The sequence below is a fragment of the Phacochoerus africanus genome, chromosome 4, assembly GCF_016906955.1.
Source record: "Phacochoerus africanus isolate WHEZ1 chromosome 4, ROS_Pafr_v1, whole genome shotgun sequence".
Taxonomy (NCBI): domain Eukaryota; kingdom Metazoa; phylum Chordata; class Mammalia; order Artiodactyla; family Suidae; genus Phacochoerus; species Phacochoerus africanus.
In genome coordinates this window covers 12,969,897-13,041,985 of record NC_062547.1, presented here as the reverse complement: position 1 = coordinate 13,041,985, position 72,089 = coordinate 12,969,897, and the positions used below count along the sequence as shown (strand labels likewise).

The 72,089-nt window shown below is 45.6% G+C and overlaps 2 protein-coding genes across 2 annotated transcripts; both read right to left on the bottom strand.

Moving 5' to 3' along the window:
* Positions 1-24,591: 24,591 nt before the first annotated feature.
* LOC125124429 (olfactory receptor 476-like) lies at positions 24,592-25,584 on the bottom strand. The gene has a single exon (XM_047774537.1). The coding sequence runs from the start codon at positions 25,582-25,584 to the stop codon at positions 24,592-24,594; it is 993 nt and encodes a 330-aa protein (XP_047630493.1).
* Positions 25,585-43,381: 17,797 nt separating this feature from the next.
* LOC125123979 (olfactory receptor 1052-like) lies at positions 43,382-44,495 on the bottom strand. The gene is given in 2 exon segments (XM_047774155.1): positions 43,382-43,773; positions 43,775-44,495. Coding segments are annotated over 2 exon segments (963 nt in total). The 5' UTR covers positions 44,483-44,495; the 3' UTR covers positions 43,382-43,518.
* Between the last annotated feature and the right edge of the window lie 27,594 nt (positions 44,496-72,089).

Sequence of the window (72,089 nt, the reverse complement as noted above, 5' to 3'; positions counted from 1 at the left end):
TGGCTATCATGAATGATGCTGCAATAAACATGGGAGAGCATATGAATGTTAATTTTAAAAAACACCAAAGCATCACAGAAAAATTAAACCTTTCTTGCAGTTCTTCTCATTTAGTTTATAGTTCAAAATTCATAAGTAGGGTGGAATGCACCATATTTTTCAGTATTTATCTATTTTTTTTTTCTTTTTCAGCTGCCCCCTCAGCATGTGGAAGTTCCCAGGCCAGAGACTGAATCCAAGCTGGAGCTGCAACCTACGGCACAGCTGAAGCAACGCCAGATCCTTAACCCACTGTGCTGGGAATCAAACCCACGCCTCCACAGAGACAAGCCAGATCATTAACCCACTGCATCACAGCAGGAACTCCTTCAGTACTTATCTTAAAGAAAATAAAACTGATACTCAAATAAAGGAAGTGTCCTACCCAAGGTCATTCAGCTAATTAGTTTTGTACTCAAAACTTTGTCTTTTTTTTTTTTGCTATTTCTTGGGCCGCCCCTGCGGCATATGGAGGTTCCCAGGCTAGGGGTCCAATCGGAGCCACAGCCACCGGCCTACGTCAGAGCCACAGCAACACGGGATCCAAGCCGTGTCTGCAACCTACACCACAGCTCACGGCAACGCCGGATCGTTAACCCACTGAGCAAGGCCAGGGACCGAACCCGCAAACCTCATGGTTCCTAGTCGGACTCGTTAACCACTGTGCCACAACGGGAACTCCTGTACTCAAAACTTTAACTCATGTCTTCTGAGTCCCAGTCTACAAATCTTTAGACAGTGCCTTCATCCTTAAATGGTGTTTGGTCAATAATTTGCGATTAATGAGATTAATGTACAGAACTTTTTATCCTGCCCCAAAAGATCCTTTGGTATTTTAGTGCTTCACTTTTTGGAAACTTTTTTTTTTATATTGAAAATACAAAGACTAATATAATATCATATGTTCACCACTTTGGCTTAATAACTGTAAATGTTTTTGCTATAAATGCTTCAGATCTTTTTTTTTTTTTAAATCAGAGAAATAACACATTAAAGGTCATTGAAATACACATGTGTTCTACCCCAGTTCAATGCTTCTCCCTCCTTAGAGACAACCATTATCATAAATTTGGCTTATATCCTTAATCTATGAAAGCGTAATTAAAAAAAAAACCGACTCATACAAATATAAAAGAAACACACATCAAAGAGTTAATCCAATTTATCAGTGAGGAAAACTGCAGGATGTTAAGGCTGGTTCAAAAAGCATTTGAGGGAATGAGTATCTTTAGGCAATGAACTTAATAAAATTAATAAAATTTATTAACTTAATAAAGAGAATTAGAGGAAGGTAATTGAGCTCATATCCAAGTGATTCTTGTGCTATATGGCAATGAACTATAAACTTTGGGGCTATTTTATCTATAAGATATCATTTGAATTTCTACAGGTTAAAAATCTATAAATTAACATGTAACTTTACTAAGTCTGAAACTTTTAATCAATAGTAAACAGTGAGTCAAACCAGATTTATTTTCCTAAATAAATCCTTGAGTGAGCATGTTAGATAATGCCCCAGAATGACAGATAATGCTCACATTTTCCCATTATTTCCAAGTTTTGAATACTTTTTCTTTTTCTTTTTTTTTTTTGGTCTTTTTGCTATTTCTTTGGGCCGCTCCCACGGCATATGGAGGTTCCCAGGCTAGGGGTCGAATCGGAGCTGTAACCACCGGCCTACACCAGAGCCACAGCAACGCAGGATTCGAGCCGCGTCTGCAACCTACACCACAGCTCACGGCAACGCCGGATCGTTAACCCACTGAGCAAGGCCAGGGACCGAACCTGCAACCTCAGGGTTCCTAGTCGGTTTCTTTAACCACTGAGCCATGACGGGAACTCCTGAATACTTTTTCTTAGTGAGTCTATATTTCTATATTTTACTTCACATAGGAATCCATAAATAGTAATAGTAGCTACAATTTTTTTTTTTGTCTTTTTAGGGCTGTACCCATGGCATATGGAAGTTTGCAGATTAGGAGTCTGATTGGAGCTGTAGCTCTGGCCTCCTCCACAGCCACAGAAATGCCAGGTCCAAGCCGCCTCTGCAACCTACACTGCAGCTCATAGCAACACCAGGTCCTTAACCCACTGAGCAGGGCCAGGGATTGAACCTGCATCTCCATGAATACTGGCCGAGTTCCTTACCACTGAGCCACAGTGGGAACTCCCATCCTTCATCTTCTCTGACTTGTGTTAATTTTTAAATTTAGGGTCTGTAAGGACTGAATTGTGTGCCTCCCCATATCAGATACTGAAGTCTTAACCCTCAGTGTCACTATTTGGGGGGGATAGTATTCTTAGGGAGGTAATTCAGGTTGGATGAAGTCATAAGGGTCAGGGGTCCATCCAATAAGATTTTTTTTTTTTTTTTGGTCTTTTTAGGGCTGCACCTGGAAGTTTCCAGGCTAGGGGTTGAATCAGAGCTGCAGCTGCTGGCTTACACCACAGCCGCAGCAATGCCAGATCTGAGCCACATCTGTGACCTAGCAATGATGTTTTTATATGAAGAGGAAGAGACATCAGGTCTCTCTTGCTTTTTGTGTGTGCAGACAGAGAAGAGGTCATATGTGGACAGCAAAAAGCTGCTGTCTACACGTCAGGAAGAGAGGCTTCACCAGAAACAATTGATGGCACCTGGAATTTAGACATCTAGCTTTCAAAACACTGAGAAAGTAACTTTCTGTTGTTGAAGCCACTAGTCTGTGGTGTTTTGTTAGGACAGCCCTAGTAGATTAATACAGATCCTGAGGACATGGTTGTGTGGCCAACTTTCCAGTATCCACATAGCCTTTACTTTTCAACCTACTGTCATTCTAATGCTTTTTCTGGTTTTTTTTACACTGCCATCACTGGGTGAGAATTTAGAAAGTTCAAATTTATCTTAGTGTTAGCTTGAGGAAAACATGATTAGAAGGAATATCTGCTATAAAAACAAATTACCTTGTGAGTTTCGAGACAACATGAATTATGTTTGGAATGTCTGTGTAACTGCTCTCTCCCCACAGATGCTGATAACAAAGTGCTGACTGTAAATTAAACACAAATAGAGAAATGGAGGTGCATCTGTGGGCTGTGTGGATTGTTCAAATCGCATAAGCTCGAAGGAACCAATTTACATGGAGTGAGAGTGGGAGAGAATGGGGTAGAAAGAGCATGGCTTTTGCAATTAAACAGGCTAAGGCAACCTGGCTTGCATTTACTGATTCATTTAGTGGCTATCAATCAATTACTGACCATGTGCAGCTTTCACGAACTGTATAACCTTGAGTCAGTTACCCTGAGTTTTTCCCTTTGCAAAACAGGAGTAAAAATACCCCAAAGTGTCATTGTAAAGATAATACATGGATAAACTCTAATCTCCTTCCTTCTCTATTTTAAAACAGAATCAATCAAGCAGATGTTTTACTTACAGAATGTAAAAGAGACGAGAGGGAAGAGCTATTTCCTAGGGAGTAAAAGTAGAGGAAGAATGAAGACTTGTGAAAGGATGGCAAATTCAGAGGAAGGTCTGAAGAGAACAGGGTTTAGTTAGTTCTCAGGAGGGGCTTAAATACATCTACTGAATTAAATGGAATTATTAGATGAGCCTACAGTTTACCTTTGAACAATATTGGGGTTAGGCATGCCTACCTCTGCACAGCTGAAAATTCAAGTATAACTTTACGGTCAACCTTCCATATCTGTGGTTCTGCATCCATGGATTCAATGAACTGCAGGTCATGTGGTACTGTAGTACATATTTACTGAAAAAAAAAATCTGAGTATAAGTGGACCTGCAATTCAAACCCAGGTTGTTCAAGGATCATCTGTATTACATTTGTCCAGTTATAAGTAACAGAAAACTCAAGCAAGATACTTAATGTGATACCTATTATTCTTTAATTAATAATAGATTTGGGGAGTTCCCGTCGTGGCGCAGTGGTTAACGAATCCAACTAGGAACCATGAGGTTGCGGGTTCGGTCCCTGCCCTTGCTCAGTGGGTTAAGGATCTGGCATTGCCGTGAGCTGTGGTGTAGCTTGCAGACGCGGCTCAGATCCCGCATTGCTGTGGCTCTGGCGTAGGCCGGTGGCTACAGCTCCGATTCGACCCCTAGGCTGGGAACCTCCATATGCCACGGGAGCGGCCTAAGAAATAGCAAAAAGACAAAACAAAACAAAAAATAGTAATAATAATAGATTTGGCGGTAGCTTCTTCTTCTTCTTCTTTTTTAGGGCAGTGCCCACGGCATATGGAGATTCCCACACTAGGGGTCAAAATGGAGCTACAGATGCCCGCCTACGCCACAGCCACAGCAACGCCAGATCCAAGGTGCATCTGCGGCTTACACCACAGCTCATGGCAAGGTCAGGTCCTTAACCTGCTGAGCAAGGCCAGGGATAAAACCCCCATCCTCGTGAATCCTAGTTGGGTTTGTTAACCACTGAGCCATGACGGGAACTCCATGGTAGCTTCTTTTAATCAGTGAGCAAATGTCTTCCCCAGAAGCCAGGTAGCTAATTTCTCCTGAAAGCTAATTGGCCAGAAGTAGATCACATGGCCACCTCTAACCAGGAAGTTGACTAATAAAGAGAGCATATGGCTTACTAAGCCTCTATGTTTTGAGGCAGGCAAAGGAGAAGGAGTAGGGATGGTTACTGGATCTATGACCCTGGGCTTAGATTGGGAGGAGAGCCAGGAATGACTACTTAATCCACTGTATTAGTGGAGGGCCAAAAAGTATGACCTGGATGGATTTGGTGTCTGTATTTGAACTGTTTTCTCTATGAAGGAAAAATGAAAATTTATCTTCTCCCACTGTGAATATCTTATCTCTTTACTACACACTCAAATCTTTATTTATAAATGCCTACTGTTAACTCATTCATGCATGTGTGTAAGCATTCATTTATTGATTCATTTAGTGGCTATCAACTGATTACCACCCATGTGCAAGAAACTGCATATGATTTCTTTGTCTTAGATAAGTCCTTGTCTTCGAAATCTAAAGGAAGCAAGAAGAGGTACCTGGTAGGAGCTGAATGTAAAGGACTCTAGGAGCTCACTAAAGTAACATGTGCAAATTAAAAGAAAGATATAACTGTCAAGACAAATTTGTGGGTTTTTTTTTCTTTTTCTTTTTTTGCTTTTTAGGGCCATACTCATGGCATATGAAAGTTCCCAGGCTAGGGGTTGAATCAGGGCTACAGCTGCCAGCCTATGCCATAGCCACAGCAACACGGGATCCGAGCTGCATCTGCAACCTACACTACAGCTCATGGCAAAGCCGGATCCTTAACCCATTGAGTAAGGCCAGGGATCGAACCTGCATCCTCGTGGATGCCAGTTGGATTCATTGACCACTGAGTCACAATGGGAACTCCAAGATAAATTTGTTAATTTGTGTTTCACCTAAAATTCTGTGGTCTCCACTAACATAGCTTTGGAAACCACTTAAACTAGTTTAAAATCCTGGTTCTGATATTACTACTGGTTTAGCCTTGGACAAACTACATAGTACCTCATCTATAAAGTAGGGTAGAAAATTCCTGCTCACAAGCAATGTTGAGAGAACCAAATGAAGTACAGCACATACGGTGTGTAGAATGGTGTAGTGCCTGGCACAAAGTATGCTTTCTGTTCATGATAACTTATATTGACTATGGATTGCAGTTTAGATTCACTGATTTCCAAATATAGTTTTGTCTGCCTATAAACAAAGACCTATTTGATTCCATCCTAGTGGAACAGACTTTCCATGAGGTAGTAAAAACTGGCATCTCCAAGGAGCTGTCAGAAATGTATAAAGCAGCATGCTGAAGATTGGTGAATGGCTGTGATTGGTACATGGTGATTGGAATGAAGAAGAGGAAGGCGCATCTGAGGTGGAATTGGGGCCAAATACCACTTATGGACTCTGGCCAACAGGAAGAGCCAGACTGGAGGGAGTGCTGTCCAGTCTTGAGGGTGCTGAAACGATGCAGTGCCCCATACAACTAGTAGCAAGGACTTTTGTCTGCATACATCTCTGCTTCCTAAGAATCATCTCTCAGGTGCCGCTCCTCTTCTCCACCTTTCTCAGAGTCTGTCACCTCAAACTTCCAACTCCATCTACCGTTCTCACTCAAACCTGCACACCTCACCCCATCTTCTCTTCTAGCTAGCTGGTTGCCGACCTTCCTGCAAATAATCCTCACGGCTGCCCACACATGCTTCATTCCTGGGATGGTGCTGGCTGTGGGAAGTAGCTGGAATGAGCCTTTGAGGACTGATGACTACAAAACACTTTCCTCCCTCAGTCATAAATAGCCCCTAGTGTCAATGTGGCTGGATTACAGCCTCGAGGACAGAAGAAGCTGAGGATGACAGCTTTCAGAAACATGGTTATAGCTGCCTGTTATTCTGTGCTGAACCCTTCATCTCCATCTTCCAAGTCTCTCCGCGTGGACTGTCCCTGCACTCCACTGACTCAGGCCTTTGCATGTAACGCCCTGCTCTAATTCCTGTCTTCTGGTTGTTTTTCAAGCTTTGGATCACCTTCTTTCTTCCTCATTTAAGATATATCTTTCCCATATTTAAATGTCCACTTTCAAATTTCCCTCCTCCATGGGGAATATAGCAAGGATTTTGTAATAACTATAAGTGGAAAGTAACTGTTAAAAATTGTATAAAAATAAAAATAATTAAAAAAAAAAAATTCCCCTCCTCCAGACCACCCTAACTGAAAGCTACATTTCTTTCTTCTGAAATCCTACAGCATTTTCACCATGGGCATGAACTTAGACCTTGGCTATAAACTGCTTTAAGCTCATTTTGAAAATCCCTAAACATGAGGTACTTTTGCCTCTCAAGCCGACCTCTGGGTACCTTGGGGGGCAGGAACCAAGATGTTGGCATGTTCTGTATTCTATATAGTTCCAAACGTATAGGCTGGATACACAGTGGTCCTCAAGAAATAGCTCTTGATTGAAGAAGAGAAGGAAAGGACTCTGGGGAGATGAAGGGAACAGAGAAGTGTACTGAAAATTGAGTAATGGCATCTCAGGAAGGGCACAGGACAGGACCTGGCTACAATAGGATTTGTAAATACAGACTCAGGTGTTGCTGAACCTACATGTGAGCATTTCAGAGAATTCTGTTCAATCTAATCTGATGAAATTGTCATAGAAATGTAGAATCACCGAGCTTGAAGGAACATCAGGGGTCACTCCAAAAAGGCATTGGCTGATGTGTGATTCACTTTTTCAACATTCTCATCAGGCTGGCATCAAACCTCTCCTCAGACCCCTCTAGTGCTGAGGACTCTGCTAGCCACAGAGATGAAACAGAATCTGATTTGGCTCAGTTCAACAGTTTTATAAAAGGAGAACTTAACACATACCTAGCATTGTGGCAGGTGCTGTTGCTGGAAGGAATGGATGGCCAATGGCTTTGCATTTCTGTGGATCCTAGGGAGTGGTGGAGGAGTTTCCTGTAACCTTTTGTCAGGTTTATCTCTATTTTTTTCCTACCTTTTCTTTTACTTCCTTTTGTGGTTAGTTCTTTCCCACAATGTTCTTTTCCTATCCTCTCCTGCCCCCCCCCCCCCACCTAGTCACACAATTTAGCCTTTCTAGAAATGTTCAAATCCTGGGGTAGTTTCTTTGGAAAAACTGAGGGCAAAAAATGATCACTCTCAGTTCTAAGAACATATAAAAATACAGAAGAAACCTGCAAGATTATGTATCTAACTGTGTCATGTAAAAGGAGATACTAAGGGCCAGACTGGGAAAATGTCTCAGTCACATGATTAAATACATTGTGAAGGGAGTTCCCATTGTGGCACAGTGGAAATGAACCATGAGGTTGCAGGTTCGATCCCTGGCCTTGCTCAGTGGGTTACTGATCTGGCCTTGCTGTGAGCTGCGGGTAGGTTGCAGATGCAGCTTGGATCCCATATTGCTGTGGCTGTGGTGCAGGCCAGTGGCTATAGCTCCAATTTGACCCCTAGCCTGGGAACCTCCATATGCCATGTGTGCAGCCCTAAAAAGCAATAAATAAATAAATAAATAATAAATACATAGTGAAGTTGAGTGAGATTAGCAGGCAATTAATTTCACCCAGTAGGTGCCAGGAGAATATTCCAGGTGACCAACATTCAACCATGTAAAATGAAAGGATGGTAACAATTTGAGCTGATATGGATGTTACATTTACATATCATTTGCATACACCCACATCAACCCCCTGCCATCTCTTCTCAGTTCCTTCTCAAGTGAGAATGTATCATTGCTTCCCTTGTTTGTCATTTTTAGTTTTTCATTTCTCCATTTCTCTTCACCCACTCAGTCTTTGGCCCAGATCCCCAGCAGTTTTCAAGGGGAAAAAGTATTCACAGAACATTAAAATTAAACTTCAGACAACTGTGTTTCTCTGACCATCTGGTCTCTGCTAGAACAGCCACTTCTCAAAGACAGGGCCTCTTGGCCTCAGTGTTCCATCCAGTTGCCAGAAAAGAGGAATTCGCAGTACGTAAGGCCCAGCGAGGGAGAGGCTGATGGTCATAGGCAGAGCCACCCAGGTGTAGTTGGGACACATAGTCTGACAAGGATTTTAATGCAAGATAATGTATTCCTTGAAGACGGGACCTCTCTTAGTCATCATATTATCTCCAGGACTTGGTCCAGCATTAAGTACAGAGTAGACCATATGTATTTGTTGAACATGTGAAGGTATGAAGTTACATAAAGAGTTTGGGGAATCCCTGTTGTGACTCAGTGGTAACGAACCAGACTAGTATCCATGATCCATGAGGATGTGGGTCCAATCCCTGGCCTCACTCAAGGGTTGAGTATAAAGAGCTATGATGTAGGTCTCAGATCCTGCCATTGCTGTGGCTGTGGTGGAGGCCAGCGGCTGCAGCTACAATTCAACCCTAGCCTGGGAACTTCCATATGCTGCATGAGTGGCCCTAAAAAGCAAAAAACAAACAAACAAACAAAAGTTTTATGCATTTATGTAAGAGTATAAAAGCTAGCTATCAGTATCTACCGAGTAAATCTCACCTAGAGGAAATCATGACATCTCATGCTTTTGGAAACTTCACAGCCATTCTTTCACTTGAGCTCTGCTGCTGGTTTCTGAAGTAGGAATCCACAGGGAACGTGACATATGAAGTCCTCCAGGCTCTACAAGTGTGACATGTTGTCATTTTTTGACATAATTAATGGACTAGTCAATTTTTTGGAAGAAATATGCCCAGGCCTAGATAAGGTCCCTGAGAGGCAAAGTTACAAAATTTATCCTTAAGAAGTTATTAGTGAGGAGTGACATATAAATAAATTCTTTTCAAAAAAAATTTCTTTTTATGGCTGCACCTGCAGCTATGGAAGTTTCTGGGCTAAAGGTCGAATCGGCTACACCTGCTGGCCTACGCCACACTGAATCTGAGCCACATCTGTAGGTCAGCCGATCTGACCTACACAGCTGCTCATGGAAATGCTGGATTCTTAACCCACTGATAGAGGCCAGAGATCGAACCTGCACCCTCATGGACACTATGTTGGGTTCTTGACCTGCCAAGCCACAATGGGAACTCCTAAATAAATTCTTTTTTTTTTTTTGTCTTTTTGCCATTTCTTGGGCTGTTCCTGTGGCATATGGAGTTCCCCAGGCTAGGGGTCTAATCAGAGCTGTAGCCACCATTCTACGCCAGAGCCACAGCAACTTGGGATCCGAGCCGTGTCTGCGACCTACACCACAGCTCACGGCCACGTCGGATCCTTAACCTGCTGAGCAAGGGCAGGGATCGAACCCGTAACCTCATGGTTCCTAGTTGGATTCGCTAACCACTGCGCCATGATGGGAACTCCCTAAATAAATTCTTAATAAAGACACTTAAGTGCAGAACTGAGGAATCCGGGTTTGAGCCCGTTAAAGCCAAAGGGAAGAATTAATCACGAGGATACAGAGGTATCTCGCAGAACTGGTAGTGGTTTTGAAACCTGACCGCAAGGTCTCTGATAGTCCTTTTTTCAAGAGGTGGGGCTTAATTCCCCTCCCCTGGAGCAAGGGCTGGACCCGGTGACTCACTCCTGATACAAGGAACAGGAAGAAGTGATGACGTGTGACTTCTGAGGCTTGGTCATTGCACTCCATTCCTAGGATTTCTGTGACAGGTACCAGAAACTGGGTGACTGAAACAGTAGACATTTATTGTCTCATGGTACTGGAGGCTACCGTTCTGAAGTCAAGGTGTCAGCAGGCTTGTTTCCTTCTGAGGATGTCAGGGAGACTCTGTTCCTGGCCCTTCGGCTTACTTCCTGTGGTTTGCCTGCAATGTTTTGATAGTTTCCCCCTCTCTGCCTTCATTGTAACACCGTCTTTTCCCATTATGCATGTCAGTATTTGTGTCCAAAGCTCCCCTTTTTATTTCTTTTTAATTAAAAAAAAAGTGTTTTCTTTCTAGGGCCACACCCATGGCATATGGAGGTTCCCAGGCTAGGGGTCAAATTGGAGCTATAGCCACTGGCCTGCACCACAGCCACAGCAATGTGGGATCCAAGCTGCATCTGCAACCTACCCCGCAGCTCACAGCAAGGCCAGATCCTTAACTCACTGAGCAAGGCCGGGATCGAACCTGCATCCTCATAGATACTAGTCAGGTTCATTAACCACAAAAGGAACTTCTGAAGTTCCCTTTTTAAAAGAATATCAGTCACATTGGATTAAGGTCCCCGTTAATGAGCTCATTTTAATGTGATTACTCTGTAAAGAGCCTATCTCCAAATAAGGTCACGTTCTGAGATACTGAGGGTTAGAACTTCAGTATATGACTTTTGGGAAAGACGCATTCGAACCAGAGCAATCATCAGAGGCTTGGTGGCTCCCTCCTTGTGCTCTCTCTCTGGGATCATTGACTCTGAAGGAATCCAGCTGCCGTGTTGTGAAGAGACTCAAGAGGATCAATGGCAGTGTCCACCTGGCAGGGAACCGAAGCCCCCTTCTAACAACCAGGTGAAATAGCCTCATTGAAAGCAGCTCTTCCAGCCCTGGTCGAGTCTTGGGATAACTGCAGCCCTTGCGGGCATGTAAAAAAAAAAAAAAGGCTTCCAGCTTTACTGAGGCATCACTGACAATTTAATATTGTGTGTATGTGGGAGTTCCTGCTGTGGCTCAGTGGTAACGAACCTGACTCGTATCCACGAGGACTCAGGTTCGATCCCTGGCCTCGCTCACTGGGCCCAGGATCCAGCATTGCTGTGAGCTGTGGTGTAGGTCACAGATGAGACTCAGATCTGGTCTTGCTGTGGCTGTGGTGTAGGCTGGCAGCTGCAGATCCAGTTCGACCCCTAGCCTGGGAACTAACATATGCCGCAAGTGCGGCCCTAAAAAGACACATAAATAAATAAAATTTGGGGTATGTGAAAACTATAATTTGATGATTTGATATACACTGTGAAATAATCACTGCAATCAAGCTAATTAACATAATCATCACTTCACATAGTTATCATGTATTTATATATATATATATATATATATGATTTTCTTCTGGTGGTAGAACACTTTAGATTTACCCTTTTAGGAGTTCCTGCTGTGGCACAACAGGATCAGCGGCCTCTCTGATCCTCTGTGGTGCCAGGACGCAAGTTTGAACCCCAGGCTGGCAGAGTGAGTTAAAAGATCGGTGTTGCCACAGCATTGGTGTAGGTTGCAAATGTGGCTCATATCTGATCCCTGCCCTGGGAATGCCCTATTCTGTGGGTCGGCCCAAAAAGGAAAAAAAAAAAAAAAAAGGATTTACCCTCTTAGCAAATTTCCAGCATACAATACAATATTGTTTTTAACTATAGTTACAGTGTTGCGCATTAGATCTGCTGAACTTATTCATCCTGCTTAACTGCCCTTGGTAACCAGCATGCTATTTTCTGTTCCTAGGATTTTGAGTTTTTTAGATTCCACATGTAAGTGAGATCATGCAGTATTTGGCTTTCTTCCTTCCTTTCTTTCTTTTTTTGGCTGCACCTGCAGTATGTGGAAGTTCCCAGGCCAGGGATTGAACCTGTGCCACAGCAGCGATCCAAGTTGCAGCAGTGACAATACCGGATCCTTAACCAACTGAACCACAAGAGATCTCCAGTATTTGTCTTTTTGTGTTTGACTTATTTCACTTAGTGTAATGTCCTCAGGTTCATTCATTCATTCATATTACTAAGAATGGCAGGATTTCCTTCTTCTTCTTATTCCTTCCTTTTTTTTTTTTTTGCTCTTTAGGCCCACACTCATGGCATAAGGACATTTTCAGCCTAGGAGTCGAATTGGAGCTGTAGCCACTGGCCTATGCCACAGCCACAGCAATGCCAGATCCGAGCTGTGTCTGCGACTTACACCACAGCTCAGTGCAATGCTGGATCCTTAACCCACTGAAGAAGGTCAGGGATCAAACCCGCATCCTCATGGATATTAGTTGGATTTGTTTCCACTGAGCCACAATGGGAACTCCCAGGAATTCCTTTTTTAAAGCTGAGTAATATTCCTGTGTGTGTGTGCACACATACATACACACATATATCTATGTATATAACATTTTCTTTATCTGTTCACTTGTCAACATTTAGATAGTTTCCATGTCTTGGCTATTGTGAATAAGCTGCAATAAAAATGGGAGTACAGGTATCTCTTTGAAATTTGACATTATTTCCTTTGTATATATACCCAGAAGTGGGATTGCTGGATCAGAAGGCATTTCTATTTTTAATTTTTTGAGAGATGGCTATATTGCTTTCCTTAGTGGCTTCACCTGTTCACATTCCCACCTGGGGTGGACAAGGGTTCTGGTGGACATCTTGACTGCAGCCTCTGAGAAACCCTGAGCAGAACCATCTGGCTCGGGGAGTTCCCGTCGTGGCTCAGTGGAAACGAACTTGACTAGTGTCCATGAGGAGGCAGGTTTGATCCCTGGCCTTGATCAGTGCATTAAGGATCCGGCATTGCTGTGAGCTGTGGTGCGGGTTGCAGATGTGGCTCGGATCTGGCATTGCTGTAGGCTGGTGGCTACAGCTCCTATTCGACCCCTAGCCTGGGAACTTCCATATGCCACAGGTGCGGCCCTAAAAATACAAAAAAAAAAAAAAAACATCTGGCTCAGCTGCTCTGGAATTCCTGACTCATAGAAATTGTGTGAGAAAATGAATGTTTGTTGTTTTAAGCTGCTAACTTTGGGGGGATCGTTTTTATGCAGCAGTAGATAACTAAGACAGACCCTACTGGAAGGGAAAAGGCAGGAACCAGCAGACAGCCTCTGCCTCTGGCTACTCTGCCTACTAGCTTTCTCCAGTACATCATCCGCCCAGAGAAACACGAATATCTCATGGCTCCTACAGTTCTCGTGACAAAGAAATCTCAGTCTCGAATTTCTGAGGGAGAGAATATGGGGCCAGTTTAGGTCAGTTGTGGCAGGGGGATAGGTGTAGGGACAAATCCAAGTCTCACGGGGCTTGGAGATTTTATCTTTGGGAAGGGGGCTCATTAAGAACAAGGACACAGATTACATACAAAAAAAAAAAAAAAGATTCCTTGGAGTGGATGAAAAAAAAAATCACCACAAATTAAAAATGTTCTATAGTCGACAATACTGCAGCATTACAAAATAAAACAAATTGCATGGTGTTTGTATTAATTAATGCTGATGGTTGAAAGGGTTTTCCATAGGCTCTCTGTCCATTTCCTTCCTTCCTTCCATCCTTCCTTCCTTCCTTCCTTTTTTCTTTTCTTTCTCTCTTTCTTCTCTCTTTTTCTCTCTCTTTTTTTTGTTTTTTGTTTTTTAGGACCGCTCCCACGGCATAAGGAAGTTCCCAAGCTAGGGGATCAAATCGGAGCTGCAGCCGCTGGCCTATGCCACACCCACAGCAAAGCTAGATCCAAGTCGCATCTGTGACCTATACCATAGCTTGTGGCAATGCCTTAGCCCACTGAGTGAGGCCAGGGGTGGAATCTGCATCCTCTTGGACACTGTGTCAGGTTCTTACCTTGCTGAGCCACAACAGGAGTTGCTCTGTCCATTTCAAACCCACATGGATCTGGGTGCTGTAGGCCACATGAGTGCAGTGATCTGAGTTCTGGCTCTGCACTTTCATGCATGATGCCGGGAAAGTCTATACAATGGGTGATATCCGTGTTCCCAGAAGCCATTCTCCACTGGGGCAACTACCAATAACTGAACTAAATGCCAAACTATTTACAACTCATATAAATATATGCAATAAACCCAAGCATAGTGTTTTCCCACCTCAACTACCCCTTAGCTGGACCGCAGTCACGCTAAAGCTGCAGGAGGGGAAATCAGGGTGGAAAGATGCAGTGGTTAAAATACCTTCCTTCTAAAATGGAACAAAAAGACATCTGATGACACGAACACAGAGCTATGGTCTTCCCAGGGTCTTCTTGGCTGGTAAGGAGCCCTGAAGATTTGGGGTTTGTCACCTTCTTGGAAAATTTGCCTTGGGATAGAGTCATGTAGAACAAAATGTTTGCTGGAAACTTAATCTGGTGGATGAGGTGCGTGTTTCTTGGGAAAATGAAAAAAAAAATTCTATGAGATAGATAAGTACAATATACTATGAAGATGAGAGAGTGCCCATTGTGGCTCAGTGGTTAACAAACCCGACTAGTATCCATGAGGATGTGGGTTTGATCCCTGGCCTTGCTCAGTGGGTTAAGGATCTGGTGCTGCCGTGAGCTGTGGTGTAGGTCGAAGACATGGCTCAGATCCTACGTTGCTGTGGCAGTGGCATAGGCGGGCAGCTATAGCTCCAATTCGAGCCTGGGAACCTGAATATGCCACAGGTGCAACCTTAAAAAGACAAAAGACAGAAAAAAAAAAGTACTGTGAGAGGAGATTTGGGTGAACTAAGAGAGCGCACACATGCAAGCGGGGGATCGATTCAAGCTTGCAGAATAGATGCGAGGGAACACTTGCTGTGGAAAATGACATTTGGATGAGTGGGAGTGAGGGGGTAGAGTGTCCCAGGCAAATTGGTAGCGTGCGTTGAGGGAGGAGGTGTAAGAGACCGTGGCTGACTTGGGGGGCTTGACAAAGATTTCAGTGATGTTGGCGTGAAGGGTGTGAGATGGGGTTGCCTGAGAAGCAGCCCAGGAGGTCACCTTGGGTCTGATCATGAGGGGCCTTGCGAGCCAGGCTATGCTCTCTGGACTCCACCCTGAAGGGGGGCGGGAATCAGTGATGGGTTTGCAGCAGGGGATTTAGATGATGGGATTTGCCTTAGTACTTCAGCCTGGCACTTGCAGTCAGTACGGGAGACTTAGCTGTGTTAAAAGAATTTCCAGGAGTTCCCGTCGTGGCGCAGTGGAAATGAATCCAACTAGGAACCATGAGGTTGCAGGTTCAATCCATGGCCTCACTCAGTGGGTTAAGGATCCGGCGTTGTGGTGAGCTGTGGTGTAGGTCACAGATGTGATTCAGATCCCGCGTTGCTATGCCTGTGACGTAGGCTGGCAGTTGTAGCTCCGATTAGACCCCTAGTCTGGGAACCTCCATATGATGTTGGTGCGGCCCTAAAAGAAAAAAAAAAAGAGAATTTGCAGAGACAGTTTAGTGATCTTTTATTGAGTGATTTATGAGTCAGCATCCAAACTAGCAGATGGAAAGGAGCCAGTGAGTTTCCACTGTAGGGCAATGGGAGGGGCAGTGTCTCTGCAGTGTTGGGATGTGGTTTGATCCCTTGCCTGGGAACTCCATATGCCATGGGGTGGTTAAAGAAGAAAAAAAAAATGAAGAAGAAGAAAGAAAAGGAGAAAAAAAAAGAAGGAAAAAAAAAGAAAAGAAAAAAAAAAGAATTTTGAAGAGCCGTGTAAGGTGAGAGATTTTTACAGACCAACTGGAACAGGAACAAGGAAGTTAAACTGGGCATTTGCTGATTGGTAAAGCAGGGCTGGTTTCTTTGTATGGAGAAAAAGATATTCTTGGATCCTGGTCAGGTAACTTGTGCTGAGTAGGCAAATGCTAACTGGTTGACCTTGAGCTTCCTTTTCTGGAAGAGGAAAGATATTTAGTTAAGTTTTGGTTTGCTGACGTGGAGCTTAGCTCGAGCAACCCCATCTTGGGCCCAAGGTGGTTACTTTAACAGAGGAAACAGGAACCCCTTCTTATCTCAAACCTAGAAAGGCAGGAAGAAAACCTCATAACAAAATAATGTAAGATGGACAGCCACATGGAAAAGAATGAAATTAGAACACTCCCTAACACCATACACAAAAATAAACTCAAAATGGATTAAAGACCTAGATATAAGACCAGACACTATAAAATTCTTAGAGGAAAACATAGGCCAAACACTCTCTGACATAAATGACAGCAACATCTTCTCAGATCCACCTCTCAGAGTATTGACAATAAAAACCAAAATAAACAAATGGGACCTAATCGAACTTAAAAGTTTCTGCACAGCAAAGGAAACCCTAAACAAAACGAAAAGGCAACCCACAGAACGGGAGAAAATCTTTGCCAATGAATCGACTGACAAGGGATTCATCTCCAAAATTTATAAACACCTTCTGGAGCTCAATACCAAAAAAACCAAACAACCCCATCAAAAAATGGGCAGAAGATCTAAACAGACAGTTCTCCAAAGAAGACATACAGATGGACAAAAAACACATGAAAAGATGTTCAACATCACTCATTACTAGAGAAATGCAAATCAGAACCATTCTGAGGTACCACCTTACACCAGCAAGAATGGCCATCATCAAAAAGTCTACAAACAGTAAGTGCTGGAGAGGGTGTGGAGAAAAAGGAACATTAGTACACTGTTGGTGGGATTGTAAATTGGTGCAACCACTGTGGAAAACAGGATGGAGATTCCTCAGAAAACTAAACATAGAACTACCATTTGGCTCAGCAATCCCACTCCTGGGCCTCTACCCAGAGAAAACCATGACTCAAAAGGACACGTGTACTCCAGTGTTCATTGCAGCACTCTTTGCAATAGCCAAGACCTGGAAACAACCTAAATGTCCATCGACAGAGGAGTGGATCAAGAAGAAGTGGTACATATACACAATGGAATGTTACTCAGCCATTAAAAGGAATGAAATACAGGCATTTTTAGCAACATGGATGGACCTAGAAATTATCATGCTAAGTGAAGTCAGCCACACAATGAGACACCAACGTCAAATGCTTTCACTATGTGGAATCTGAAAAAAGGACAGACGCAACTTCTTTGCAGAACAGATGCTGACTCACAGACACTGAAAAACTTATGGTTTCCAAAGGAGACAGTTTGGGGGGTGGGAGGATGTGCTTGGGTTATGGGATGGAAATCCTGTGAAATTGGATTATGATCATTATACAACTACAGATGTGATAAATTCATTTGAGTAATTAAAAAAATAAAATGTAAAAAAAAAAAGGAGTGGGGGGAGGGAGTGGGATGTACCAGGAATTTGGGGTTAGTAGATGCAAACTATTACATTCAGAATGGATAAGCAATGACGTCCTATTGTACAGCACATGGGATTATATCCAATCATTTGGGATAGAACATGATGGAAGATAATATGAGAAAAAGGATGTATATATATATGTGTGTATGTATATATGAATGAATGAATGGGTCACTTTGCTGTACAGCAGAAATTGGCACCACACTGTAAACCAACTATACTTTAAAAAAATGAAAAAGAAGAAAAATAAATAAATTTAAGGAATGGGAAAAAAAAAGAACAAAAAAAAATGTGAGAGAGATGAGAGATGATTGAGTTCAAATCCAATCAAAAGAAATTCCCAAGAGTCAGAACTGAAGAGGCTCCTAAGAGCCAGAAAAGCCTGTGGAACTTGAACAGGGGCCTCAAGGGGAAGGGACCCAGATAAGAGTCTCTACAGTAGGGGCCGGGGCTTGAACCATCACAGAGGGAGAGGGGTCTGGATCGAAGGCTTGGCATAGGCAGGACTGTGCTGGAACTGACTTCAGGAGTCATAGATCCTGTTGTCCACCCAGACCTCTGTGGATAAAGGGTCAGGTCATTGGAAATCTGTGCAGATAAGGGCTCGTCCTTCCACAGCGTCAGGCACGGTGACCTCTCAGAGACCCCTTCCCTCCCAGGGTGTGGGCTGTCCTTGCCGCCTATGACAAACTCACACAGTACTTGCCGCCTACGACAAACTCACACATGTATTCATTGAGATCCTGCTCTCTGCCAGGTCTCAAGTACTAGGGATGTAAAGACCTAAGAACCTTTTCTTTCTTTCTTTTTTTTTTAAGCTGCTGCGTCTGGGAACATATCTAGTGAGGAAAAAATTGGAAAAATTTGGGATTTCTTCCCCTTAGCTGGTCTTGACCTCAGCATTTCCCCATCTTTTTCCATCCCAGCCCCTGCAGGATCTTTGAACCAGCATGAGTTGATTTCAGGATGCACATCCTGGCAGAACAAGGACAGGGGAGGAGCCCACCCCCAGGAAAGGTTATAAGTGTCCATCAAGGCCCCAATCCGAGATCTAGTGACTTAATTAGGAATTTGTCCATAAGGCTTGGAAGTTTATCAAGTGAACGGACACCTTCAACTCTACTGAGCATGATCTCTGTCTCCCAGGAAGCAGAACTGGGTGAAGGTTGGTACATTGATAACGGCATGCAGGGCAGGGTCTGTAGGGCCTTGAAGATCTGCAGTTTTGCATGCGGCAAGCAGTGCACACAGAGCTCCAGAAGAGGAAGCAGGGTGTGGAAAGGCTGGGTGGAAGGACCTGATTCCTGGGAGAAAGTCTACGTGTAGGGTGGGGTCAGGCTGATACACACCCTGAGGTGACAAGGGGTGTGGCGTGCAATGCTTGTGATCCATCTCTGAAAAGGACCCAACTGACAACCTGCAGGCGACTTTGTTTATGTGCTCAGGAGCGGGCACTGTTTTGGAGGGGGCAGGGGGCCCCTTAAAATTTTGCTCTCTAAACATATCTACTTGGAGATTAGACTGCCTCACTCTTTTGCCTAGATCTTGGCTTCGGGACGCCCCCTGGTGTTGGGAGAGGGGCAGGGGTGAACCTCGCCCTCTGTAAGAGAACTTAGTCTTGCCATGGCCAATATGGTAGCACCACATGCGACTACTGAGCTCTTGAAATGTGGCTGGTCCACACTGAGATGTCCTGTAAAAAAGAGACACGATTTGGATGTTGAAGACTTAGTATGAAAAAAAGAATGGAATATATCTCATTACTAATTAATTCGTTAATTAATTAATTAATTTTTATGGTTGCACCTGCAGGATATGGAGGTTCCCAGGCTAAGGGTTGAAGGAATCCAAGCTGCGGCTTCCAGCCTATGCCACAGCCACAGCCACACCAGATCTAAGCCCCACCTGTGGCCTAGGCTGCAGCTCATGGCAATGCCAGATCCTTAATCCACTGAGCGAGGCCAGGGATGGAACCTGCATCCTCATGGAGACTATGTCGGGTCTTAGCCCACTGAGCCACAATGGGAACTCCTTATTACCGATTGTATAGTACAGGATTACCTGTTGAAGTGACTATATTTTTGATATGTAAAATATATTTTTGAAATTAATTTCACCTGCTTCTTTGACTTTTTTTTAAAAACTGTAAGTAATGACTAGAAAATTTAAATTACATTTGTGGTGTGAATTTGTGGCTTGCATTAGGTTTCTGTTGGATGGGATGCTGCCTCAGTCCCTCGGGACTTTTGGTGACCATAGGATGGGGTCTCCTGGGTCCTGTCCTAGTTCTTCCTTCCCTGTCTGGGTTCTGGGAACTTGCTTATCATTACTTCCTCCTTCCCATCCACAGCTCTGAAAGGAGCAGCCCTAAGCCCTTTGATGTGATAAGGGGGACAATCTTCAGGAATTGCTAGGAAGAGGCAGCAAAGGGGGAGGAGGTAAGGAAGATTGAGACCCTTGCCCAGCCTTCTGCAGAGGAAGGGACGGAGAGTTGGGGAAGCCCACTAAGGCCAGTGGTCTCAGCCAGGCTCATTCCTTCCTACCCCCAGGGGACATTTGGAACTGTCTGGAGGCATCTTCAGTTGCCACACTGGGTGAGGTGAGGATGCTACTGACAGCAGAGGCCAGGGATGCTGTGATACAGTCTATAGGAGTTCCTGTTGCAGCTCAGCGGGTTGAGAACTTGACATAGTCTCCGAGAGGATGCAGGTTCAATCCCTGGCCTTGCTCAGTGGGTTAAGGATGTGGCGTTGACACAACTGTGATGTATGTTGCAGATGTGGCTTGGATCTGGCGTTGCGGTGGCTGTGGTGTAGGCCGGCAGCTGCAGCTCCAATTCAAACCTTTGCCTGGGATCCTCCATATCCTGCAGGTGCAGCCATTAAAAAAAAAAAAAAAAGGGTCAGGAGACTCTGACCTGCCTAGGAAAGCCCTTGGGTGTCCTTGGAGGGGGGTTGAGGAGGTAGGCTGTGGACACGGACACAGCAGAGGAGCCTGCTCCACCCTCTCCCACTCCCTGGCTCCTTCTTGATCATGGTGACACATGGCCCTTCCCCTGTGCTCCGAGCCTGCCTAAACCCATCCTGGTGGAGAGACAAGCTCTTCTTCTTAGGGGTGACTCACAGGCCCCAAGCCTCAGGTAGAGATGGTTTTTCACAGGAGATACACCCTCTGGGAGAGAGGGCTCGAGAAGGGATTGGTCCAGAGGGGATGTGGTTAGTCACCCACTCCCTTTCCCTTATCTTGCAGGTCTACGTTTTGTTTTTCCTGTTTCCAGCTGAGCTCCCCAGAAGCTCCAGGTCAGACCTGACTCTACCAGAAGTGTTGGGTAGATAGCTATCAGAATTGTTGGGCTGAGAAGAAAGCTGGAGGAAGCTGAGAGGGTTTTCTCAGAGAGAATGAAAATGTGGCTTTGCCTCTGGATTTCTTGCAGAAACCTAAGTCTCCAGGGGATGCAGCTAGAAGCAGCATTGCTGGTGTTTGGACACGTCCACTTGATAGCTTTTCCACAAGAGTTCCTGGAGCTCTCATGCCAAACCCCAGCTCTGTAAGGCACACTCCCTGCCCTCAGGGAGTTTACAGTTTACCGTCTGGCTAGGGGCACAAAGCCTGCACGCTTAAAACAGGGACTCAGTGGTAACAGAAGCTTCAAAGGAGCAGAGAGCCAGGGTTCAGAGTGATGATGGGGTTGCCCAGAACTGTGGAAAGAGCCTACACGCTGCACCCCACCGGCTTTGGCCCTTTGCTGACGCTGCCATTTCCCAGCCATGTGACCTTCTCCGAGAAACCAAGGCAGTAATAAAATCTAGGAATAAATGAGGCTCTGCTCTCTGCTCCCACTCCCTACACACTGGGTAGAGTCTGTCCTGCTGGGGTTTCCAGAGTGCTGTCGGTGCTGGAAAACTGCTCACATGGGCAGCTTGCTGATTTGCAGGTGATAATATCAGCTCCCTAGAGAAAGATGCAGCCCCGAAACCTGTAGCAGTTGTGTTAGGCTTCAGCCAGAGGTACCTTTCCCTTCCCGTTCTTGGGATGAAGCTTCCTGTGCATCATCATTTGGCCTCACTTGTCTGTCTGACAAGAACAATAATTTACTGAGCATCTAGTATGTGTCAGACACCACATAGGCACTTTGCTGCATTATCTTATTGGTGTCAAGCTACACGCAGTAATTGAACATGCTCTCTGTATTGAACACTAGAGCAGGGGCTGGGGGACTGGGACATAAGGTTAAAATAAAGACTAAATGCTAATGAGGGAGAGAAACAAAACTGACATTTATAAGGGCCGTGTGAAAGCGCTAGTGTGGAGGGAAGTAATCAGCCTTGACTTGACCTCCTGGCTGCTGATGGGGAGGCTGCTCACTGGGTGACTCCCTCCTGACACAGGCACATCCCCCCACTCCAGCCAGGCACTGCGTGTGTCCCCAGAAGACTATTTCCAACCAAGCCAGATCTTCTCTAATTAAAAACCCCAGGAAAAAGAAAGGAAAAAAAAAAGAAAGAAAGAAAGAAAGAAAGAAAACAAAAGAGTTCCCACTGTGGTGCGGTGGGTTAAGAATCTGACTGCAGTGGCTCAGGTTGCTTTAGAGGTGTGGGTTTGATCCCCAGCCTGGTGCAGGGGGTGAAAGGATCTGGCATTGCTGTAGTTGTGGCCTAGGTTGAAGCTGTGGCTCGGATTCAGTCCCTGACCTGGGAATGTCTATATGCTGCAGGTATGGCCATTTAAAATAAATCAATAAATCAATCAATAAAAATAAAGCCCTGTTGTCAGCAGCCAGTGAAGAACACCCAGAAACTTTGGTGTCCTAACCAGGGAAAGGGACAGTCCGTGGTCTTCCGGCTGGAGAAAAACCAATTTCTCCTCCCACATCCTTCCATCCGAAGATTTCCTAGGATGTGCTGGATTGAGCTCTGCGCTTTTCCTTTTTCTTTTTTTCCCCCCTCCCGTTCACCACTCAATCTTTGGTTGTTGGTAGTTAAAAATATTTTTCTTTAACAAAGGTGAGCCATGGAGTTCCCACTGCGGTGCAATGGGATTGGCGCATCTTGGGAGTGCTGGGACACAGGTTCAATCCCAAGGCTCGTACAATGGGTTAAGGATCTGGCGTTGCCACAGCTGTAGCTTAGATGGCAACTGAGGCTCAGATCCGATTCCTAGCCCGAGTATGCCATATGCCTCAGGGAGGCCAAAAAAGAAAAAAAAAAAAACAAACAAAAAATCCAAAGGCATCAGAAGCGAGACACCAACATCCTAAGCTATCACTTACATGTGGAATCTGAAAAAAAAAAAAGACACAGGAGTTCCCCCTGTGGTGCAGTGGTTAACGAATCCAACTGGGGGGGGGGGGGCCGCACCTGAGGCATATGGAATTTGCTGGGTTAGGGGTTAAATCTGAGCTGCAGCTGCAAGCCTATCCAGCAGCCACAGTAACAAAGGATCCAAACTGCATCTGCGACCTCAGATCCTTAACCTGGTGATCAAGGTCAGGGATCGGACCTGCATCCTCACAGACACTATGTCTGGTTCTTAACCCACTGAACCACGATGGGAACTCCTCCCCTTCTTTTTTTAACACAGGATCCCAGGATAGTCCAGGTGACCACATGCCCAGCTAATAACCGTATTTCCCAGCCTCTCTTGCTCAGTCAAGTCATATGATTCCCATGTGACTAAGTTCTGACCAATGAGAGGCCAATGGCTGTGCTTGGCTCTTATTGAAAAGGCTACCAAAAGAAGGGATAGACAGCTGGCCATTTCCCCCATATTTCCAGCTTTCTTCTTCAAACATAGGGTTGGCCAGAGCTTCAGCAGCCATTGTGTGCTAAGGGAAAGCCTTGAAGATAAAAGCTGTATTAGTTTCCTTGGGCTACCATGACGAAAAACATAGACTGGGTCACTTAAATTACAGAAATGAATGTTTTCAGAGTTCTGGAAGCTGCAAGTCCAAAATCAAGGTGTTGGAAGATTTGTTTTTTCCAGGGGCCTCTCCTCTTATTTTGCAGATGATCAGCTTCTTGCTGTGTCCTCACATGGTCGTTTCTCTCTCTCTGTGCCCATCCCTGGCATCTCTTTGTGTGTCCGAACGTCCTTTTCTTGTAAAGACATCAGTCAGATTGTATTAAAAGCCCTATCTCTGGAGTTCTCGTTGTGGCTTGGTGGGAACAAATCTGACTAGCATCCAAGAGGTTGCAGGTTGGATCCTTGGCCTTGCTCAGTGGGTTAAGAATCCAGTGTTGCTGTGAGCTGTGGTGTATGTTGCAGATGTGGCTCGGATCCTGAGGTGATGTGGCTGAGGTGTAGGCCAGTGGCTACACTCCAACTCAACTCCGAGCTCATATGCCATGCGGGGGGCACTAACAAGACAAACAAACAAAAAAACCCCCCAAACCAAAAACACCTCCCTGTCTCCAAATACAATTATAGTCTGAGGTACTGGGAGTTAAGGTTTCAACATAGCAATGGGGTGGGGGTGGGGAAAATTCAGCCCATAACAGAAGATATGCATGAAAGATGCTGAGACAGGAAGATGTTGGTACTGGCTGTTTTTGCTTTCATGGAGTTTCCATGTCAGTCTGAACCATTTCTAACCTTTTATTTTTATTTTATTTTATTTTTTAATGGCAGCACCCTCAGCATATGGAAGTTCCCAGGCTAGGGGTACAATTAGAGCTACAGCTGCCAGTCTAACCACAGCTCATGGCAATGCCAGATCCTTAACCTCCAGAGCGAGGCCAGGTATTGAACCCGATACCATGAATTCACTTCTGCTGGGCCACAACGGGAACTGCCAGTCCCTCTGTTGGAAATATGGAATTTAGGAAAAACCATGTCCATTGTCTGTTTGTGAGATGCACTCATCAGAAAAAAGCATTACAGTGTATTGATTGAGAGCTTGGTTTCCGGAGCTAGACTGCTTGGATTCAAATTTTGGCTCTGCTCCTTATTAGCTGTGTGACCTTGGGCCGGTTACTCAGTCTCTTGGTGCCTCAGACTCCTAAGGTATAATAATAGCATTCATTTTGGTTGTCACGAAGACTGCATGAGTTGTTATGCGTAAGGGGTTTAAAATAGTGCAGTCACGTTATTTCCCTCTATCCAAGGGTTCATGTTATCCATGCTTTATGTTGTGTCAACTATGTTATGGCTTGGGATGGAATGCTCTGCGCTTGGTCGGGAAGGCAGCATGCCAAAGCCTCTCCTCTTTAGCGCAGCCTTCACATCTTTATTCCTCAGGCTGTAGATCAGAGGGTTCAGCATGGGGATGACCACAGTGTAGAAGACAGATACCACCTTGTTCTCTTCCGTGGACCCGCGCATGCTTGGCTGGGCATACGTGAAGGTGACGGTGCCATAGAAGAGGCAGATGGCAGCGAGGTGGGAGGCACAGGTGGAGAGCGCTTTGCTCTGAGCCTCAAGGGAACGCATCCTGGACACGGTCACCAGGACATAGGCATAGGAAACCAGGATGACAGTGACAGTAGAGAGGAAAATCAGGGAAGAAGATGAGAAGACCATGGCCTCGACCTCAGCCGTGTCTGTGCAGGCAAGTTGGAGCACAGGGAAGATGTCACAGAAAGAGTGGTTAATGATGTTGGGGCCACAGTAGGGCAGCTTAAAGATGTACCCAGTCAGCAAAGCTGAACTGGCAACAGAAGCCATGTAGGTGGCTGCCACCAGCTGGACACACAGACGTTGGGACATGATGGTGTGGTAGAGGAGAGGGTGGCAGATGGCAGCGAATCGGTCAAACGCCATGATGGCCAGGAGCAGACATTCGGCAGTGCCATGGAGAGTCATGAGGGCCAACTGGACCACGCAGCCTGCGAAGGAGATGGACTGGCTTGAGGTGAGGAAGCTCTCCAGCAGCCTAGGGGTGTTCACGGTGGAGAAGGAGCAGTCTATAAAGGAGAGGACACTCAGGAAGAAGTACATGGGCGTGGGGAGCTGCAGGTCTGCATGGATCAGGGTGGTCATGGCCAGATTGCTTGTGAGGGTGACTGAATAGATGAAAAGGAAGAACCCGAAGAGGATGCCCTTGAGCTCTGCCTGCTCCGTGAGCCCCAGGAGGAGGAACCAGGTGACTCGGGTGCAGTTCTCCACCGTGGGGCACATGTCACTGCAGAGACACCAAGCAAGACATACTTATATCTAGAGGCAGATTTGGGGTCAGTGCCCGAAGCCCTTTTAATGCCCCCCGGAGTGGGCCGTGGGGAGGGGACACTGGCATGAATTGAACACCTACTATGAGCCATGTGTTAACGCATTTCCCAGACAGCAATGGAAACTTCATACTTTCTCATGCAAATGTTATATGCCCATTTATATTTAATGAGATTATCAATTTGCCCAAGGTAAGAGAGCTGGTACCTAAAGAAAGTAGGATTAGAACTCTGTCCAATTAATAATCATGTCCCTATTATACAGGTGTAAGCTTTTTCTGTCCCCAGATTTCCTGTTCCTTGGGGAGCTGGCATCATTAGTGAGTGCTGGAGCCCTGATGTGTTGCCCAGAAAGGGAATACATGAAAATATTAATCTGTAATTTCTTTGGGGGCAAAAGTTCCAACAGTGGCAGTCGCCAAGGCCAGGGACAGAAGAAATCAGGTCTAACGTCATCAGAAAATAAGGTGACTGAGTGGAGCAGGGATTTCTCCTAGGGAGGTGGGGTGAATTATATCTCTCAAGAAGATCTGTGGAAGCCTAACCCCTGCTACCTGTGAATGTGACCTTGGAAGTAGGGTCTTTGCAGATGCAATCAAGTTGAATCATATTTAATTAGGGTGAGCCCTCAATCCAATTTGACTGGTATCCTTATAAGAAGAGAAAATGGAGGGAGTTCCTGTCGTGGTTCAGTGGGTTAAGAAACAAACATACATTTGAGTAATTAAAAAAAAAAAGAAACAGGAGTTCCCGTCGTGGCGCAGTGGTTAACGAATCCGACTAGGAACCATGAAGTTGTGGGTTCGGTCCCTGCCCTTGCTCAGTGGGTTAAGGATCCGGCATTGCCGTGAGCTGTGGTGTAGCCTGCAGACGCGGCTCGGATCCCTCGTTGCTGTGGCTCTGGCATAGGCCGGTGGCTACAGCTCCGATTGGACCCCTAGCCTGGGAACCTCCATATGCCGTGGGAGCGGCCCAAGAAATAGCAACAACAACAACAACAACAACAAAGACGAAAGACAAAAAAAAAAAAAAAAAAAAGAAACAAACATAGTATCCATGAGGGTTTGAGTTCCATCCCAGGCCTCTATCAGTGGGTTAAGGATCTGGTATGGCTACAACCTATAGTGTAGGTCACAGATGTGGCTTGGATCTGGTGTGCCATGAGCTGTGATGGAGTTCGCAGACGTGGCTCGGACATGGCATTGCTGTGGCTGTGGTGTAGGCTGGCAGCTGCAGCTCCAATTCGACCCCTTGCCTGGGAACCTTCATATGTTGTGGGTGCGGCCCTAAAGAGTCAAAAAAAAAAAGGAATACCTGGGGCTTCCAGAAGGTGGAACAGACTAGGAAAGATTCCCTCCCCCCTATAAGGCTTCTGAGGGAGCATGGCTCTGCTAACACCTTAATCTTGGACTTCTAGCCTCCAGAACTATAAGGGAATACATTTTTCTTGTTTTAAGCTATGCAGTTTGTGGTACTTCGTTACAGCTGCTCTGGGAGACTGATACACCCAGCTGAGGACACTCCTGGCCATTGATGGGGGCCTCCTGAGCTGTTGTCTCAGGCTTTCTGACCTCTCTCTATTGACAGAGCTAATAAGCCAAGGAGAGAAAATGAAAAAAACTTAATAAAAAAAAAATCCTGTTTTACATACTTGTGGTTGCCAAGGCAGAGGGGGAGGGAGTGGGATGGACTGGGAGTTTGAGGTTAGTAGATGCAAACTATTGCATTTGGAGTGGATAAGCAATGAGATCCTGCTGTATAGCATAGGGAATTATATATCTAGTCACTTCTGATGGAACATGATGGGAGATAATGTGAGAAAAAGAATGTGTATACATACTGTCACTTTGCTGTACAGCAGAAAGTGACAGAACATTGTAAATCAACTATAATAGAAAAGATAACAATCTTACAAAAAAATTTCTGTTTTAGATTTATGGTTGCCAAGGGAGGAGGGGGGATGGGGAGGGAAGGATTAGGAGGTTGGGGTTAACAAACTATTACATGTAGAATAGATAAACGACAAGGTCCTATTGCATAGCACAGGGACCTACATTCAATATAAACCATAATGGAAAAATATGAAAAAGAATGCATATGTATGATTGAATCACTTAGCTGTACAGCAGAAATTAACACAACATTGAAAATCAACTTAACACAACATTGTAAATCAACTATACTTCAATAAAGTAAATTAAAAAAAAAACAAATACAACCCAGCGTTCCTGCTGTGGGGTAATGGATTAAGGATTTGACTGCAGGGGCTTGGATTGCTGCAGGGGTGTGGGTTTACTCTCCAGCCTGGTGCAGAGTTAAAGGATCCAGTGTTGCTGCAGCTGCAGTATAGGCAGCAGCTGCAGCTTGGATTCAATCCCTGACCCAAGAACTTCCATATGCTGCGGGTGCAGCCATAAAAAAACAAACCAAACAAACCAACAAACCAACAAAAACCCAAACCAAAACCTCTGTTTCATTATTTACTACTAACCAAGAAAAATGTGCATCTGGGAGAACTGGCAACTACAGTAAATATGAAAACTTCAGTTCAACAAAACCATGACCAAAGAACCAAAGTCTTGTGTTCTCGCTAGAAACAACGAAAAGCAGCAAGACACACTACATTTGAGGCATGGAGGTCCTGTGATGGGCACGGCTCTTAGGGCAGAATCGGATGGAGCTCTTAAACCAGGAGCACAGGTCAGAGATTTCACACACCCATCTCCGTAGCCTCCCCAGTAGGGCTCTCAGGTTGATATAAATTCCCTCAGCTGGTGTCATGCTCCCAAGAACTTGCCTCTAAGGACCCCAACTCTCTGGGTTTTCAAAGAAGCAAGGCAGCTATTCTGAGGGGAGGCCCTTTTACCAGATGCCGGCCAGGGTCCGGTCTAATTGGTTGAACGTCAGTTCTGATTGGTTGAGCGTAAGTTCTGATTTTGGAGCGTCTGTTCTGATTGGTTGGTGCCTGGAGCGGTTTGTTATTAAATGTTTGGAATTCTATATGGTCTGAATGAGACCCAGAACGAAGAAGGAATAAGGCAGGGCTCTTCAGTGTATCTCATGATAGCTAGAAATAGGTGGCCTCTGATCAAAGCTGCTAACATGGCTTTGTGCTATCAGCGTCTATTGACAACTCCTGGCCTCCTGAAATATAAAAAAATACCTACAGATTTTACCTGTGGAGGGTACCCGTGGGAATGCTCCTTCCCTTTTCATGATGTTTCCTTTCCTGCAGAGGGATCTCCATTGTGTGGCACTCCCAACCCCTCTCCTGGAGGAAGGGTGCCTTCTGTGATCAGTGAGTTTGGGATGAGGCACTGATGTGTGTAGTTGTGCCTGGTGCTCTTCTTTGCTCATTGGAAACACAGGTTCTGCTCTGCTCTACTTCTCTGTAACAGAGGTCTTAAAACTAGGTCGGGCTAATTTTATTTTTATTTTTGTCTTTTTGCCTTTTCTAGGGCCGCTCCCGCGGCATATGGAGTTTCCCAGGCTAGGGGTCTAATCGGAGCTGTAGCCGCCGGCCTACGCCAGAGCCACAGCAACGCAGGATCCAAGCTGCGTCTGCAACCTACACCACAGCTCTTGTCAGCACCGGATTCTTAACCCACTGAGGAAGGCCAGGGATCAAACCTACAACCTCATGATTCCTAGTCGGATTCGTTAACCACTGTGCCATGATGGTAACTCGTAGGTCGGGCTAATTTTAAAGAAGACCACTTGCAAATATGAATCGTGTTCTGCAGGACCAAGTTTTACCCGTGATGCGGGTGGTAGTTGGCTTTCTATCTGCCTTGCTTTTACCTCGCTTCTACCTCGTCTCTTTTAAGTGGTTCAGAATTTGCCTAAGGAGGAGGGATCCTAGTTACCATGTCCCTGAAGAGGTTAGTACAGGGAGTCCTCATTGCGGCTCAGTGGGTTAGGCACTCAATTAATTTCCACGACAATGTGGGTTCAATCCCTGACCTTGCTCAGTGGGTTAAGGATTTGGAGTAGACTGGCAGCTGAAGATCTGATTTGACCCCTAGCCTGGGAATTTTCATATGCCACACGTGTGGCTATAAAACAAACAAGAAAACAAACAAACAAACAAAAATCAGCACCCAGAAGCAGCATGCAGTAAGTTTGAAATTAATTTCCTTAGGGTTCTACCCTAGGGCCTCTTGGCTTTTACAGCTCACACTCTCCTTGCTATATCCTATCCTTCTTGGTTTCAATGACCAGCTTTATTTTGTACATCAGAGACCTTGGAGTTCACCCTGACACTGCCCTCCTCCTCACATTGGCATCTTCATTCCATCACCAAATACAGGAGTTCCCATTGTGGCTCAGCAGGTTAAGAACCTGACAACCATGAGGATGTGGGTTCGATCCCCCGCCTTGCTCAGTGGGTTAAGAATCCAGCATTGCCACAAGCCGAGGAGTAGGTCGAAGATGCAGTTCAGATCTGGCCGTTGCTGTGGCTGTGGCATAGGCCTGCAGCTGCAGCGCTGATTCAACCTGTAGCCTGGGAACTTCTATATGCTGCAGGTGTGGCCATAAAAAGAGAAGAGAAAAAAATTAAAAATTAAAAAAATTAAAAATAAAAAATCTGGGAGTTCCCGTCGTGGTGCAGGGGTTAACGAATCTGACTGGGAACCATGAGGTTGCGGGTTCAGTCCCTGCCCTTGCTCAGTGGGTTGACGATCCCGCGTTGCCGTGAGCTGTGGTGTAGGTTGCAGATGCGGCTCGGATCCCGCGTTGCTGTGGCTCTGGCATAGGCCGGTGGCTATAGCTCCGATTGGACCCCTAGCCTGGGAACCTCCATATGCCGCGGGAGCGGCCCAAGAAATAGCAAAAAGACAAAATAAATAAATAAAATTAAAAAAAAATAAAAAATCTGGACATATTTATAGCCAAACACTTCTCAATCCCATTTACCTTTATTGGTCTCCACTACCCCACCCCCTCTAGTTTAAGCTATGAATCCCTCCTGGATGACTTCAACATCCTCCCAACAAATCTCCCCCATCTGTTTACTCTCTTCTAATCATTTTTTCACAACTGCATTTCGAGAGATCTTGTCTAAAAGCAAATATGGCCATGTCATCCCCTGGAGAAAATTCTTCAATGGCATCCCACAAAAAAAGTCCTTAGAGTTCCTCGGAGTCTCAGTGGGTTAAGGATCTGACATTGTCACTGCTGTGGCTCAGGTAGCAGCTGTGGTGTAGGTTCGATCCCTGGCCCAGGAATTTCTGCAGGCCTTGGACTTGGGCTAAAGAAAAAGAAGTCCTTAACATGGTCTAGGGTACTAGATAACAACAGAGTAGGCTTTAAACTTGACTGCCTACATTCAAACCCCAGCTCTGCCATTTACTTGCTGAGCCTTTGGGCAAGTCCCTTCACTTCTTTGTGGCTCAGTTTCCTCCTGTGTAAAACAGAGATTGCAGTAGTACATCTCATAAAGTTGTTGAGATGATTGAATAAATGACTGGTGTTTGCAACAGTACTCAACACTCAGAAAGCCCTCAATAAATGTTACAAAACACTGGCTGCCTGCTGGCTTCAACCTGCACACTTTCCCTCTCTGCCCTCTCCGAGCAATGGTCTTTCATGCAGCTCCTGTTCCTCTCTAGGCTCTTTCAGGCCTCAGGGCCTTTGCACAAGCTGCCCGCACTCTTCTCTCCTATGGAAAACTCTTCCTGGAGAAAATCCTCCTGGGTGTCCTTGAGTCAAAGTTGTAAACTTAGAGCACTAAGTACTTCCATGTTAGAGTGATTGTTTCAGGTGCAATTTTTCAATAATTTGTGTGACTATTTCATTAATGTTTGCCCTCCCCCCTCCCCACTGTTGGATCCTCACTTCCTACACAATGCACAGTACACAACACATGCACAATAAACGTATTCTGAATGACTGAATATGTCCATTGACTCTCAAGCTCCCTCTCTTACATAGACCTTCGTCCTAAGCTGCAACGTGGTACGCTCACCTGTCTCCCGGGCCTGTGTGTACTGGGCTCTTCCAAACTCTATCAGAAATGGACTCCTCATATCCCTCCTCAAACCTGTTACCTGTTAAGATGAATGATAGCACTTTTTACTCCATTGCCTAAACCAGGACTCTGGATGTCATCCCAGACTCTCCTTCAGCCCACATATCCAATGAAAGAGCAAGTACTGATCAATCCTTATCCTTCCACTCTCTCTGAGAACAAGGATCTCGCCTACACTGGCTACCACTGTGTCTCCAATACCAATAAGGGAACTTTATTATTTGCGAGTCATTAAGATAACACCACCCCAGCCAAGGCCGCTGTGATTAATTGCCTAATATAGCTCCCTGCCTCTTGCGTAACTTCCTTTGAATTCATTTTAACAGCTTAGTCTGACCATATTCTGCTTAAAATCCTTCAACAAATCTCCACTTACAGGACTCTGCTCTCAGGGCCGGTTCTCCAGAAGCTGAGCAGTATTTCCTTACAGTTAGCAATGATCAGTATTGATTAGTCAATGTTTATTTTTTAAAAAGCAAGGAATGAAGTGTCTGGATTAACGTGGGGGCGTCTGCAAACTTCACTTTCTTTGCCCATTTACTAAAGCTCTTTCTATCAAAAGGAAAATATATGAAATTAGCTGAGATTCCAAACTACTAATCACTGTGCTTTACAAACACATATCAAGCAATTAAATTTAGAGCCGGGAGTTCCCACTGTGGTGAAAAGGGATCAGCAGGGTCTAGGAGTGCTGGGATGTAGGTTCGATCCCTGGCCTGGCACAGTGGCTGAAGGATCTGGTGTTACAGTAGCTGTGGCTTGGGTCGCAGTGGCATCCGGGATCTGATCCCTGGCCCGGGAACTCATCCCTGGCCGGGGAACTCCATGTGTTGCAGAGCGGCCAGAAAAGAAAAATAAAAAGGTAGAGCTGAAAGTGGCAAGTTCCTGTGCCCAACAAAAGAGCAGAGGTGTCAGAGAGAGAACTGGAACCCGTCCACGGCTCTGTAAGATGACTCCAGAACAGGAGATCTTCCGAAGCTCCCAGGGACTTTCCAATCTTGAGACGGCCTCCACCTCCATAAGCCACCCCTCTTTGGACCTTGATAAGCCTCCTCTCTTCTTTCAAGTCAGGACGCCTCATTCTCATTCATGTGTCTCCATTGCCACGACAGCCCCTTATCACTGCCTCAGCAGAGAGACTGGAGGAGGCTGTCCTCCTGCTCTCTCATCCAGGCATTTATTCCCTTGTTTTAGGCCGATGCTATCAATGTGCTAGAAACCGATAAGCCCAGCTCTTAGAATCATTGAAAAGACTGGGCAAACAAAGCATCCTGCGAGCTATCTGTGCTGAAGTCTTTTTTTTATTTTTTATTTTTTTTAAAATTTTTTTTTATGCCACACCTGTGGCATATGGAATTTCCTAGGGCTAGGGGTCAAATTGGAGCTGCATCTGCCGGCCTACACCACAGCCACAGCGACACAGGATCCGAGTCACATCTTCGACCTATACTACAGCTCATGGCAATGCTGGATCCTTAACCCACTGAGTGAGGCCATGGATCGAACCCACATCTTCATGGATACTAGTCAGGTTCTTATTGCTAAGCCATGATGGGAACTTCTGGGCTCTAATTTTTTTCCCATTCTCCTAGGTGCTGGAGCTGATGATCAGGTTTGAACAGTGTGGATATGGTTCATAAGGAAGGAAGGATACAGGAATTTAAGCCCTTACTGATGCTGGGATTCCCTTCTCAGCCCATTTACCTATGGTTGAGCAGGGACCATCCATCCAGGAGCCTTGTTTGGGGGCACCTATTGAGATATGCTTCTTCCCTTTTCATCCATTGCCTCTGAACAGTTTTCTAAAGGGAACATCTCACGTGGGTGTTATAAAGCTTCGAGATTCCTTATTGCTGGGAAGTCGAACCTCTTGAGTTTCATCTGGCTTTCTTCATCCTGACCCCTAGGGTCCAGAAATGTGCCCGTGGGAATTTGTGACTAGTTCTCCCAGGAGCCACCCTGGGGCTGTGGGTTGTCTCCAAGCGTTACTGGGGAGATCTTGGGGAGGGTTGTCTGGGAAACTGAGGAGCAGGGATTCTCCAGCAAAAGCCAGGACAGACTCTTTTCATTTACAGGGTCATCCATGGTGGGCCCCTCTTTGCAGGTTACTGAAACTCAAAAGTCCAAGACGTACAGAGGGGACATATATCAACATAATCCCCGGGTCTCACTGGAAGTGATGGCAAGTGCCAATGGTATGGATATAGTGTACTCTTTGGATATAGTGTACTCTTTGGAGGTCTAGATGTGGCTTCCGCAATTGTTATTTCCTTTGATCTTCTAGGAAACATGCTTTATGATACACACACACACACACATATATACACAATAATGGAATTATACCATAGTTGCTTTATTCATTTAACAGTATTGGAAATACATTGCTCTACCTCAAAAACAAAACAAAAGAAAACAAAATAGCCCAGCCATAACCCACCCATAATTCTTTATCCCTCCAAAATAGCTCTGTCTTGGTAAAAATAATACATGCTAGCTGTACAATATTTAAGCAACACAGAAGAGAACCAAGAAGAAAGCCGAACCTCATCTGAAACCAATGCCACTCCTGAAAATGGGCATTGGTGAGCCTTCATGTTATAGATCTCTTAATGCACCCCCTTGTTATAATTTTCCATAAACAGAATCCTACTACGCAAATTCTTCTGTCATTTACTTTCTCCCTCATGCCATGGACTTTTGCCCCATGTCAATCAGTAAGTAATAGCCTACATATTCATGTTTAATGGCTGCATACTCGCGTGTGTGTGTGTAAGTGTGTCATCATTTACTTAACAGGTCCCTCTTGGTTGACAATAAGGTATTTCCAACTTTTCAATGTTCTAAGTAACTCTGACAAACACCCCCAGGTACGGGTCCTGGAGGGCCCAGTCCAGTGAGAACAGTGTCGAGAGACTGCTTTTCCCTGGCCAGGAAGGAAGTTATCGCTGGCTCACGCGCTGGGGAGGCTGGCCCTGTGGGTTTCCACAGTCCCAGGGGAAATCACCACATAAAGCAAATGGCCCTTTAGGCAAATGACTTGTTTCGGTAAAAGAAATTCGGTCCCTAGGCTACTGATCTGGGGGAGTCTCAGCAGACAAGAGGCTGGATCAACAGCCCATGTTTCCTGCAGCTAAGAAGAGGCAGTTTATTCACGTGGGAGAGACCCTCTTAGAAGTGAAACAGTGCAGAGTCCTCTGACCACCCTGTCTATCCCAAGCTGTGTCTGATGCCTCTTCCCCGAGGAGGCCCCCTCCCTGGTGACACTCATGAACATGCCCCCCTCCATGTGCTAGATTCTATCGTGAGCCTCAGTGCTCCCCCCACCCCTGCAGCTCTCGATGAGAATTCTGATCATAGGCTTGGCCACATGACTGCGTTGGGTCCTGGGAGGATGAGTGGAAGTGACTGGTGTCCCCTCTGATCACAGACACCTCAGGAGCCACCCCATGGTCCCCCACCTCCCCTCTTTTCCCACTGCTGTGACACCAGCCACATCCAAGACCTAGGGGATTCTCTAGCGTTCGCCGGGGTCTGGGAGTGAGAAAGAGCAGACTCACCTCTGACCCATGAAGGATGTGAACGCAAGTGAGAAATAAACTTTCTGCTGGTGTAACAGTGAGATCTGGGTGTTGCTGTTAATACAGCAGCCTCAGCTGCCTGATGTAGTCTTCAGGGGGTATATTCTTGTTTGGGCTCTGACCCCACTTCTACCTCATCTGTCCTAACCCACATCGTCCGTGCTTCTCAGGCTGGGCTCCTTCCTGTCTCCTCTAGGAAGTCCGTCCTTCACACTTACTGAGCCTGCATCTAACTAATTGACCACAGGCAATTCATTTTTTTAAAAAAATACTGTTTTGACTTTTACTTAAAGCATATTTAAATTGTGATAAAAAAGTTCCTGTTGTGTGTTTCAGTGGGTTATGAACTGGACATAGTATTCGTGAGGATGAGGGTTCCATCCCTGGCCTCCCTCCGTGGGTTAAAAAATCTAGGTTTGCTGCAAGCTGGGGTGCAGGTCACAGATGCTGCTCTGACCCAGTGTTGCTGTGGTGTAGGCTATGGTGTAGGCTCCAGCTGCAGCTCTGATTCAACCTCTAGCCTGGGAACTTCCATATGCCATGGGTGTGACCCTAAAAAGAAAAAAAATCTTTTTTTAAATTGAGGTATAATTGATATACAACATTGTCTTAGTCAGGCATACAGCATAATGATTTGATGTTTGTATATACTGAGAGAGGATCACAATAAGCCTAGTTAATATCCGTGGCCACACATAGTTACAACTTTTTTTCTTGTGATGAGAACATTTGCGATTACTCTTAACATCTCTTGGAGTTCCTATTGTGGCACAGCAAAAATGAATCTGACTAGCATCCATGAGGAGGCTGGTTCAATCCCTGGCCTCGCTCTGTGGGTCAGGGATCCGGCTTTGCCATGATCCATGGCGTAGGTTGCAGATGTGGCTCAGATCCCATGTTGCTGTGGCTCTGGCATAGGCCGGCAGCTGCAGCTCTGATCCGACCCCTAGCCTTTGAACTTCCATATGCTGTGAGTACAGCCCTAAAAAGCAAAAAAAAAAAAAGATTGCTCTTAATATCTCTCAAAAATACAATACAGCATTATTAGCTATAGTCACCATGCTGTGCATTGCATCCTCACAACTTATTTATGGCAATTCACTTTTTTTTTTCTTTTTCATCCAAACCCACGGCATATGGAAGTTCCCAGGTCAGGGGAATTCTGAGCCGCAGCTGTGGCCATGCCAGATCCTTAACCCACTGTCCCATAGTGGGAACTCAGGTAATTCATTTTTTCATATGTATATGTCCTAATTGTTAGTGGCAGGTTCTGTAGGACCCTCATTCTTTCAAGCCTGACAGACAAGTGACATGCTTTGATGAAAGAAAGTCTGGGACCAAACTTTACCAACCTCGCACGTTCTGCCAAATTAGCTTATTTGCTGCTAAGCAAGCACGAAGAGTCAATTAACGTGACTGTGATTTGGGGACAGTTCCTTTCTCTCACCTCAGGTCTTTCATAAAAATCTCATTCAGGAGTGAAATATTGATGTTCTTATTCCAGCTATATCATCTGGCAGGATCCTCTGGGAGGCGGGGAGGTGCAGAAGCAAAGGGCTGTGCATTTTCACTGTTTGGTAGTAAATGGAAAAGACAATGGCCTGCTATGCGCCTTCAGTGCTTGCTTGTGTGTGACCCTCTGATAAGTTCTTTTCTGAGTAGGGTAGATCCAGGGTCAGACAATATGATTCAAAGACTATTCCAAAGATTTTTAGCTATATAAAATCCATGTATGCAGCCAAATGGATATCCTTTGCAGTCTTGGCTTTTTTTTTTTTTGTCTTTTTGCCTTTTTCCAGGGTCACTCCCGTGGCATATGGAGGTTCCCACGCTAGGGGTCGAATCGGAGCTGTAGCCGCCGGCCTATGCCACAGCCACAGCAATGTGGGATCTGAGCCGTGTCTGTGACATACACCACAGCTCATGGCAATGCCGGATCCTCAACCCACTGAGCAAGGGCAGGAATCGAACCTGAAACCTCACAGCTCCCAGTCAGATTCGTTAACCACTGCACCACAATAGGAACTCTGGCTTTTTTTTTTTTTTAAATCAAGGGTTGATATACATGAGTAGGGCCAACTCAAAGAATCCCAGAAAGCTGGAGTTGAAAGGACTCTTGGGAACCATCTAGCTCAAAATGTTTCAAAGTGGAAAAGGAGGCTGAGAGAAAGGAAGGGGCTTGTCAGAAGTTATACACGGACATGAAATCTGGGGCTGGAGACCTGGTTTTTCTGGATTAAAGACTATTCCCTAAAATAACTCAACGTTACCAGAGTTGGAGTTATTGCTATTTCCAGTTCCAGGAGACCCTTTTGGATAAATGCTGATGCGTCATTAACCCTCGAAGGGCACAGATAGACTCTCTGGTACTTGGCAATGAGGTCTCCTGTAGCTGAAACTATTTCTCTATTAACTATCTCTGCTTACTTTGTGGGGGGTGGGATGAGAGAAACACACAGCATTATAGCCCAGGTTTAGTGTCATTTGTGGGAGGAAGTGCAGTTCTGTTTCCACGGGAACAGAAAAGCATCTTGTAGCGGTTTAAAAAAAATAAGTTGAACTTGAACTTGGAGATCATCTATAGTCTAGCTACTGGGACTGGGAGCTGAGACCTCCTACGGCGACAAGACTTAAGTTTATTGTTCTAGGAAATTCAGGCCTGGGAGGTTATGATTGTAAACCAATACATAACTTCACTCTTTGCTTCATGAAATTTCTGCAAGCCGATTTATCTGAAATAATTTGCTCCTCTAGGCAAACATCTCTCCTATTAAGACAATAGATCACTCACCCGGATAAACAATTTTCTCAACAACCAATAGTTTACTTTTCAAGATTTGCTTTCAGGCCCTTCCTTCCCTGTATCTGCCAAGCCTGAACTATAATGTCACCAACTTTCCTGTCCTGATCGTCTCTCTGATTCGGAAGATCCACTTTAAACCACCTGAATCCAGACCCCCAAATCCTATCAGTATCTTCTATTGATTTCCACCTTTTGAGAATTCTTAAGATTCTGTACTCTCTTCCTCTGGTAGGTCTAATAAACTTACTTTGCTTGAGGAATGGGTTTTCTGATGGCCTTTCAAAGAATTAGCAATTGACAATCCATTTTTGTTAATACCCACTTTGCATTCTAATCTTCTTGAGGACGTTTTATTTCTTTTTTCTTTTCCTTTTTTTTTTTTTTTTTCCCCCCATACCGGCACATCATGTGGAAACTCCCAGGCCAGGAATCAAACTGGAGCCACGGCAGTGGCAATGTCCAATCCTTAACCACTAGGTCACCAGGGAACTTCAACAAGCCATTCTTTACCCAGGGTTACTTGGGGGCATTTTGCTTCCTGCTATTTTGGGGGGACTATTTTGTTTCCTGTTTTGGCCATCTGATAATTGGATAGCAAAGCAAAACAATATATGTCTCAAGGAGGTTACCTCATCAGTATTTGTTTTATCAGTATATAGATTCCTTGGAACTGCCAAGAGGATTTTGATTTCATATGAATGTCAGGACTGGAGGCAACCTTACATAGATCATATTTTCCAAATTCCTCCTCTTGCCCAAGGAAAAATTGAAGTTCGGAGACCTTTTTGGCCTAAAAGCCAAAGAGGAAGAGGTGAAATATATATACATAAGTAGGCCTGAAATAAGATGCCCTGATTAAGTACCCAACACTGTGCTAGGCTCAGTAGGGGATGAAATGAGGTTTGGTTCCTGCTTCAGCTAGCCTGCAGTTTACTGTTATTTATTATTATTATTATTATAATTACTTTCTTTTTAAGGCCACACCTGTGGCCTATGGAAGTTCCTCTGCTAGGGGTCAAATTGGAGCTGAGCTGCCCGCCTATGCCCCAGCCATTTGCCATAGCCACGGCAACGCCAGATCTGAGCCATGTCTGTGACCCATACTGCAGCTTGCTGCAGCACCCGGACCCTTAACCCACTGAGTGAGGACAGGGATCAAACCCGCAACCTCATGGATATGAGTTGGGTTAGCAACCTCCTGAGCTGCAAAGGGAACTACCTGGCCAGTGTTTCTTATCTGGGGTGATAGAGATGTAGAGAAGAGGTCAATTTCAGGTGCCAGAACATGAGATGAGGGGTCTTCCAAAGAAGCCTAACTCCAAACAAATTTTGCGCATGAGCAGCAGTCTGGAATACGTCTTTAATCTGAGCTTGGCTCCTCACAGGCTCAGTTTGACTTCCAATAGCCTTAAGGACAAGGAATCTGATATTTGTCTTGTCCCCCAGGGTACCACCTATTGGTCTAACTTGATGTCTGACCCTGATTTCACTTATGATGCTGCCTTTCTTATCTTGACCTGGGTTTTGAGATCTTATCCTTCTTCTCCTGGTATTTGGCCCTTGGCTCAGCCATGGTTTAGAGTTACTCTGCTCTCTGGGATCTGATTACTTGACCTGGTTCCGCCCTGCTACAGGACTGCAAGGTTTAGCCCATTGCCTCGAGACTGCACAAGCTTGGCTGAGTATCTATGAACACGATGGTACCCCTGAAGAGGGTGATGCCAGTAAGATGAAAGGCGGGAATGGGGAGAGTTTTGATATGGGCTTTCAGGGAATGCATCCTTCTGATGAGACAGGGATGGTAGTGATGATGAAGAGGGCAAGCAGAACAAAGGAAGAGCATGGCCTCTGCCTTGGCAATGTCAGCACAGGTAAGTCGGAGGTTGGGCGTAGAGGCTGCGGTCCAGAAGTAGTGATGAATGATGGGGCCGTGGCTGGGGGCGGGGGGCACAGAAGATCACCATGAAGATGTGACTTTGTGTGACCACATCACTGATACCAAGGGCCAATGCCCTTTTAATGCCCACAGTGGATAGTCCTAGAAGTAAGGAAACTAATATCAAGTAATCATCTATAAAAACCATGCAATGGCGTTCCCATGGTGGCTGAGTGATAATGAACCCAGCTAGTACCCATGAAGACGAGGGTTTGATCCCTGGCCTCGATCAGTGGGTTAAGGATTCGGCGTTGCTGCAAGCTGTGGCCTAGGTCACAGATGTTGCTGTGGCTGTGGCATAGGTCGGCAGCTGCAGTTCCAATCTGACCCCTGGTCCAGGAATTTCCATATGCCGCAGGTGTGGCCCTAAAAAGAAAGAGTAAACAAACAAACAAACCATGTTATATGTCAAGGTTTTTGCCATATAAGTATTTAATCTTCATACAACTTTCTTGTTTACAAAATTATGCTAGGAGTTCCTTTGTAGCCTAACAGGTTAGGACCTGGCATTGTCACTGCTACGGTGCGGGTTCCATCCTTGGCCCAGGAATTGCTGCATACTGTGGGCAGGGCCAAAAAAACCCCCCAAAACAAAAAAACCCCCAAAATTGTGCTTGATTGTATGTTGTAAAACTGAATTTAGACACTGGTCCTCTCTGATTCCATAACCCATGTAACTTCTGTTTCATCTTAAACTCTCATGCATCTATAATTTTTTTCTTTCCCCTCAGCATTTCTGGTTCATGAGGAAAGAGAAAAGAGGAAATTTGGGAGAATAATTAGGTGGCCTAGGAGGTAATTACCCAGTAGGTCTGGGCTGCATTTAGGGGAATGTGGTTTCTTTTTCTTTTTCTTTCTTTCTTTCATTTTCTTTCCTTTTTTTTTTTTTTTTAGGGTCACTCCCTTGGCATATGGAAATTCCCTGGCTAGGGGTTGAATCAGAGCTGTAGCCACTGGCCGGCTCATGGCAATGATGGATCCTTAACCCACTGAGTAATGTCAGTGGTTGAACCCGCGTCCTCATGGATTTGTTACTGCTGAGCCACGATGGGAACTCCAGAATGTGGTCTCTCAGTGAGAGCCGGGCCTGGGAAAAAGGCAAAGAGTGACTAGCATGGCAGAATGAGGACTTAGAAAGACCAGATCCCTCACTGCATTTCCCCAGGCCCTGGGGTCTCTTCTCACCGAGAACTGTGGTTCTTTGTGGCCCCTGCCACCCTTGTTTGTTCTGTGATTTGTAGCTTCATTAAACTTTCTCCACTGGATATAAGGCATAAAGGTGATAACATTATAGAATAACACAGAGAAATTATTCAGCGTTAAGGATGGCGAATAACAACAGCTAATATGTACTGAACACTAATTAAGGACCTGGCACGACTCTAAGTACTTTATAGACAGTAAATCTCCTTTAATCCTCACAAACCACCTTAGGAGGTAATTAATATTGACATACTCATTTTTCAGATAGAGACCAAGGTCAAACAGCTTTGCTGGAATAGAGCTGGAATCCGGTCCTAGGTCTGGCTGTCTCCAGATCCCATCCTCTGAACCTAAAGGACACACGGCTTCCCTAAGGAAAAACAATAGTGAGACCAGACAAGGTTGCCCGGGCATAGGGCTGGAGCCACCACAGAGAACCCCATGAGGTTTGGGGACCAAACACAATGTAATTCAAGGGTGATTCTTTAGGGGTTATTTTGCTGATCTCTTACGATAGAAGAAAACTCCCTAACATGCAGTATCTTAAAAACATAATAATTTGTTTCACAATTCTGTGGGTTGGGAGTTTGGATAGAGCTTGGGGTACGTGGCTCTTCTCCTTCACATAATATAGACTGAGGTCACTCACTCAGCTGCTTGCAGCTGGCAGCTGGGCCTTCCTGGAAGGGCCAGGCCTTCCGCAAGGTCTGGTGCTGAGTGCTTTCCTGTGGGGCCTGTCCAGGTGGCTAGCTGGGCTTCCTCACAGCATGGTGGTCTCAGGGTGGGCTTCCAAGACGGAGGAAGTGGAAACCAACAGTCCTCTTTTTTTTTTTAATTTGGATTTTTTATGACCATACATACAATAATGGTACTGTGACTGCCCAGAACGCGAAATAATGTTTTTTTTTCTTTTTACGGCTGCATCTGCGGCATTTGGAAATTCCTGGGCTAGGGGTCGAATTGGAACTGCAGCTGCCAGCCTACGCCACAGCCATAGCCAGCTCCAAGCTGCATCTGTGATCTACACTGAAGCCTGTGGCAACACTGGATCCTTAATCCACTGATGGAAGCAGGGATTGAGCCCTTAAAATGTCAGGTTCTTAACCTGCGGAGCTACAAGGGAACTCTGAAAATCATCGTTCCTCTTTAAAGCTAGACCTGTACCGGCACAATGTCACTTCAGCTGTGTGTTATTGGTCAAAGCAAGTCACAGGTGGAGTTGCCAGGTAAGACACATGGTGCCCAGTTAAATTTGAATTTCAGATCAACAAGAAATAATCTGGGGAATAAGTATGCCCCACACAATATTGAGACGTATTTATGCTAAAAAATGACGCATCGTTTTTCTGAAAGACCTTTTTCACAGGGCATCTGTATTTTTATTTGCTAAATTGGGCAATGCTAGTCAACCAGACTTGTCTGTGTTCAAGGCGAGAGGAAAGAGATTCTGCTGGGCCCCCGTCTTTGCTGGGAGGAGTGGTATGTGCGTTCAGAGAGGGAAGGAATTAACAGTGGCCCATCTTGGAGACTCTTTACTTTAAGTGTCCATGAATTACTTCCTAAATAATGGGGACAATATAGCACAATGTTTGGGCACTCCAGAGTCAGGTTCAATCTCAGCACTGCTGCTTGTTAGTTGTGTAACCTCAGGCAAGTTAGTTTACCCTTTTGTGACTCAGTTTCCTTATCTTGAGAATGGGCTATTAGTAGTTTGTGCCTCCTGGGGGTCGTTGGTAGAATTTTATGAGATGATGGAAACAAAGTGATTTGTATGTATGTGTAGGTAGGTATGTGATAAATGTTAGCTACTGTTAAGGCAGGATTTTTTTTTTTGGTCTTTTTGTCTTTTTGCCTTTTCTAGGGCCGCTCCTGTGGCATATGGAGGTTCCCAGGCTAGGGGTCGAATTGGAGGCATAGCCACCGGCCTACGCCAGAGCCACAGCAACATCAGATCCGAGCTGCCTTTGCGACCTACACCACAGCTCAGGGAGAAAGCTTTCTCTTTCTGACTTCCTTCACTTAGGAGGACACTCTAAGGTGGTGTTCACTCAAGGGAGCACCAAGGTGGTGTTCCCTACGTGGCATCCTGCACAGGCTCTTCTTTTGTTGTTGTTGTTTATAATTTCAAAAAGTTAGAGTATGATTGACGTAGCACGTCGGGTCGATTTCTGCCGTACAGCAAAGTGGCCCAGCCATCCATCCATGCACGTCCTTTTCTCATATTATCTTCCATCCCGTCCTGTCACAAGAGACTGGCTATGGCTCCCTTGCACAGACCGCTCTTGGGCCGGCTCCTGGCTGGCTGGGTTCTCTAGGTTTCGCTTTTGTCTTCCGGGCTACCAGAGACCTTTCTGACACATCCCTTTTCTGGGTAGGCGAAGGAGCCTCGCTTGCACCGCGGCCTTGACGTCTTTATTCCTCAGGCTGTAGACGAGCGGGTTCAGCACGGGGATCACGATGGTGTAGAACACGGAGGGGATCTTGTTGTGGGCGGAGGCACGCTGAGGGTCGGGCTGGACGTAGACAAGGAACACGGAGCCGTAGAAGAGGGAGACGGCAGTGAGGTGGGAGGCGCAGGTGGAGAAGGCCTTTGCTCTGGGCCTCCAGGGACCGCATCCTGCACACTGTGACCAGGATGGAGGCGTAAGAGACCAAGATGACGGAGATGGTGGGAAGAGTGACGAAGGCAGAGAGGACGAGCAAGATGACATTGGCCGCGGCGGTGTCTGAGCAGGCCAGGTGGAGCAGGGGCGGGATGTCACACATGTAGTGATCGATGATGTTGGGACCACAGTAGGGCAGGAGGAAGACATTCGCTGTCTGCAGCACTGAACTGAGCGTCGCCACGGCACAGGTGGCCAGCACCAGCCGGACACACAAGGGCTTGGACATGATGGTGTGGTAGAGGAGAGGGCGGCAGATGGCCACGAATCGGTCGTAGGCCATGACGGACAGGAGCAGACATTCCTCTGGGCCGAAGAGGGTCAGCAGAGCCATCTGGACCGCACAGCCCGTGAAGGAGACGGACCGGTCGGTGGCGAGGAGGCTGACCAGCAGTCGGGGGGTGAACGAGGAGGAATTGCAGACGTCAAGGACGGAAAGCACGCTCAGGAGGAAGTACATGGGGGTGTGGAGGGGGGCGCTGGTGCGGATCACATCTATCAAGCCCAGGTTGCCCACCAGCGTCACCAGGTAGACCAGCAGGAAGAGGGCAAAGAGGAGAGGTTTTTGGTGTGCCTGGTCTGTGAGGCCCAGCAGGATGAACCTGGTCACCGTGGTGTGATTCTGTCCCAGGGCCATTCCCCTGGTGTGTTTCACCCTTGGCAACGCAGAAGAGGAGGAGAAACAAGGTGTCACCATCGCATCAAAGCGGTAGCCTTGAACGTGTGCTACAGTGGAAAAGTCGCATCGGTCTCTGAGTGGCAGACTGCCGCCCAAATCCCACATCAATCCCGTGGTGTCACATTCATGCTTATGTGCTAAGCATTCCCTGTCCCTTTAGGGAGCGGTCTAAATTCTTTCTTTTTCTTTTTTTTGTCTTTATAGGGCCGCACCCTTGGCATATGGAGGTTCCCAGGCTAGGGGTCCAATGGGAGCTGTGGCCATCAGCCTACACCAGAGCTACAGCAACATCAGATCTGAGCCTTGTATGCGACCTATACCACAGCTCACGGCAGCACTGGATCCTTAATGCACTGAGCGAGGCCAGGGATTGAACCTGCAACCTCATGGTTCCTAGTTGTATTCGTTAACCCCTGAGCCACAAGGGGAACTCTGAAACGTCCAAGTTCTTTAACCTGCCAAATGTCCTCTGTGAAACACCTCTGTGCTACCCTGCTCTCTGCTTATCCTCTTGCAGTTCTGACCAATTCTACAAACATTCTATGTTCTTACAAATGCCTACATTTTTCTGAATTCTATATTTTCATCTTGGAATGTCCTCGAGTCTCTTCAAGCCCAGGTTAGAGGTCTGCCCCTTCCTCCTTCCCCTGAACTTCACAGACACTCCTTCGATTGATTTAAGAGCACTGTACTTTAACACTGAAAATGTGATGGAATACGATGGGGGATAATGTGAGAAAAAGAGTGTATATATATGTGTATGGCTGGGTCACTTTGCTGTACTGCAGTAATTAACAGAATATTATCAATCAACTATAATTAGAAAATTTTTAAAAATGCCCACCCATTTCCTATTGGATTTTCTCACTCCTAGTTGGAGGAAGAGTTCCTGAATCCCTCAATAATTTGTGCTCTGATATCTATCACAATGTCTTATGTCAATGAATGCCTGTAAATTGATCAATTAGATAAGAGAGTCTGTCTCACTCAGGTAATGGCAACTCAATCCTTTCAGTTGTTTTGGCCCAAATCGTCTAGCTATTTTGGACCACATTTCCCCCCCTCTCCATTTCCTCATCAATTCCCTCAGCGAATCATATTGGTTCTACCTTCAAAATGTATACTGACTTCCCACCCTTTCTTTGCCAGGCACCATCCTATCCCGCATGGGTTATTGCAGCTGCTCTTACCTGATGTCTTGTCTGAGAAGCAGCCAGGGTGATTCTGTTAACACATGAAAGTCAGAACCCTCACGATGGCCTTCAAAGTCCACTCTGCTATGTTGGCCACCACTCTACAACCCTCTTTGCCTCTCTGTCCTCTTTTCCTCCTCTTCTCCCCCTCACTTATGCTGCTCTAGCTACCAGTGTCTCCTTGCTCTGCTTAGGACAGGCCAGGCGTGACCCAGGACTCTGTGCTAACGGGCCTCCCCCCTAGGAACACACTTGCTCCAATTAGCCGCCCTATGACTCCTTCCCTCTACTCCTTTAAGCTCTGGCTCGTATGTCACCGGGCTTGGGTCCCCTCCCTAAGCATCCTATTTACATGAAACCTTCTGCTACTCCAGCACTCACTGTCGCTCTTCTTGGCTCAATTTTTTGCCTCCCAGGACAGACTCTCTTCTAACCTGCTATAAACACATAACATTAATTTCATTCCTAATCTCCATCCTGACATTAAGATATAAAAACCATGAAGTCAGGCATGGTTGTCAGTCCTGTTTCCTGCTGTATGGCTGGTGACTGGCATGTAGTTGGCCCACAGTAAATAGTAGTTGAAAGGGGATTAATGAAGCCCGAAAGGAAGATAGAGTCTCATCAAAGCAAAAGAGGATAGTTACTACCCAGAAGGGTGAGTTTGGAATTCCACTTACCCAAATCAGGTCTTGAACATTGGGGAATATTTATGATAAGAATTGGGTGGGAGTTCCTGTTGTGGCTCAGTGGTTAATGAATCTGACTGGTATCCATGAAGTTGCAGGTTTGATCCCTGCCCTTGCTCAGTGGGTTAAGGATCTGGTGTTGCTGCAGTTGTGGCATAGGCCAGCAGCTGTAGCTCCAATTCGACCCCTAGCCTGGGAACCTCTATATGCCACTAGTGTGGCCATAAAAAGCAAGAAAAAAAAAAAAAGAATTGGGTAACAAATCTGTAACGTCAACCTAATCACGAGAAAACATCAGACAAACTCAAATCAGGAGACATTCTACAAAATACTTGACCAGTACTCCTCAAAAATCTCAACAGCAAAAAAAAAAAAAAAATACAAGGAATGATAGATTGGAGAAGACTAAGAAAATTTAGCAACTCAATACAATTCGATACCTGGGTTAGAGGCTGTGGGACAACAAAAAATGACATTGGTGGAAAAACTTATGAAATCTAAATAAAACCTGTAGTTGACAGTATTGTGCCAATTTAATTTTATTTCATTTTTATTTTTTGGCCTCCCTGTGGCATATGGAGGTCCCAGACCAGAGATCAAATCAGCTGTGGCCAACGCTGTAGCTGCAGTGACACCAGATCCTTTAATTCACTGTGCTGGGGATTGAAACTGTCCTGGTGTTGCAGAGATGCTGCCAATCCTATCACACCACAGTTGGAATGCCAATATTGTGCCAATTTTAATTTTTTATTTTTGATACTGGTACCATGGTCATGTAGAGAAAAATGGATGAGGGGCAGACAGGAACTCTGTACTATGTTTATAACTCCTTTGTGAGTCTAAAATTTTAAAAAATAAAATGTTAAAAAAATTAGGTAAGAGTAGAATTGAGAAGGTCCTGTTGTGGTTCAGAGGGTTAAGAATCCAACTAATATCCATGAGGATGCAGATTTGATCCCTGGCCTTGCTCGGTTGGTTAAGGATCTGGTGTTGCTGCAAGCTGCAGCATAGGTTGCAGATATAGCTTGAATCTGGTGGTGTTGTGGCTGTGGTGTAGGCCGGCAGGTGCAAGCTCTGATTCGACCCCTAGCCTGGGAACTTCCACATGCTGAAGGTGTGGCCTTAAAAAAAAAAAAAAGTAGGAGTTCCCGTCGTGGCGCAGTGGTTAACGAATCCAACTAGGAACCATGAGGTTGCGGGTTCGGTCCCTGCCCTTGCTCAGTGGGTTAAGGATCCGGCGTTGCCGTGAGCTGTGGTGTAGGTTGCAGACGCGGCTCGGATCCTGCGTTGCTGTGGCCGATTGGACCTCTAGCCTGGGAACCTCCATATGCCGCGAGAGCCGCCCAAGAAATAGCAACAACAACAACAACAAAAAGACAAAAGACAAAAAAAAAGTAGAATTGAAGGATGTTGCACTGGGTTGTGAAACTCGATACGGGCTGGAAGCTGGGGTCTGGAGTACCTTGTTGTTACAGCAGCAGAACCTGACTGTAGGAGGGGTTGAGCTGGTTAACATGCAAGATGAGCTGAATCCTCTGGGGTGGAAGACCCAAGTCGTGAAGTTTCCGCCTAAATCACTGAATACACAACCCTCATCTTGAATCTCGAAAAATCCTAAATTTGTAACCCCAGTTGCTGTGACAGCCTCAGAAAATGGGTGTATGCTTTGCACCCTACATTAATAATTTTGAGTAAGAGCTATTTATAAGGCGACAAGTTTTTGAAAAATCATACCACTGAATATGAGTTTGGATACATATTTGAATATACACATATTGCACATGCATACTCTTTAAGGTGCTTGAAACTATTAAGAGTGTCTGCTTAATTTGACTGGAAATACAGAGGATGACTAGCTAAATTGAATTAACTAAATCTATGTTTGCTTTAACTGTGCTAAAATACGGAAGAGCATTTGATTTATCAAGAATAAACATTTTGATCTAGTAATTTTTGGGAGTTGTTTAAATGCTTAGGAAGGCACCTGAAGGGCTTAGGAAATCTGGTACATTCAATTTGTGATTATAGTTTAAAAAGTTTAGGAGCATTTAATTAATCATGTATATAAACAGTGTTTAAATGTGTAGGCGAATTTGCTTCTATAGTTTTATGTGTGTCTGTGTCTGACCTTACTTTGAATTGTTTAAGAGAATTTGATTGTAAAAAGCACATAAATTTTTTGGGGGAATTTGATCTTTTAGGTTTTGGAGCAAAGGAAACATTAACCAAAGATCAAGTGTGATTGTTTTAAATTTTAACAAACATTACTAGATACATAATTAAATTTATTATATCTGGAAATTTCATTTAATGGCCTAAGAAAAACCCAGTTCTAAATTTATATCATAAGATATTATAAGCAATTAACTAATGGCTTTAGATAACCTTTTCCAAGCACAAAAGATCTGGACATTAAAAAAAAAAAACCAAAACGCTTCTAGAAGTTCCCATCGCGGCGCAGAGGAAACAAATCCGACTAGGAACCATGAGGTTGCAGGTTCTACCCCTGGCCTCGCTCACTGGGTTAAGGATCCGGCGTTGCCATGAGCTGTGGTGTAGGTCACAGATATGGCTCGGATCTGATATTGCTGTGGCTGTGGTGTAGGCCAGTGGCTACAGCTCTGATTCTACCCCTAGCCTGAGAACTCCCATATGCTGCGGGTACGGCCCTAAAAAGCAAAAATAAAATAAAATAAAAATTAAAAAAATTAAAATAAATCGCTTCTAACACAGCATGTTTTGGGAGCTCAGACTCCTGTGGATTTGAATATACTGAGGGGGAGAAACAGGAAGGAGCCACAGGATCAAGAACCTTAATTCTCTGAGAAATGGGGTTCAGGGAGTTCTCCCAGGAGCTGCCAGACATGGGTATGGTTCCAGCTCTCCCACTTACGGTGATGTGACAATGACAAGTCACTTGGAGAAAGCTGAGTCCTGTGTGCTCATCTGCAAAGGGCAAAGACTTTGGGGATTCAGAGATGGTGAGGACAGAGGTACTTTGGAAAGAATGAGGTGCTCATGATAATCCTGGGTGGCTGTGGAGGGAGGAAGAAATATTAGGATGGAGGTAATATTTGTTGAACCTCTGTCTGCGCTATTCTCTAGGCTAGATGCTCCCCTCCATCCTGACCCCATTGGAGAGGTGAGCAAGCTGCCTGAGGTCCCAAATGGATGAAGTGATATTTGAACCTGGGGGTGACCACATGGAAAGCAATTGGCAAAATCCCCTCTTCCTTGGGTAAAGATCACAGCCTCAGGAAAGAAAGTAAATAACACAAGCCGGGGAAATTATTTAAGGAGAAAGAGATAACAGAGGTTAACCAGAGAAGAAGAGTAAACCCCAATCATTCAGCCAGCCTCAGTCAGATGTCTAAACCAGAATAGAACATGTCCTAGGCATAGTATGAAGCCCTTACAAGAAGGTTTTTTTCTTTTTTCTTTTTTTCTTTTTAGGGTTGTACCTGTGGCACATGGAAGTTCTGGGGCTAGGGGTTGAATCAGAGCTGCAGCTGCTGGTCTATGTCACAGCCACAGCAATGCTGGATATGAGCTGCATCTGAGACCTATGCTGCAGCTGTCCGCAATGCCAGTTTTTTTTTTTTTTTTGTCTTTTTGCCTTTTCTAGGGCCCCCTCCTAGGCATATGGAGGTTCCCAGGCTAGGGGTCTAATCGGAGCTGCAGCTGCCGGCCTACACCGGAGCCACAGCAACGTGGGATTCAAGCTGCGTCTGTGGCCTACACCACAGCTCATGGCAACGCTGGATCCTTAACCCACTGAGCAAGGCCAGGGATCGAACCTGCAACCTCATGCTTCCTAGTCAGATTCGTTAACCACTGTGCCATGACAGGAACTCCAGGCAGTGTCAGTTTTTTAACTCACTGAGTAACGCCAGGGATCAAACCCTCATCCTCATGGATACTAGTCTGGTTCTTAACCTACTGAGCCACAAAGGAAACTCCAAGAACACCTTTTAAGAGGAGTGATTTTTCTCCCACCTGAAGTTTTCTGTCACAGGTTCTAGCTCAGCGATCCATTTATGGAAGGACTTTAGGAGTTCCCGCTGTGGTAAAACAGGATCAGCAGCCAGGTCTCTTGAGCACTGGGATGCAGGTTTGATCCCTGGCCTGGCATAGTGGGTTAAAGGATCTAGCATTGCTGCAGGTTGCAATGGAAGTTTGGATCTGATCCCTGGCCCAGGAATTTCCATATGCTGTGGGGTGCCCAAAAAAGAAGGACCCTAGACTCTCACCATTTGCCCAGCTTCCAAAGGTGACCCAGGTGTGCAAAATTTCTTCTACCTGCAGAGGACTCAGACGGGCAATTCTTGTCCTCAGGGGCAGATCTGTTGGATTCCACAGGGGAAATCAGGACCCCAGAGGATCCAGACTCTGAGTCACAGCTTTCAAAGTTTCTCCCGCAGGAGTTCATATCTTGGCTCAGTGATTAATGAACCTAACAAGTAGCTATGAGGACTTGGGGTTCAATCCCTGGCCTCGCTCAGTGGGTTAAAAAAGATCTGGTGTTGCTATGAGTTGTGGTGTATGTCGCAGACATGGCCAGGATCCCACGTTGCTGTGGCTGTGGTGTAGGCCGGTAGGTGCAAGCTCTGATTTGACCCCTAGCCTGGGAACCTCCACATGCCATGGGTGTGGCCCTAAAAAGAAAAATAAAAATGATAAAAAAAAATAAAAGAAGAAAAAGTGTTTCCCTAGCAATGACTCAAGGGAGTGCTACTCTGCTCCCTGATCCAAGAACTATCTCTGCTGGGAACTCATGAAGAGAGAACTTGAAACTGTTGAGTGAATCCAGTTCATGGATGTTTTGGGTGGATGGAGGTATAGAAAGAAGAACAATGGAATTATCTTTCAGTTTTCCTTCCTGTTTTCAGTTTTGAATAGAGATCTGTGGCTATGGTACAAAATTCAGAAGGGACTACAGTGAAAATAAGTGCCCTCTCCTCCCCGTTCTGATTCCCCAGCCACTCACCTGTCGTCCTCAGACGCGGCCCGCTTCTTCTGTATTTGTCCATGGTTAGTTATTGCTTATATGAGCAATACTTGTACATGTATAATCTCCCTTCTCTTTCAAAAGATGCAAATGGGGGAGTTCTCTTGTAGTGCAGTGGGTTAAGGATCCAGCATTGTCACTGCAGTGGCTTTGGCGTGGGTTTGATCCCTGGCCTGGGAATTTCCACAAGCTGTGGGCACCACCAAAAAACAAAAAAAAAAAAAGAAAAAAAAATAAACAAATGGTAGCAAACTATACACATTGTTTTGCATATTATTTTTTCTCCTTTAACAATAAATCCTGAAGATCTTTCCAGTCAGCCATTAAAAAAGTGCTGCCCATTTTTCCCCCAAAGTATATTTTATGAAAGTCCCTCCCCTTTTTTGGTGTCTTTTTTAGGGCCACACCCACAGGATGTGGAAGTTCCCAGGCAGGCCGCAGCAACGCCAGATCTTAGCTGCATCTGCGACCTACACCAGATCTTATAACTCACTGAGTGAGGCCAGGGATCGAACCTGCATCCTCATGGATACTAGTCAGGTTCTTAACCCTCTGAGCCACAACAGGAATTCCAGTTTTTCTTTTTTTAAATACATTAAAAAAAAAAATGATGGCTGTACCCATGACATATGGAACTTCTCCAGGCCAGAAATTGAATCCAAGCCACAGCATCGGCAGCACCGGCTCGTTTAACCCACTGCGCAGGGCTAGGGATTGAACCGGCAGCTCCGCAGTGGCTTGAGCTGCTGCAGTCAGATGCTTAACTCACAGCATCATGTTAGGAACTCCTTAAATGCATTTTTACTATAAGTGAACGGGAAAAAAGTTTTGAACTTAAAAATCAAGGCTAGGTGCTGCTCCCTGATGGAAGGTCAGAGGTCAACGTACTGATCCAGAGGCCTGGAACCCAGGAGGACAGGCAGATTCGGAATGTCTGGCACCGAGAACACTGGTCCACAGAGTAATGGCAGACACCTAAGGGGCCTGGAAGGGCTGGGGGATGAGAAATTCTACACCATTCTTTCTGCATCCCCACCCCCTACAATTGCAAATGCACCATCAAATAGGTGAACCTGTCATTGCCTTTCCAAAGGGTTTATTCAATCCATCCCTGGAGCCTGGGGCTGGTGGCTTGTTTCTGGGAAGTGTTATTGCTTAGCACTTGAGAGCATGGGCCTTGGTAGAGACCAGCTCTAGACTTGAATCCCAGTGCCAGTCCTTACTAATTTGGTGACCCTGGACAAGTGATTGAACCTCACTCGGTTTTGTCTTCGGCCAAGTGGGAATTAATAGTACCTATCCCTAGGGCTGCTGTGAGGATTAAATGAGATGAAGCATTTAAACCACTTGGGTTGTTTGGCAGAGAGTAAATACAGACGGTCCCTGACTTACGATGATGGTTCGACTTAAGATTTTTGAACGTGACGGTGGTGCAAAAGCATTCACTAGAAAACTGTACTTTGAGTTTTGAATTTTATTCTTTCCTGGGCTAGCAAGATGCTGTAAGATATATTCTTGTGACTTTGGGCAATGGCAGCGATCACAGCTGATGAACTTGCAACCATTTTGCACCTAGACAGCCATTCTATTTTTCACTTTCAGTACAATATTCAGTACGTTACGTGAGATACTCGACACTTTATTATAAAATAAGGTTTGTTGTTAGATGCATTCGCCCAATTGTAGGCTAGTGTGAGAGATCTGAGCACATGTAAAGTAGGCTGGGTTAAGCTAAGATGTTCAGTAGGTTGAGTGTATTAAATGCATTTATTTTTATTTTTTTTGGCTGCACCTGAAGCATGTGGACATTCCCAGGCCAGGGATCAAATCTGTCCCACAACAGTGACCCAGGCAGCTGCAGTGACAACGCCAGATCCTTACCCACTGCACCACAAGGGAACTCCCTAAATGCACTTTTTTCCTTTTTATTTATTTATTTATTTATTTTTTGTCTTTCTAGGGCCTCACCAGCAGCATATGGAAGTTCCTGAGCTAGGGTTGAATTGGAGCTGTAGCTGCCGGCCTGCGCCACAGCTATGGCAATGCAGGATCCGAGCCTTGTCTGAGACCTACAGCACAGATCACAGGCAATGCTGGATCCTTAACCTCCTGAGCGAGGCCAGGTATTGAACCCCCATGCTTAGAGATACTAGTCGGGTTCCTTACTGCTGAGCCACAAGGGGAGCTCCCCTAAATGTACTTCTGGTTTAATGATATTTTTAACTTACACTAGGTTCATTAGAAGCTCACCTTATTGTCAACCGAGGATGATGTGCATTCAGGGCTTGCGATTGATTCTAAGGGGGGGCTTGCATTTAAGTGGAGAGAAAGGGAGCAGGAGAAGAGGTGGGATCATGTGTGAGCACACTCACCTGTGGAGGAGCAGCTACCAACGCCCGCTGAGTCCAGCTCCTGGGGACCCCTGGCAGTGCCTTTCCCTCCCCGTGGCATTGGCTGCCTCTGACCAGCTCCAGATGTGGGCGCTTTCAGTCCTGGTGGGTCTCTGTATCTCTCCTTCCTGGGACACCTTCTGGCCGAGCTCTTATCTGGCTTTTCCGCAGAGACCTGTGAGCATCGCCTCGTTTTCAGTTGTCCCAGGGGCTGAGCAGGAAGCCGGTGATGGGTGGTCCAGGACACGTAGAGAACGATGCCCTGAGATGGAGCTCCTGTTGGTTCATGGGATCTGGGCACCTCTGGGGCTCCTGGCACAGGCTTGACCGTCTTGGTTTACCAAGTCTCTCCCCTGAGGGAGGGCCTCTGCCTTAAGTTTAATGAGCGTGAGAGTCCCAAGAGGGGACATTGCGCAGAAACCCATCATAGAGCCTTCGCATGATTATCATTTTCCTAGGGGCTTGAGGCAATTATTTTTTCTTCTGTCATTAACAGCAGAGAGGCAGTGAGTGATCTTCTTCCCCTTTCTCATCTGACAAGCCTGAGACCAATAAGGCTCACTAACTTTTTTTCCCTAATTGCACAGCAAATCCCTGGTAATAAGAATAATAGAAAAGTCGTTAAGAACACAATGTCTCTGTGGATGCGGGTTTGATCCCTGGCCTCGCTCAGTGGGTTAAGGATCTGGTGTTGCTGCAAGCTGTGGCATAGGTTGCAGATGAGGCTCAGATCTTGAGTTGCGGTGGCTGTGGTGTAGGTTGGCGGCGACAGCTCCAATTCGACCCTTAGTCAGGAACTTCCAATTGCCATAGGTGAGGGTGTAAAAAGGAGAAAAAAAATAGAGAAAGACAGAGAATAATAGAAGAGTTCTGTGGTGGCTCAGCAGGTTAAGGATTAGGCATTGTCACTGCTGTGGCTCAGGTTGGATTCCTGGCCCAGAAACTTCTACATGTCATAGGGGTGCCCCGCCCCAAACAAAAAAGAATAGCATCTAACATTTGTATAATTTAGCAATAGCTTTCATGAATTTTACTTCGTTTTGTCTTTATACAAATCCTCTGAGGTCTGATCAGCCAACATTGTTGTTCCTATTTCATGGAAGAGAAAACAGGCTCAAGGAAGTGACATGACCCGTCCAAAGCCATAGCTGATAAGTTGGTAGAGTCAGGACCAAAGCCAGGCTCTTCTAGCCTTTGATCTTTGCTCCTTCCACAGCTCCCAGCCTCTCAGAGTTCAGTCATCCTGGAATTACTTGACATTACTGGTCTAGTTTATTTATTTTATTTTTTAATTTTTGTCTTTTTAGGGCCATACCGGAGGTATATGGAAGTTCCCAGGCTAGGGGTCAAATCGGAGCTGTAGCTGCCGGCCTACACCACAGCCACAGCAACACCAGATCTGAGCCTCGTCTGTGACCTACACCATAGCTCATGGCAATGCTGGATCCTTAACCCACTGAGTAAGGCCAGGGATTGAAGAACCCCTGTCCTCATGGATCCTAGTCAGATTCCTTACTGCCAAGCCACAAAGGGAGCTCCATTACTGGTCTAGTTTAGAGAAATACTCCAAAATGTTTTTCAGGAGAGGCATAAGCATATTCAGCATCATACTCTGTGCCACAGCCTCTCTGTCCTTGATTCCTGCCCTGCTCGTTAACAGCAGATTCTGATAACAGGATCTCTACTCTTTTTCCTCCAGAACTGTGTCCCCAGCAGAATTGGGGAATTGTTCCTGGTTCCTAAATAGGCATCTGCAGCCTAGCCCTCAAAGCACCCATCACCCTGGGTGCTCTCTGCTTACCCGTCTTTTCATTTTTCATCCACCTCTGGTGCAGACCCACCTCTGACAGCTTCAGGGCACCTTGTTCACACTTCCTTCTTCGTGACCGTCACTTCCTGCAGTGATCCAGCAATCCTGACTGCTTCTCCCAACTTAGCCCTGTCGTTATCACAGGCTTGGGTGCTTTCCCAGGTGGCCAGCCTTTTTTTTCTCCCAGCTGCTCTTCCTCATCTGTCTCCTGTCACCTGTGATATTCCACCTCTTTCTCCCTGTGAATTTCTCTGCCTTCAGTTCCTGTTTCTTTCTATTTGGCTACAGGTATCTGAGTCATGCCTGAGTGGCCCTGCAATGTGACAGCTCCTTACTTTCTCTGTCTGGAGGCTCAGGTGGAACCCAGGGAGAGAGGGACCTCTGTCACAGGGACATGCAGTGCCAGTTTGCATCATTGCAGAATAATTCTACCCTAGGGGGTAGGAGAAAGTAAGGGGAGCGCCAAGGAGCTTCCAAGAAAGGAAGGAGAGAATGCGTGTGATGAATATTTATAGGCAGGCATGAAAGGACCAAGAAGCAGTACATATTTATGAAGCAATGAGGCAGTTTCACAAAACACTGAATATTCATGAGGTCTTAAATTGGCACTGTTGGGTGATGCCCATTTTGGGTCCCACTTGATCGCTGCCCAAGACATGGAGATGAAAGGCATGATTGCTGAGCGAGTCGCTGGGGACCCACAGCTACGGGCAAGGCTTACTTGCTCTTGTGTTTTTCTGATGGGACACCTGTTGGCTCCAGGCACCTTCTGTCCTCTGACACCTTTGTTTATCTTCAACTCAATGTTCTCATGACCACATGTCAGTAGGAAAGCTGATGTGGCAGAGAAAGAGAGCGGGAGAGCGACGGAGGCGAGCGTGTGCCCATACACCCACACCCACACCCACTCACACACCCACACACCTGCGCATGCCACACCCCCACACCCATACCCACACCCACACACTGTGTAACACAGGATTCAGGTAATGTGGTTCTTTCGCCCTGCTTGAATGGTTTTCTAAATTTATCTCTTTCCTCTTGCTTCTCCCTCTATTTCTGTTACTGTTTTTTTTTTTTTTTTTTTTTGCTTTTTAGGGCTGCACTTGCAGCATATGGAAGTTCCCAGTCTAGGAGTCCAGTTGGAGCTATAACTGCTGGCCTACACCACAGCCGCAGCAACACCAGATCCAAGCTGCATCTATAACCTACACCACAGATCACGGCAGTGCCGGATGCCTGACCTACTAAGCAAGGCCAGGGATTGAACCCGGATCCTCAGGGATACTAGTCAGATTCCTTTAGGCTGCGCCACAACAGGAACTCCTGACTTGGCTTTTATTTTTTTAGGGCTGCCATTTCCGCCAAGACCGTCTAAGACTGCTGACACCAACCTCAAAGGCTTATGTCCACGTATAAGATTAGAGAGAGGAATCCACCGAGGATTTAGGTGAAAGACTGCATGATTAGTCAGTTTTGATAATTTTCATACAGGAACAGAGGACTAATAATAGGACAGGGAGTTGAGGGCACAAGAAAAATGTAATGGTAACAATTGACTGGAGAATCTAAGCTGGGTGAGGCCACGTGGAGGTCGAGAGACCTTGTAAGATGTCGGATCAATGCACGCGAGATCTTAGGGGGTTCCTAGAGTTGGGGTACTCCAAAGCGTAGGCTGAATAGATGGGGGAGCATTGGCTAGAGTGTAGAAGGCTTAAAATTGAGATGGTGGAGGGGTTATGACTGTGGCGTGATCACGGTCCTGAATGGCTGAGACAGATGAGGTCTGAGAAGGAGGTCAGGAGCCGGAAGTCCAGGGTATTAAACGTTCTTCTCAGCCTTGACGGCACATTATAATCATCTAGGGAATTTTTTTTTTTTTTAGTTGTAACTTTAAAAAAATTTTTTTTTGGAGTTCCCATCGTGGCGCAGAGGAAACAAATCCGACTAGGAACCGTGAGGTTGCAAGTTTGATCCCTGGCCTCGATCAGTGGGTTAAGGATCCGGCATTGTGGTGAGCTGTGGTGTAGGTCACAGACGTGGCTTGGATCCTGTGTTGCTGTGACTCTGGTGTAGGCCAGTGGCTAAAGCTCCAATTAGACCCCTGGCTTGGGAACCTCCATAGGCCGAGGGTGCTGCCCTAGAAAAGGCAAAAAGGCAAAAAGACAAAAAAAAGAAAAATTATTGTTATTTTCCCCAATACGATTTTTTTTTGTCTTTTTTTTGTTGTTGTTGTTGTTGTTGTTGCTATTTCTTGGGCCGCTCCCGCGGCATATGGAGGTTCCCAGGCTAGGGGTCCAATCGGAGATGCAGCCACCGGCCTACGCCAGAGCCACAGCAACGCGGGATCCGAGCCGTGTCTGCAACCTACACCACAGCTCATGGCAACACCGGGTCCTTAACCCACTGAACAAGGGCAGGGACCGAACCCGCAACCTCATGGTTCCTAGTCGGATTCGTTAACCACTGCGCCACCACGGGAATTCCCCCAATACGATTTTTTTTTCCTACTGTACAGCATGGTGATCCAGTTACACATACATGTGTACATTCTTTTTTCTCCCATTATCATGCTGTATCATAATTGACTAGACATACTTCTCAGAGCTACACAGCAGGATCTCATTGCTAAGAAAATTTTATTTATTTATTTATTTATTCATTTATTCATTTATTTATAACTGTGGCGATGCCGGATCCTTAGCCCACTGAGCGAGGCCAGGGATTGAACCCACATATTCATGAATACTAGTCAGGTTCTTAACCTGCTGAGTCACAACGGGAACTCCCATTTAGGGACTTTTAAGAAATTGATACCTTGGTCTTCTTAGACCAAAGTAAGCCTAATCTCTGTGGGTTAGATCCCATTATAGGTGTTTTAAATTTTTATCATTTTAAAGCTCCCTGGGGAATTCAACTGTGCAGGCAGGATTGAGAACCTCCGAGATGCAGGGCTATCAGAATGACCAAAAGAGTGACCTTGAGCCAAGCGCTAACAATCTTTACAAAACAAAGGGAGAGGCCTGGGGCTGCAGAAGGCAGTCCTAGGAAGGCTGGTGGATGGCACAGGGGTAACAAGAGAGTACTTTAGGGATGGGGGTGGTAAGGGATGCAAAATGGATTGGAAGGGCTAGTGAGAAAAAAAAAAAAGGAGTATTCCTTTGCTTGGAACCTACCCCTGGGCCCCCAGCTCATTCAGAGTGAAGGTCAAGGCTCCTGCTGTGACCTATAGGCCTTACTTGGTCTCTTCCTACCACCCACCCCGCATCGTTTTGTTACCAAACAATGTTTGTGTGCCCAGCACACAGTGAGGCCAAATGAACCAAACACTGGAGTTTGGAGCAGGGAAAGGTTTTTTGCAGGGCCAAGCAAGGAGAATGGATGGCTCATGTTCCAAACTCCAAACTCCCTGATGGTTTGCGGGGAAAGCTTTTATAGGCAAATTTGGGGGTGAGGGCAGCATGGTGTGTGACTTTTCTTCTGAGGTCCCAGAGTGATGCTTCAAGGATCTTGGACTCAGCTTGAAGTTACCAGTCTCCACCTGGGTGGGGGCCTTAGTTCCAGCAGAAGAGCTCAAGGGTATTGTTGTGTACATTTCTTGAAGAGGCATCAGGACCTGCCCCAAGGGTGCCCCACTGTTTCTAGACTGCTCCTCCCTGGTCTCTGCATTCCCTCCCTTGTCGGATTAGCAACTGTTCGAACCTGTCCTTTGGAGCTCAGGGAAAGTCAAGGAAGCTGAATGAAGCCTATTTTCTACAAATAAGAAATGGGGGACACAGGAAAACTTTCATGTCTGGGAGGGCCCTACAGGGTTCTGCTCAGTTTCAAGGGCAGGGAGATGAGGGTGGAATTTTCACTTTACACATTTTGAAAGTCTGAAAAATTTTCAGCTCTTCTGTACCAACACTGCCTCAATCCTATTCCATTTCTCTCAATTCTGACAACAAATAGGAAGGAAGGCAAAAGACCACCTGACTTCAGTGAGGGAGAAGGAAGTGCTTGCTGAACACTTGGAGTCAAGATTGGCAAAGTCTGGTCTGTATCCAGGTGAATCTCTAAGGCAGAGGATGCCGAATCTGAAGAGAATCAGCGTTTAGGGGATGCAGGTTCTGAGGGGAAAGGTCCATCTGTTTGTTTGTTTATTATTTACTTTTCTTTTTAGGGCTGCTCCTTCGGCCTGTGGAAGTTCCCAGGCTAGGGGTCGAGTCAGATCTACAGCTGCCGGCCTATACCACAGCCACAGCAGCATGGGATCCGAGTGGCATCGTGGATCTACACCACAGCTCACAGCAACACCGGATACTTAACCCACTGAGCGAGGCCAGGGATCGAACCGGCATCCTCGTGGATAGGAGTCAAGTTCTCAACCTGCTGAGCCACAACGGGAACTTCGATCTGTACATTTATTTTGTGAATTTCCAGATCAGTAATTGAGAGGTTCTACAAGATCACATGACCCATAGGGAAAAGCTAGAGGTGAGAGATGTTGATTTTGCAGGAAGAAGCACAGACCCAGAGATGGCAAAAACCAGAATTTCTGAATCGGATTCCTTCAAAATCGAAGATGTGTACATTCAGTGTATAACTTCCCCATTTTCTGATTGAAGGTGAAATGCATTAGGGGAACTGTGTTTGCCTGGGGGAAAGCTGTACTGAAAGAAAAATATAGGATCCCAGGATTGGAGATGGGAGTGGTTTAGACAAACAATTCGTTTGTTTAAACGAGAGAATGGGGGCATTTTTATGCAAGATTTGGAGCGAAGTTAAATGGGTGTATGGATCCGCAGTAGTCTTGCTAGTCAAGCCCTGTTGTTTACACCAAGGATTAACTTACCTTTGAATGGATCATTGTCTTCCTTCAGCGTCCGAGAGCCAACTGGGAGTTAAATTGTTTCTAAAACAGTGCGAGGTTTTTTTGGTTTCACCTAGGAGAGTCAATGAGTCTCTGTCTTTCAAGGTTGCACATTTTTCTGCATTTCATCTCAGCAGAGATAAGAACTCCAGGGCTGCAGATACAATAGGCTATTCTTGTAACTCAGATGTGACGGGGCAACGCACATCACCTCTGTTCTTGACCCTACACCTACCTTGAAGCGGGACCTCCACCCTCATCCCCCCATTTCCCAGAAAGCAAATCCAATGTGACAGAGGATTTAATGAATAATAGCAATTCTCCCGAAAACGTCTTAGGGAGGGTGAAAAGCTCTGTGACTCCTGGGGAGATCGTTTTGATCTATGACAAAACCCAGTAAAAATCCTCATTAGTCATATGTTTTCCTCCCAAAGGGGAAAGTTTTCACATTTTTTTCACCTGGTTTTCTGTGTCCTGCAGCAAAACAATCTGGTCCCTTTCAAAGTCCCCAGTCTCTCATCCTCCCCTACTATTCCTCTGCCTGGTAAACAGAGGGACCTCCTTAGGATCCGCTCTCCTTAGGAGGGAGACCGGAGGTGGAGGCGGGGAGGTTGTAACTGGTAGTCTTCCTCCAGGCATCTGAGTATCCAGCTGGCTCAGGGGGATGAATGGAGTGAAGAAAAGAGAGTCACCTACCTCCCCAGTCCTGACCCCTCTTGGACATTGTTTTCTGGTTCAGCCCCTCTATGTACTGAGTGTATTTAGGAGAAGGGACGGTGCTTAGGGCTTTGCTGTCTCCCACCGGAAGGCTTCATGGTTCAAAAGGAGTAAGAAGAACAGTGGAATTTCCAGTTTGGACTCCCTGCCGCTTCCTTTGTCTTCCAAGTCATTGACTCCTTCCAAACCCCAATAGGAGCATCTTTGGGTGTTTATCCTGTATCTTCTTACTGTGGCCGAAACTTGGCCTCTGTCCACCAGTGCTGAATAGAAATACAGAGACAGAATTTGGGGTGAAGGAGAAAAATAATAGCTTTTATTGCTTTGCCAGGCAAAGGAGGCCACAGCAGGCTAATGCCCTAAATACGGTGCCCTCTTTGGGGAGAGAATGGGAGGTGGTCTTACAGTTGGCCCAGTGGAAAAGAAAGACACGGATAAGCATCAGGGTAGGCGCAGCTTGAATTCTTCTTCAAAGCTGGTGTTGAGTGGCCTTGGGACTAGTTCTGGCTGGTTCTGGCGGTCTTCCTCCTTTCTGGAGTGAAGAATGCTTCACTGAATAGTTAGCATCTTTTGGCAGTTCCCATCGTGGCTCAGTGGACATGAATCTGACTAGCATGCATGAGGACGCAGGTTCGATCCCTGGCTTTGCTCATTGGGTTAAGGATCCGGAGTTGCCGTGAGCTGTGGTGTAGGTTGCAGATGCTGCTCCGATTTGACTCCTAGCTTGGGAAACTCCATATGCTGCAGGTATGGCCCTAAAGACAAAAAAAAAAAAAAAAAGAGAGAGAGAGAGAAATAGTTAGCATCTTTCATTTGTTGGGGGTTTAAGTTCTTCAGAAGAGCTCAAAGGTACTGTAATGGAGTTTCCCTTGAGGAGGAACCAGGACCCGGCCCCAAGGCTGTGCTGTTGTTTCTGGATGCTTCCCCTCTCTGCATCCCCTCCCTTCCCCGATTAGCAACTGTTTGAACCTGTCCTTTGAACTCAGGGAAGGTCACGGAGGCTGAACGACGAGGCCTATTTCCTAAAATCAGAAGTGGGGTGAACAGAAAGGATTTTGTGCCCAGGATCCCCACAGGGCCCTGCTAGGTTTCATTACTTTTTCACCTGAGGCTTGCCTTTGACGCATAAATTGTAATAATGCAGACCTGCCCCACCCCTGAGACGGTTGCATTTCATTGCAGTCCTTTCTTCCTTCAGGCAAACATTCCTCTCTGTCTTAGTTTCGAATTCCACTGAAAAATAGGAGTCACACAGACACAATTACTAAGCATTCCTGTTCATATCTTTACAATGTGTTCATGGATGGTTCATACATTCACTACTCTCTCTCTTTTTGCTTTTTAGGGCTGCACCCACGGCATAGAGAAGGCCCCAGGCTTGGGGTCAAGTTGGAGCTACAGCCGCCAGCCTACACCACAGCCACAACAATGCAAGATCCCAGCCATGTCTGTGACCTACACCACAGTTCATGGCAATGCCGGATCCCTGACCCACTGAGTGAGCCCAGAGATAAATCCTGCATCCTCATGGATACTAGTCGGATTCATTTCCACTGCACCACACAGGAACTCTGACTGCTGCTTCATTTAATCCTTTGACTCTGGTTCTTATTGCCATTGACTGACTTTATCTCTCTTCATTCTGCTACGAAAATTTTGCCAGTGAATTGCCATTTATTTGTTCATTCATTCAACATTTATTGAGCATTTACTATGTGCCAGGCAGTGTTCTAGGCACTGGAGATATGGTGAAAAGCAAGACTGAGAAGACTGTTGTTCTCATGGCTTTCATATTGTGATGAGAAAGGCAAACATGAACAAACAAGAAAATATTGGATGGCAACAGATTCTTTTTCTTTTTCTTTTTTTTTTTTTTGTCTTTTTAGGGCCCCACCCTCAGCATATGGAAGTTCCCAGGCCAGGGGTCAAGTTGGAGCTACTCGGGATCTGAGCCGCATCTGAGACCTACACCACAGCTCATGGCAACCTTGAATCCTTTAACCCATTGAGTGAGGCTAGGGATCGAATCTGCATCCTCATGGATAAGAGTCAGATTTGTTTCTGCTGAGCTACGAACTCCGAATGGTGACAAATTCTTGAAGAAAATTGGCATGAGTGGCAGGGTTGTTAAGGGTTATGGCCACTGAGGCAATAAGGAAAGCCTTTATGGTGAGGTGACACTTGCTGATTTAAAGCTTCAAGTTCACAAAATAATTTGCAACCTTCCCCTCTGCTTTCAAAGTCTGTGCTCTAACGTGGACTGCACAAGCACGGTTTCACAGGAAACATGAATCTGGAGCAGGGATCGGCCAACTTCTGTAAAGGGCCAGATAGGATTTCCTGTGTGGCACAGTGGGTCAAGGATCTGGTGCTGTCACTGCAGAGGCTTGGGTCCCTGCTGTGGTGGGGGTTTGGTTCCCGGCCCAGGTTCTTCCACATGCCATGGGCATGGCCAAAAAAAAAAAAGCCAGATAGTAAATATTTTTGGCATTGTGAGCCATACAATGTCTGTCACAACACAGCTCTGCCGTTTGTAGCACGAAGGCAGCCAAGACAATGATAATACGTTAAATGAATGGAGGCTGTGTTCTGATACAACTTTACTTTCAAAAACAGGAGTCAGGCCATAGCTGCCGGCTCCCTCCCCAGCCCCCGAAATAGTTTGCTGATCTTTGCTCTCAAGTGCTCTTGGCCTTGATATTTCTTTAAAGTGGTAGCAGCAGCACTTTTTCTTTGAGGAGAAAGCCCCCTCCCCAGGAAATAGTTCTTCCTTTAATTTTTCTTCACCAGAAAAAAAAAAAATACAAATTGAGATAGACAGACTCAGAATATTTATACAATGGACAAGAAAAAGTAGGGGAAAAAGTTAGGCTTAACTTTCACCCTCATATACACTCTAAAAATAACCACTGTTTGTTTTGTTTTGTTTTGTTTTGAGCTTTTTAGGGCTGCACCCACACATATGGAGGTTCCCAGGCTAGGGATCAAATTGGAGCTACAGCTGCTAGCCTACCCCACAGCCACAGCAATGTGGGATCCAAGCTGCATCTGCAACCTGCACCACAGCTCATGGCAACGCCAGATCCTTAACCCACTGAGCCAGGGCAGGGATTGAACCTGCAACCTCATGGCTCCTAGTCGGATTCATGTCCACTGTGCCACGATGCGAACTCCAAGAATAACCACTGTTAATGCTTATCTTTTTCGAGTTTTCTGTGTATGTGTGTATAGGTAATGAGCATATATAAGTAATGAGCATATATATGTCTGTATATATATATATACACACACAGACATCCAAATAAAGGTTTTCTTTTTCCTTTATTGTCTCTTTCCTTCCCCTTCCTTTCCTTTCCTTCCTGTCTTTTCCGCTCCCTCCTTTCCCTCCCCTTCCGTCCCTGCTTTCTTTCTAGTGTGTGGGATCGTCCTGAAATACTGTTCCACAGCCTGCTTCTTTTGCTCTGCATGACATCATGGTACGCCTCCTTGGATCCGAGAGGCACACATTCCACAGTTGTGGCCTGTTGGTGCCAACCCACATGACGTGAGTGTGAAATTATTTTGGGTGAATAGCGCTGTGAGCAGGTGGTGGTTGGGGTGGGGTCCATTCTCCATCTCCACCCACGCCGCCCCCCCCCCCCCCCCCCCCCCCCGCTGTTGCCTGGACTGCTGGTATCAGGGCAAGTCTCAAGCCAAATGCAGGTCACAGGGGCAGAGTTTTTTTTTTTTTTTTGGTCTTTTTAGGGCTGTGCCCATGGCATATGAAGGTTCCCAGGCTAGGGGTCGAATTGGAGCTGTAGCTGCTGGCCTACACCACAGCAATACAGGATCCTAGCTGAGTCTGCAACCTATACCACAGATCACGGCAATGCCGGATCCTTAACCCACCGAACGAGGCCAGGGATCAAACCCACATCCTCGTGGATACTAGTCGGGTTTGTTACAGCTGAGCCATGACAGGAAATCCAAAGATGTTTGTTTCATTATCATTGTTTCTCTGTGACTTGGACGAGTCCCTGGCACAGAGAAAATATTCAGTATCTAAACGTCTGTTAAGTGGCTTTTTGTGGCTCCAGTTATCACTTAGGAGCTACAGGCAGCAGAAAAAGGGCAAGAGGCAAAGGTAAGGATGACCCCTATGCCAAGAAAGCACTCCTGGAAAATCAATAGCCAAAGGATTGATATCCAGAGCTCAAACTACTGGAGATGAATTGGCCAGAGCTCAGGGCTAGAGTCTGGAACATAAAGTTTCGAGTTGGGCATGTTGCTGCCCCCCCGCCCCCAAACAGTGGTTTTCTGTAAGTAAGGAAAAGGAGAAATGGATACAGAACAGCAATAGAGAATATTTTTGCCGGGCCTCACATATATGCATGTGGTTGTGTCTATGCAAGGCCCCGAGTCTAGGGAGTGTGAGAAATTGCCAGACAGATAGATAGATAACAAGTGGTCAGTCCACAGAAAAAGAAACCAGAGCAACTGCTTCTCAGAAAGCTGGTCAGGAGTTCCCATTATGACTCACCAGTTTGGGAACCCAACTTGTGTCTGTGAGGATGTGCGTTTGGTCCCCGGCTTTGCTCATTAAGGATTTGGCATTGCTGTGGTGTAGGTGGAAGATGAGAGCTGGATCTGGTGTTGCTCTGGCTGTGGCATAGACTGGGAGCTACAGCTCCGATGTGAACCCTAGCTTGGGAAAGTCCATATGCCTTAGGTGCAGCCCTAAAAAGAAACAAACAAAAAAGAAAAAGAAAGAAAGAAATAACACTGATCAGAATCAGCAGAGAAACAGCCCTGATGGTGGATTTGCTTTCTGTCTGTGTGGAACTTAGAGATCTCATTTTCATCCAACCTAATGAACTGACGGGTCAAACCCAGTTCCTACAAACCTGAGAAATGGACTTGGAGGTTCAGTAATTGGCCTGAGCTAAGCTCCACTGCTGGTCAATCCTGAACAGACAAGACAATGAATTATTTAACTCAGAAAACCTTCTTTCCTGTGAACTTTGTGGCTTTTGCCTTTACACATCCTACTTTGCTTTTGTGGGTAACTGTTTTCACAGGGTTCGGACACCTCATGCAGATCCAGGACTGGCTACATGCTTTGCGGGGCCCAGGCAAAATGAAAATGTGGGGCCCCTTATTTTTAAAAATTATTGGGAATTTCAGGATGATGACGGTGGAATTTTATTTTAGTTTATTAATTTTTTCCTGCTTTTTAAGGGCCCTACCTGCAGCATATGGAAGTTCCCAGGCTAGGGGTTGAATCAGAACTGTGGCTGCCAGCCTACAGCACAGCCACCGCAATGTGGGATCCGAGCTGTATCTGTGACTTGTGCCGCTTGCGGCAGTGCCAGATCCTTAACCCACTGAACGAGGCCAGGGATCGAACCAGCATCCTCATGGATACTAGTTGGGTTCATAACCCGCTGAGCCACAGTGGAAACTCCCGACTGTGGAATTTTAAATCAAGCAGGCGTCGCTCTGAGCAGGGGTTCTGTCTTGCCAGTTCAGGATGTGGTTGCACAGGTCACATGCTCATGAGGTTGGCTTGCTATATACTTATAAATAATGAAACCCTTTAGGCTTAGGCCAATGTGCTCTGGGTTATTTTTCACAGTTAATCTGAAGATCTCCATCCCACATGGTTGAATCCCTCTGTGTTGGATCAGATTTCCTTCCCCTGCTTTGCCTGGCAGTGAACTCAAACTATGGCACACGCACGATGAATCAGAAATTGTTATTGTTATCCTTTGTTTTTATCAGCAGCAATTTTGGAGTGGTTGTCCAAAGGAATTATTCTGGTTAAACATGGGGGGGATTGCGAATATGATTTTGTGTGTATTTCCTTCGATGACGCCTCTGAAATGTCAGCAAAAGAGAAATAAAAGGTATGAATCCATAAGGATAAAGAGAGCACAGGAGGTGAACAGAGCCATTGCGCGATCAGGAAAGCTAATCCTTAAGCCCCTCCACAGGGACAAGGAGAAGCCCACAAGATGTTAGTTGAGTCTTACTGAAGAAGTCCTTAAAGACGCTGGAGCTGTGGACACAGGTCTCTAGAGGCAGGGGTAGACTGGGGCTAAAAACAGCAAGACAGTTGAAAGTCTGAAGGAAGAGCCCCCAAAAGATTGGAAGCAAGTTTTGTCTCTGTAGAAATTGAACCACGGAGCTTTTGGATTTGAGGATACCATGGAGAACTGAGGGCAGTAGTCAGATACCAGATTGGAAATGGGGATTAATGAAAATTTACAAGAGGGTTCCCTAGCCTGCCCACATTGACTTGGCTCCCAGAAGGCTTGTGGTCAGGCTTGCCGGTGCCAAGCAGGGGCACAGGAAAGTCCTCTCTGGGGAAACCACCAACCAGGAGAGAAGGGCTACCCTTACGCCCCATCCCCAAAGGCCAATACCCTTAGAAACTGCCCTTTGCCGATGCCTATAAGCCAAGAAGTCCAGGCATGCCAAGCTGTGTGCCTTACCCTTAAAAGAGCAAACAAAGATTTTGGGGAAAAGACACTAGAATAAAAGATAAAAGTCAACGAACAGGAGTTTCCATTGTGGCTCAGCAGGTTAAAAAACTGACTGGTATCCATGAGGATGTGGGTTTGATCCCTGGCCTTGCTCAGTGGGTTAAGGATCCAGTGTTGCTGCAAGCTGTGGTGTAGGTCATAGATGCGGCTGGAATCTGGCATTGCTGTGGCTGTGACGTAGGCTGGCAGCTGCAGTTCTGATTCAGCCCCTGGTCTGGGAACTTCCATATGCTGCAAATTTGCCCCCTCCCTGCCCCCAATCAACAAACAGAAAAGGAATTGGGGGAAACAGAGTATAGGAGTTAGACATCATCTTCAAAACACTATAATTAATATATGAGAGATGGGAAAAGATGCCACTCCCCGTTACTTTCTATTTCCATTTCATGTTTAATTTTTTTAAATGCTCCATTACCTCCTGATATTATGTGGTGTATCTATTAATTGTTCATTCTGTTACTCCTTGTTGAATGGCAAGCTCTATGAGAGCAGAAACACTGTCTTGTTCATTTTTCCATCATTGTTGCTTGTAAAATTGGCACAAATTAGGTGCTCAACCCTACTGTTGGTTGAGAGGATAAAAGCTGTATTCATAACAAGAACAGGGTATTGTCAAAAAGGATCAGTGAAAAGCAGAAAAGACATTGGAATATTAATAGTGTGATAAGAAAATTTAAAAATTCAGAGTTCTCCTCGTGGGTCAGGTTAACGAACCTGAGCAGGATCCATGAGGATGCATGTTTGATCCCTGGCTTTGCTCAGTGGGGCTAAGGATCTGGTGTTGCCATGAGCTGTGGTGTAGGTCACAGATGCAGCTCAAATCCTGCTTTGCTGTGGTATAGGCCGGCAGCTGTAGCTCCGATTAGACCTCTAGACTGAGAACTTCCATATGCCTTGGATGTGTCCCTAAAAAGCAAAAAAAAAGGAAATTTGAAAATAAAATTGAGAATGAGAACATATCCTCAAATATAGAATGAAGCAATGAAAAATAATCAAAAAACTTAGAAGAAAACTGGAAGATGAGGAGAAGGGTTTTAATATCTAAGTAAAAATTAAAAAAAGAACAGAACAATTGGAGGGGAGAAGATTGGCATAGAAATTGATAAAGAAAATTTTTCAGAACTAATAGATATTTTCAGAATTCAAATTCACTGAGTCTGAGAAAGTAAATGCAACAGAATTGTGAGAGTGTGAGAGTGGCCTTGGGCTTCTCAATAGCAACCCTGGAAACCAGAAGACAGTGGGGTAACAGGTTCAAAGACTGAGAGAAAGTGGTCTCCAATCTTGAATTCTACACGTAGACAAAGGATTAAACTAATGTGGTGGTAAAATAAAGAATTGCTCAGATTTACCAGATCATAAAAATATACCTCTCATGCAACCTGTCTTGGGAATCTACAGAGAAAGTGGCAAAATTTGGAAATACACCAAGAGAGAAGAAGATCTAGAATATAGAAAACAGAGAATCCCAAGAGCAGACGGGGGCCGGGGGCGGGGAGGAGTTTCCCATTCTGAAGGTGGTCTTAGGATGAGAGGTGTGCAGCAGATCAAAAGGGCAGCTGGTCCAGAGAGGAGAGTGCAGGGTGCCAGGAGCAGAAGGGTGCAATGTCTCAGAAATACATTGAACTCATGGTTTACCTGATGTATTTGTATGGAGATGGGCTTTTGGTTCCATTTGGAAAGAGTTTGGGGATAGTTTGAATATGCGACAACTCCAGGTAGAAAAGAAATGAAACAAATGAAAAGCTAAGGCTTTTGATTCAGGGAAAACAAAAAGTCATACAAGAAAGTGTATGTGATCATAACATGCCAAATGACTCAGCTATGAATTACCATTTTTGGAGTTCCCATTGTGGCTCAGTGGTAATGAACCTGACTAGCAGCCGTGAAGACATGGAGATGCCTGGCCTTGCTCATTGGATTAAAGGATCTGGCATTGCTGTGAGCTGTGGTGTAGGTCTGTGATGCAGCTCAGATCCTGCGTTGCTGTGGCTGTGGTGTAGGCTGGCAGCTGCAGCTCTGATTTGACCCCTAACCTGGGAACTTCCATATGCTGTAGGTGTGGCCCTAAAAAGAAAAAAAAATTACCAGTTTTTTTTTGGTCATGCTCTAAGCATGTGGAAGTTCCCAGGTCAGGGATTGAACCCTCGCCACAGCAGCAACCTTTGCCACAGCGGTGATAATGCTTGATCCTTAAACAACTGAGCCATCAGGAAACTCAGTCCCCCAAAGGGCTTTACTCTCAGAAACAAAAAGAGAACTCTAAGTATTACATTTTTATAGTCAATGATGTAAAGGTTAAATATCAACTTAACAAAAAATCTTGATATGACTTTATTGAGAGAACAATCTAGGGATACGAGTGGGTGTGTGGGTGAAGAGAATGAAATCCTTGTTTGCCATCTTATGAAGTCAAGAGCTAAACACTTGGAATGAAAACATTAAAAAAAATTGCAGGCATGTGATCCAGACATTGGACATTTGTAAACACAGTAAAAAACAAATGAAGGAGGTGAACGCAATTGGTTTGGGGTGTGGAGGCTGGGCATAGAGAAGCAGTGGAGCAGAGAAGCTTTTTCTTGATCTAAGCCTCGTGGTACTGGTTGACTCTTTAAACTGCATAATGAAATCCTTTGACAATAAAAAAATAATTGGATTAAATGCAGTGTGCTGTTGGGGTGATGCTCTGTATCCTATCTCATCTGTATTCGACGGGCCTCATGGCATGGTGTTAACAGTGAGGGCTTGGAGACAATGGTGTCTTTGGAGCTTGGTCATGTGGATGCAGTATCTTCTTTGAAGCCATCACGAGCTTATCATGTTCTTTTACTCTCTGTGGGAATAGAAGGTCTGAGAACTAACTAAGGGGTGGAAATGAACATGGGGGTGTTTCTTTTTCTTTCTTTCGTTTTTGCTTTCTGGGGCTGTATTGGCGGCATATGGAAGTTCCCAGGCTAGGGGTCGAATCAGAGCTACAGCTGCTGGCCTACGCCATGGTCACAGCAACACCGGATCCAAGCCCTGTCTGTGATCTATACTGTAGCTCACAGCAACACCGGATCCTTAACCCACTGAGTGAGGCCAGGAATTGAACCTACATCCTCATGGATCCCAGTCAGGTTCATTCCTCCTGAGCCAGGATGGGAACTCCCAACATGGAGTCTTTCACCATAGATTTTTTTTTTTTTTTTTCCTTTTAGGAGACATGTGGAGGTTCCCAGGCTAGGGGTCAAATCAGAGCTGCAGCTGCCAGCCTAGGCCACAGCCACAGCAACGCCAGATCTGAGCCACATATGCAACCTATGCTGCAATTTGTGGTAACACTGGATCCTTTAACCCACTGAGCTGGGCCAGGGATTGAACCTGCATCCTTATGGATACTAGTCATGTTTTTAACCCCATGAGCCACATGGGAACTTCCACTGTAGATTTAATGGTAAACAAACATGCAAATCGCATACAAACATTTGGCTATTTCTCCTAGCTGAAAATATAAGGGGATTTGATGAACAAAAAGCATGGCCTTTGACTCAGTTTTCAGGATGCATGTGTGTGAGGATCAAAGGGAGTATAGGTATGACCGTGAAATTGTATTTTTATTTGGTAATGATATATACACTTTATTATTATTATTATTGTTATTATTTTTTTGCTTTTTAGGGCAGTGCCCACGGCAAATGGAGGTTCCCAGGCTAGGGGGTCAAATCAGAGCTACAGCTGCCAGCCTAAGCCACAGCCACAGAAACACCAAATCCGAGCCGTGTCTGCAACCTACACCACAGTTCACAGCAACGCCAGATCCTTACCCCACTGAGCGAGGCCAGGGATCGAACCAGCAACCTCATTCGTTTCCACTTGTCACATTCGTTTCCACTGTGCCATGACAGGAATTCCAACAAATGCTTTATTATTAAATTATTTTTTCTAAAAAAAAAAAAAAGTAATTCCCAACATGAGCTCTCTTCTTGTTTTCTACTTCTGATTTAGGGCGTGTGTGGTCTCCATATTTGCCTCAGCTACTCTCCCAATTCTTTTAATCTTTTTTTTTTTAATTAAAAAAATTTCTAAATTTATGGCTGCAACTGCAGCACATGGAAGTTCCCAGGCTAGTGGCTGAATTGGAGCTGTGACTGCCAGCCTATGCCACAGCCACAGCAATGCCAGATCTGAGTGGCATCTGCGAGCTACACTGCAGCTTATGGCAATGGTGGGTCCTTAACCCACTGAGCAGGGCCAGGGATCGAACTTGTATCCTCATAGATACAAATCAGGTTTGTTACCACCGAGTCACAAAGGGAACTCCCAATTCTTGTAATCTTTATAGCAGCCTGGGGACCTAATTATCCTCCTTATGAAGCCTGGGACATGAAGACTAGAGAGGC

Coding starts and splice junctions, on each gene's coding strand:
- LOC125124429 (XM_047774537.1), bottom strand. CDS start 25,584: ATGTGCCCCACGGTGGAGAACTGCACCCGAGTCACCTGGTTCCTCCTC.